Raw genomic sequence first — 72089 nt, forward strand, 5'->3', positions numbered from 1 at the left:
CTATCTTGCGACTGACCGCGCGCGAAGCCATCGGACTAGATTTTCCCACAAAAGTCACAAGCACACACACATTCTTTTGTTTGCTTCTTATGTATATGTGTTCGGTCGTCCGGACGATGGACGACACCGACTGTACACACGGCAGATTTTCGCCCGATAATTAGCCGATGCCGATTATCGGGCGATAAAAATCTGACGTGTGTACGTAGCTTAAGACTGTAGTACAACACATGAAGATAGATATGTGAACTTATGCCTTTTCCTCTTTTTTCATGATATTGCTGTGTTACTTTGAATAAATGCTTAAAGTCTACCTTCCACTGAAGGAGAAAGTCCCCTTACACTGTTTGGGGCCCCTCCCCAAAACACTTACAAAATGATGGAGAGGTTTGAAGTCTCCTGTTCTCCTCTGGCTGTGTTGTCTTTGGGTACTTTTTAATTTGACATCTTGATAATATATCTTGATAAACATTGAATATTGTAAATTGCACAAACATGCTGAATCTGCAGAAGAACTTTTACAAATACAGAACACAACACTGTATTGGTTGGGAATTACTTTTTCCTAAGACCATCTGATCTGCTGTAGGTGAAAATTGACTGTGTATTACTGTAGGCTCAGGATTATCCCTTAACAAGTTTTTTTTCATTGTATCCACAATTATTTCAATGCATGGGGTGTACTCAGCTAGCAGTTCTCATACTATAATTATCACTTCTAATAGAATTCATGGAATTGCATTTTGGATGTTTCATGGTATTGACCAGAATGACGCTTCTGTTCTGATGCTGTAAGTTTAGAATCTTTGTGTTAGGTAAGCTAGATCGAGAAATGTATGTCTGTACAGATTTAACACTTTCTCAAAATAGGTGTGATATATCAAAGCATAAAGCAACACTGTCCTTGCCAAAAAAAAAACAGGTAACATTCTTAAAGCGGACATAAACCGAAAAAAAATCACACCTTAAATCCCACAGACACTTCAAACGCACTGGACCTTTCCTCGATCTGCTCCTGGAATTCTTCTTTATCCCAGTGTGGAGGACGCTATTGTCTTCAGTCTTTTGTCTTCTTCTGCTACGTCATCCAATCTCGCACTGCAAGATTTTTTTTATATGTTGCACTTCAAAATAAAAAAAGAGTATTTTTACTTTATTTTATTACTTTATATATAGAAGAGTTGTCTACCTTTTTGTATAAAAACATTGAGTTTAGGTCCACTTTCTCTGCAACCTGTCTCCTATCTTTGCTCCCTTGAATAGTACAGAGGTGAAACAAAGCACAATGTATACTGTGCAACATGGGCCTTCAACACTTGAAGATGGTAGATAGCTCATTTTCAAATTTATTTTCAGGTGGTAGGTAGCAAAGTAGAAAAAGTAATTGTTTAAAATCCTAAAAGTTGAATTTTAACAATGTAAACTGTAGGCGATCTTGCCATGTGAATTATTGTTTAGTTGAAACAGGTCTTTGCTTCCCACAAAATCTGGTGCAAATGCTGAACAGTCCATTTTTTTAATCATAGTCAAAATATAAATCTTTGATAATGCTTACAATGTCTGTTCTCAAATATAATAAGCCTACAATGGTATAAAGAACCATTTCCATTCACATACCGTAGTGACATTAGGAGAAATCTCTATAATGAGACACAGGTATTTTAGTCATTTCCTACTCTGTCTAAATAGAAAAAATAAAGTTTTTCATTCACTAACCATCTGGTGCTCTCCTGCAAGCCATGGAAATTTCCCTGATTTATGCTAGTTCGAAAGCCATAAATCAATTGATGCATGCAAGCACGACTCTAGATCCCCACCTCCTAGCACTTCTCACCTGCTGGGTATGATCTAGAGTTGTCCTACAAGCCTTTAGGAAACCCCTTCACTGTAAAAATCATCTTCTCTTCTGTTAGCAAGTACTGTATGAACAAAATTGAAACTGTCCATCCAAATTTACAAATCAAGACCATTGCTTTTTTTCTATAGAAAATGCCATGTTGTCACAGGCTGGACTTCAAGCACATATCCTTTTTTTGTCTCCATTATATAGGGATTGGGGGATTAGTAGTTTACACAGGAAAAAGATAAAATTGATTTGGGTTTATATTTATGTACCAGGAAATAACAAGGCCAATGCATTTCTCACTAGATCAACACATATTTTCTGTGTTTGCTATAAATGTTGTCAGGCTGAAAACAAAAACTGATACTGTCACCACTTCAACAAATTGCTTTTACATTGTTACAGTACATTTTTGTACTGGGGTGATATCCTCTAAAAGGTTTTTGTAATTTGTAGTTTATATCCATATAGTGTAGTAATCAAGAACTAATTTGGTATACCAAGGCTAAATCTGTTTTCCTACATTTGCAAAAAGTGCCCTTGTGTATTTTGCAATAACTTACAGTAATCAACTTTTCACTTTTATCAAGATAAAATAAAACACTTTGTGCTTTTTAATTATTTTAATTGCAATTCTTGCACCCTGTTGAGTTCTATAACATCTCTTTTTTAACTAATACCCAAAACTGAACTGCATATTACAGAATTATACTACCTAAAAAATTAAGCTGCTGTGATCTCTCTTTGTATTACAATTTAATGATTGGGTTTCCACCCTAGTAACATTGTTCTATTCATCACCTTTCTTATCCTTTATGTTTGTCAGTCTTTGACTGTACCAAAAAATAATCCCAGTTGAATAGTTTATCTGCTGTGAAGTCAGCTAGAGAATTCTGTTACTCAATTACCTATATCGTTTCACTGGCTGTTTTTTTAATTTCAAAATATTTTAAGAACATGTGGATACCAGTGGTTTGTTCCCTATACTATGTAGTTTTCTAGGGTAGGAGGTACAGATCTCAAATGTGAAAGTTGCTATGGATTTCTTGAGCAAAGAGCAATTTGTGAATCTCAGGTCAGTTTAACTGATAGCAATATTATTTTTGGCTATCTGTAAGGATGACATTCTTCCCAACTCAGCAATATAGGAGACATTCTTCCTACTGACCACTAGGGATGAGCAAGAATGCCTCAGGCATTCTCGCAAAAACTTTCTGGAACTTACAATGGTTCTGCAAATTTTCAGTGAACTGATTTTGCAAAACCATTGGAAGAGGAAACTTAAACAGGAGGATTCCCAGAGCTGCATTCAGCCCTGGGAATCTCCCTCTTTGCGATCCGCGGGGCACTAGAGGTTAATTAACCTGCCTGACCGCAAAGTTGAACTCTGCAGTTCCACTACAATCCATTATCTCCAGTGCCACGCAATCATGGACGGCTGCAATCATTGCTGAGCTCCGTTTGCAATCCCCGGGGCACTGGAGGTTAATTAACCTCTAGTGCCCCGGGATCGCACACTCTTCTCAATGAATGCAGCCACAGCTGCAATCATTGAGAAGATGGCCAGCAAAGGAGAACCTTTGTCATTTGTAAGAGATACCTATGTTACAATGTCAGGAGGTTCTCCTGTGCTGGGCATCTTCTCAATGATTTCAGCTGTGGCTGCATTCATTGAGAAGAGTGTGCGATACCGGGGCACTAGAGGTTAATTAACCTCTAGTGCCCAGTGATTGTAGAGAATTTCAAGGGCTGCATGGTACAGCCCTGGAAATCCTTCTGTTCGGCGACAGCTCGACCTCTCGGCGAATCAGAAGGCCGTTCTCGTTTACATTTTCGGTAAGGGAGGAAGGCCAGATTCGCTGCGAGATTGAACTTAATATTCTCGCTGGCTCATCCCTACTGACCATCACACTAATGTACTGTGAGCTGTGGATATAGTAATTATAGCAATAGGTTCCCCGAAGACCTGAAAGTTCTTCTCTAGGTTGTGAATGTGATGGAGGCTTTTACTATTATTTCTAGCTTCTTTATTGTTTTTCTTACTACCTAATAACCTTCATAATTTATACAATCCTTTTTTGGGTCCATGACTTATGGGCATCCGACTCTTTTATTATATACGGGTTCATGTTTTGCTCCTTAGTAAGGTCTTTTGTTGGCCTGTGTCACTAGGAGGCTTGCTTTGCTGTGGAATTATACACTTCAACATTATTGTCTGTACCCAATGATGGGAATAGGATAAACATTTGTCAGACTTTCAAGTACATCACCTGAACAGCTTATGCCCTACATATCAGTAATTTAAAGGACTTGTTGAAGAAGAGAGGAACCTATATGTTAAAGGGTATTGGCACTACAAATACAGTTATTTTCCCTTTAGCTCCACAAAAATAAAGAGACCATCCTATCTGCCAACCAGCAATTTTTATCATGTGTATAAAAATGTATAGCTAATGTTCTGGGTTGTTGATCATAAAACAAATAATCGGAGGTTACCTGAACTTCAGAACCATGGTGACACAGGAAAGTGGTAAAAGGGCAGAGTCATTTAGCTATTGTTAATTAGGAAATCAAGCTATCTAAAAAAACACTAAGAACAAGGGAGGTCATGCACCTCTCACCATGGCAACCCAACAGACAAGATTTATAGAGGCCTCAGCCTACATTACACTCCTAAAGAGACCATTAACGCACAAATTACAATATTGTCATTATTATTGATTTATATAGCACCAACATTTTCCATTGCAAACAAGTTACATGCACAAAAAAGGGGCAATACAGATTAAAAAAACAAAAAACACAGTTTGATGGTTGACCTTATACTAAGAATATGTAGATAGGACAGCCAGCAAATGAAGCAATACCAAGATATGGGACCTGATTTATTAAAGCTCCCCAAGGCTAGAAAGGATACACTTTCATCAGTGAATCTGGGTGATCCAGCAAACCTGGAATGGATTTCTTAAAAGTAATTTGCTATTTGTTAGAAAATGTTTTAAATCCTGGACCAGATCCTTTTCATCTGTTTAGGTAGCCTATAAGGGGAATCGTGTCGGGACCTAAGACTAATCCCACTACGCTGTGTTTTCTTATCTTCCCTATTTTCTTCTTGCAACCAATTGTTTCCTATCATTCTAAGATTAATAATAATTAGTTTAGTGTTTTACTCGCCCCACAGAGACTGTTGGGGCCTGGACAAATCTTTATGTGTATGTGTATCTGTTATCTTAGAATTGGAAGTTCTAACCTATTACTGTACAGATCACACTTGTACATGCACACAGATATATTTAGCTATTAAACAGCTAGTTGCAAAAAAAGAAACCTTCTACTATGCTCTCATTATTTTCTTTTCATAAGTATTTGAGGGGTTAACACAGGATGTAATGGGCTGAACAGTTTATTAAGACACCTATGTGCATGAAACATGTAAAATATCATAAGCTTTACTACCTTCCCCTCCCTATCATCTCTCTCTCGCTCTTGCATATACAGTAAGGTTTTGTTCAGACTGGCAGGGTCTATAGTGAACTGTTAAACAAAACTGCCTGGTCCTGCTGCAGATAATGCTAATACCTAATATTAATAAATATTGTTTTTTTCAAAAGTGGGAAGGCTTTTCTAAATAGGTAGATCTTGGTTTGGAACAGCCCAGTAATATATGAGCTACCATGCCATATATTGTAGTAGTTAGCACATGGTAGAAACTGTATACCAATGAATGCATAAATTACAGGTTTATCTGGACGGACAAACCATACATAAAAAATAATAATAAAAAAGTAAAAGTAAAACTATCAACCAAGATCCACCAGGATTTTCAAAATATCAGGGAACCTTTTTGTCATATTAAATGAGTTTTTCATGGGGTATAAACACAACTTATACATCTCTATGCCACAAAGGAGAATAGGTTGATCAATTAATTGCAAAATCATTTTTGTGTTCAAATGTTATCTGTTGTTATTGTTCATATAGTTAATTTATATGTGTTTATTTAGATTGCTTTAAAAAAAAAAGCTAGATGCTTTTCTAGAAGCAAATAATTTTACTGGGTAATAAAGTTTTTTAGTAAAAATAACAGAGACTGTTTATCCAGGGAACATCTGATTGCATCAGGGGATCAGGAAGAATTTTTTTCCCCTGTTGGAGTAACTTGAGCGAGTTTTTTTGCCTTCCTCTGGATTAAATATTTCCATAGAGTTTAATTATCTATGATATGTTTATTTCCCTGGTTGTTGAACTTGATAGACTGATGTCTTTTTTTCAACCTAACTATGTAACTATGTGGTTAAAAGAAAATAAAGCTGTTTTAGTGCACTTGAAGAACACAGTTTATACCTTGTACTAATGGTAACATATTTAGGACAAGTTTTCAGTGATTAAAAAAAAGCTGCATGCTTTTCTAGAAGCAAATAGATTTACTGGGTAATAAAGTTTTTTTAGTAAAAATAACAGAGACTGTTTATCCAGGGAACATCTGATTGCATCAGGGGATCAGGAATGATTTTTTTCCCCTGTTGGAGCAAATTGAACTGGGTTTTTTGCCTTCCTCTGGATCCAATATGTCCATGGGGTTTTATTCTCTGTGGTATGTTTATTTCTTTTTTTATTTTTGTGGTTGAACTTGATAGACTTGCGTCTTTTTTTCAACCTATGTAACTATGTGGTTAAAAGAAAATAAAGCAGTTTTAGAGCACTTGAACAACACAGTTTATACCTTGTACTAATGGTAACATATTTAGGACAAGGTTTCAGTGTTCTTCCCTTTCTTTATGTTAAAGCAGTACTAATAAACAAAGCTTTAACAAAATGTTAAGAGAACATCTGCAAAGACAACAGTCATTTGACTGAACATGGTATAAATGACCCCTAAATATATTCCTAAAAACAAAATGAATTCAGCCACCAGAAAACTGGTAAGACGCAAAACATTATATTTTATATTAGAGTTTTGATACGCTTCAACTTAGCCCAACACTCAAACAAGATCTCATTCGTTTTCCAGTAATATAAAAATCATTTTCATTGTCCTTCATCTGAAGCAGACTAAAGTAATGCATGTTTATATTTCTGGTTTCCCTATATTGTGACAATTTCATATTGCCATTCAGTTAGCCACATTGTCTGCTGGAAAAGAAATACTGTTGATTTTTTTTACAGTAATTCTCTATGCTGCTATAGCAACAGGTAACAATATACTTAGTCCAAGGGCTTCTTTTATTACATATGCTTTTTATTTTATAATATACTCAGGACTGTGCAAAAGCACGTATAGCAGGTTCCAACATGTGAGTGAGTGTGTGTGTACATATTATTTATAAATACGGATATATAATACTAATGAAAATTTATACAAGCCACTGGTAGGTCCATTTCTATGAATTCATCCTGTATGGTGTATACTACTACTTATAATTACTACATATAACCGAAACACATTAACACAAGAAATTGGCCCTTTGTGGATTTCATGCAAACATTTGCCTGTTGGCTTTTCCTAAACTTGGCAGACAGATGTCATAGTGTTATAGCATCTCATGCATCCAGGATTCAGAGGCTGAGCTAGACCAGAGTGCTGCTTAATGCAGGGACCTGGAAAAAAAGGAGAGAGGGAGAGAGAGAGAGAGAGAGAGAGAGAGAGAGAGAGAGAGAGAGAGAGAGAGCAAGCGGAGGGGAGGGGCTACAAGCGGAGAAAAGAAATGTTACCATGAGGTTAGCAAAGGGAAAAAGAATAGTGAGAAGCTTGGAGTGGGAGAAAGAGATAGAAGGAGAATAGGAAAGTAACATATTTAAAAAAGTCTTCATTTCACATACAATAATACATGTAAAATGGGAGCAACCAGGATCCATAAAAGAAAGTGACATACAGCTGTCAGTGTGGAATTCAACTGAATACAAATCTCTGTACAAGGGGCAAGAAGAGAATTGGTGAGCAGGAGATCTAAGACATTGTCCGGCTACACTTCATTCCAGGTGTCTATAGCAGGTAACTATCCCTTTATTAATTCTCTACCTAATCCACAATGCATGTGCAACATATGATAAGATTTAAACTGAGGATTTAATATTGAAGAAAGGGTTGTGGAGAGATATCTGAGCCAGTATTCCTTACAGAATAAGCCTATAATGTTGAAAATTATATAGAATAAGTGGTAGGCTTTTTTTAATTTTGTAAATTATGTTTCTGAAATCAAGAAATGTGTGTAATGATTATTTGATGTATTTTTCTGTTGATGTTTACTTTGAAGTTTCATTGAAATAACTTTTTATTATGGAAATATGTACATATATCTCACATTATTTGTATAGGAAAAGGTTTTATATATCAGTATATGGGTTAATTATTCACCTATCCCAACTATGTTTCTGTGTTTATACAACTGTGAGTGGTTTCTTCTAGTTGTGTGGATTTTTTTTTATTAAATCATAAAGAAAATTAGTTATCAGTTGTTTTATCACATAATCTGCCTGTTCAAATAAAAAAAGAAATACTGTTTACAAAAGGGGATCAATGTATTTACATTGTTTAATATCCAAGGTATGTAATACAAATGTTCCATATGCTTAAGGGACATGATGTGCATGAAATTTGTGCATGGTGTAGACTTGTACAGCTGAAGGCAATCACAACACTTGTTGTCACATAATATTGACCCTTTCCTGGCTGAAGCAGAGGGTGCTGGCTGCTGCTCAGAGTGAAGTGCTTGATCTCCATGTCAAAGGCACTTGTAACCTCTTGTGTTATTTGGAACAGAACTGCTTGCTAACCATGGTGATGGTAATCAGCATCAATTAGGCACACATTTACATGACACTGTGTGCTCTTTTTCATGACAGGTTCTTAGTTTCCATAGGTACTAGCCTATTTAGTAAGCACTGATCATACTAAATGTGCTTATGGCTATCTGTTTATTCAATCTATCATAGTTTTACATTACATATTAAACTGTGTTTCTTTCCCAAACCCAGATGTTAATCCTGAGTGTTGTTTTATGCAGATTTAGGGAACTGCAATGATTATGTATCCCATTCATCACACATTGACCACACCATGACTGCATTCACTTTATTCCAATACCATCAGAATAATTCTAACTACGTCCTTATACTGAGTACATTAAAATAGGGTTACCAGAACACTGGGAGGAAAATATTATGAAAAAGGCTGACTTTTTAAGACTGTATGAATGTGTACAGAACATGTGGTTCTTGTTGGAGAAAGAAACATGCTTTTCAGATAGAATAAACATTTAAGTTAAACTGCATCAAATAAAGGAGCACGTACCAAAAAACCCCAGTGCTTACTAGCAGGCTACTATTGTTTTATAGCAAAAATGCACTTCATATAGGATATACTGATAATGATAACATTTGTCAATTAGATTCATTATACAATTTGTAATGTGTTTGATGTTTGCTATTAGATGTGTAATTAATGTATATTTATTTGTCCATGTTGGAAATGGCACTGTATATTTGCTTCCTTCAGGTCACATGGAAGAAGTGTATAGATATGAATGTACACATACAGAGAGGGTGGGGCTACATTTTAAAGTTTGGTTATTGGAAATAAAATGTATATATATCCTTTATATTATCTTTTCAAAATAATAAATTATATAATTCAGAGGCTGGGTAAAAAGATGAAACACATTCTAATTGTTAAATAATACATACTTTCTAGAGGTGTATATATCCACTCAAAAAGAGTGACAACTGAAGAAGGGACTAAAAAAGAACATTTCCTTTAAATTGGGGGATGTTAAAAGGTATGTTCATCTAGCTATGATAAAGTGCAACTCTTGCAGATATTTACTACCCATCATAGTGATCATAGTGCTCCTCCAGATAAAATGTCTTAATTTTTTTAACTCTCGGCTGAAACCTTGCTTGTTCATCCAGGATCAGCTACTTATTTGTGGACTAAAATCCTTTTCATGGATTATGCAATCATGTAAAGCCTGATACCTGTGCAGTAGTCTTTATGTTCTAGGCTGTGTGTACACCTCATTGATCAGCTCTCTCTGGCTGCCTTGTGTTAGTGACCTGTCACAAAGATAAAATGTTATAGTCAATGTGATCACTGGGGGAGCAGAGACTGAGGAAATGAGTCTGATGACATCATTCTTCCTGACTGCACCTCTCAGCCTAGACAAAGTTACTTGTCTGGAACTCAAGGACTGCCTTTAATGTTCAGTGTTTTCTTTATATCAATATATAACAAATATGGGATGTCAGGAACCACTTTCTTATAAGCAGAAATTATTATGATATTTAGAAGTAAAGTTAGGTGGATCATCACACATCACAGGACACAGTGTTTTTAAAGTCCTCTAGATTGTAAGCTCTTCTGGGCAGGGCCTCTCCTTATCCTTTGTCACTGTCTGTCATTTGCTACCCATATTTGATATACAGAACTGCGTAATATGTTGGCATTATATAAATACTGTTTATTATTATTATTATCATTATTATTAATAATAATAATTTATTGAGGGAAAAGCATAACTCAAAACAGCTTGACTTCCGCATGAGGTAACAAAAACAGCTTAATTCCAGTAACACAAAATGGCTAATGTCAGCGAAAGCCCCTGATAATCAGCAAATAAAGTCCTACTGCCCAAATATTTACACCAGGTTTGGACCTGGTACTCCCAGCAAGTGTTGCAGCTTGAAAATCTTTGTTCCAGACAGCATGGACTGCTCAGTCCTGCTCCCATCAGTTTTTCTCCTTACTCTCAGACTCGGATCCAGACCGCCCCACCTACTTCCTGACAGCCCCAGACATACCTATCGGGTCAGTCTGAAAGCCTGGGCCGTACTGCAGTGGGATAGGAGTAGATTCAAATCTTTCCCTCCTATCCAAGGATGGGGCCCTGTAATAACTTAATAAAAATGCCCACCACAGGTTGCCAAACCAAATTTTCACAGATTATTTTGCAGTACAAAACCTATTTACATATCTGCCATCTAGAATGCACCCCTGGCTTCCTGTACAATATATATGTAGCCCAAAGAGTCATTGCATATTGCTAAACCAAAGTGTTTTTTACTGAAATGGATCCATAAGCTTGTACATACATACAAATATTTAGGACATGTAAACCTGAGGAAGCCATAGATATTGAAAACTAGTGTATGTGTATATAATGCAGGATCATGGTCATCATGGAACAGGTCATATTTTGCCAAGATTTGGAGTACAGCAACTCAATAACAATGATATTTTATTAACAACTGAAATCAGCCTCATGGGATGTTGGCTTGTTTTGCCAGACTGGATCCTTATTTTTAGCTTGAGCTATTAAAGCCTGTAAACAACAAGGTTTTATTAAGCTGTGAACAAATAAGGAAAATTATGAAAAGGAGTAGAGAGCTCCACCCGCTGGTTAAGATGTTAATATATCATATTAAACTACAAATTAAATATACATTTTAAAATTTACCCTGGACCTTGATAAATGAATACAACAAACTAGTAAACAACTATTATACAATCTCTTTAAGAGCAACAAATAAAACCAGTTAGTAAAAGGCCACTGCAATCCAATATCATCTACTTTGTTTACCTTAAATGTTTACCTAATATCGATCGCTTAACAACATCATCATGGAACTTTGTTTGAAAACATTCCACACTGAACACAATTTTGAGGCACAAATGACATTCATTAGTAGGATAATTCTGTAAGTAAGCGCAGAGTTGAGATAATGTTCACAATGTCATAAAACATTTCTTAACCAATTTGACACTATTGTAGCCAATTTGATTGGAACATAGGCATTACTCCACTTTTCATGTTACCAATAAAAAACATTGCAATGCTTTATATTGGTTAAAGGCTTCATTTGTAAAACAATGGTATGGTCTTACTGTGCTTTACAAATATCTTTAAGGCTCTGCTGGGTTTAGAACCGTGGAGTGCTATTAAAATGCAGAATTTATTGTGGAGTATTACTGCAGTATAAAGCAGAGTGTGGATAGCAATATCTGCTCTCCATTATAAATTGACATCCTATCATGATTATCTTCACCCAGGCTGTAAAGGTAATAGGGAATGGAGTCAATCATGCATTCGTTTGTTACTGAATGGTTTGGCCTACTAAAGCTCACGTTATTAACATATGTGCATGTTTTGTTAAGTGAGGAAAAGAGGAGTGCCAGACAAAAAGGAAATTGGTTAAGAAGAATATTGTAGCCAATCACTCTAATGCATACCTGGGCTTGGGGTGTACATACAAACATGGGATTGAAACCCAGCCCATTAGTAGATAGCTAGGTCTGGTTATGGCTCTCCCATATCTGTAGCCACCACAAAGGGAAACTATAGGTAATTCAAACATATGGAAGAACATAGTTGACAACAGTTGAATTCAGAATATACATCATCTATTGATTCGGAAAGGGCAGTTTAGTCAGCTCCTTACCTAGACATATTACTACTTTGGTATTAGCAGAAGCAGAGACATGGCCCTTACATGGCCATGACTGGCTTGCTTACCAAATATCTGGGTAATTTTAACATCAGTGAAGAAGCAGAGGGGCTCCAGAAAGTAATGGACTGCACTGATGTTGCAGTAGAAGTTATCTAATAGTTATGCTGTCAGCTACCTGTAATCAGTACCTTGCATAGTATACACTCATTGAAGAAAAATGGTGCTAGACCATACCCAGACTCTTTAAGCAAGGTTCCATAATTCTGATGATTTAACACATAAAACTGACGTAGAATCAGAATCACAGGAGCATAAAGCAAATAAATTTAGTAGTATGCTTTTGAGGTTCCTGGGGTTGTCAGCAGCAAACCTGAAAGGACCGGAGTTCTCCAATACTGTGTTGGTCTTCAGAGGGCCAGTTTATTCATGTTGGAGTACTGAAAGGTTTGCTAAAGTTGTATTAGTAGTATTATTTGATATTCTATAAATTGAAAGTGATTTTATAGGTAATTACAGATGGTAAATAATGTACAGCTGTTTAGTGATGTTAGGAACCACACTAGAGACCCGCTACACCTAAAAAGTTAACCTACTGTGCTAGGTGACTACATTTCAGTATGACAGCCTGCTCTTGAGCCTTTAACTTTAAAAACATATCAACAATGACATTCCCCAAGTTTCTATTTACATGTTTCTTTTAACTTTATTATTGCCTTCTGTTCTTTATCTCCCTAACTGACCTAACCAGTGCTTACCTTAAAATTAACCAGAGTATTCTTTAATATTAAAAGGCTGATATGTGGGACCATAAAGATGCATTACACTCAGAGTAATTATGCATAATTAGTCTGGAACATTTGCACAGGCCTAAGAGAGTTCATTAACAGTCCATAACAACATTTAGCTTTTTGTGCACATTGTTCCAGACAGTGTGTTATTTCTCTGCATGAAAGTTGCTCTGTTAAAAGTATTTAGGCTATAATAATAATTTGATATTAATGTCTAACTTTTTTTCTTTTTTTGCATGCCTATCTTGTTCTGCCTCAGGACTCCATCACACGTGGATCAAATTTTATGACCATATATTCTAGTATTAATGTATCTATATTTACATTTTTTTCAGGAAAGCAATGTCCCCAAGACCTAAACTAAACAATAAATGATAATTTCTTACTGAGCCAAACCCATTAGGCTAAAAGATTACATTTCATATAAATATTTATCAGTTTCTAGGGAAAAAAATTTCCTCCCTAAGCAACTAGGGAATTGTTGTTCGATTTGCAAGTATGTTAAGTATACCTAGAAGTAATAGCAGGTACTGGGGGTTTCTCCTGGATTAATTCTCACCTGATTACATCAGGAGCGTCCCCGTATAGCCAACAGCCTCTGGTGCTAAAGCCTTCTATTAGAGACAGGTTAATTTGTCCAGCCATGGACTGGATAAACAAAGCCTGTAATTCTAAGGGAGCCAAAAAAATTCACTGGGGTTGTATGAATTTTACAGATTTTTTTTGGTATGGGTACAACATGCTTTTTCCTACCTCCTAGACTTGGCCTTTTGGATCAGACAGGAGGACTTTTTATACCGCACACTGTATAGGCACTTAACTCACTGAATTATACAATGTAGGTCATTGAGCCTGACATGAAAATCTGGAGGAGGTCCTTTGGCCTGGTTTTCTCCCACCCACATGGTCTTCCTTTGGGGTAGCAACCTTGCTTTGGCAGGTTCCCTCAGGAATAGGGTTTACCCAGGTTTCATTGCACTCTGATAGGTCCAGTGTTTGTTTCCCCTTTTCAGATTTTGGACCAATTAATACATTCTGTGCACTTTCTTGTGTGCATCACGTTTTTCTTTTTTGATTTCACTGTTTTTTAATTACAATGGGTGCTTGCATTTTGCCAGCACATCGCACTGTGGGCTTCAAAGAGAAGTCTAAATAAAAACTAAAACTCACTAAACTAAAGTTTCAATGTCAGAGTTTTTGACATTTATTAAAAACAATATAGGAACCCCCTAGATTTATGTTATGTCGAGTGCTTTTTCAATGTAAAATAAAAAATAGGAACATGGTATTGCATACAAATACTGTTGTCTATGGTGGAATTGACAATTTGTCATCTTCCATTTGATCTTTCAACAAATATCAAATGTATGAATATATAATATCTGAATAAAAATAAAATGTTTTTACATAACCTAATGAAGAAGCTGGTCCACAAATCTTAGTAAGCCCCCCCCCCCCCCCCCCAAGCCAGATTCTCACATTTTTGGCAGAATTTGGCAAACAAAGAAGTAAAACTACATTTGAAAGGCTTTAGATTGCTCACCACATCTGCCATAGGACATGTAAACCTGAGGAAGCCATTTGCCCACTGTGTACACTGACGAGCTACCCAACATTAGCTCCAACAGTGATATTATTCAGGTAGCTCAAACTAAAGCCCAAACCAAATGTTGGATGTTCTGGCCAAATGTAAGAATTGTAAGAATGTTTTGGCCTTGATAAGATGTTTACTTCATGGGACACCCTGTCACAATTGACCTGATTTATTAAAGCACTCCGAGACAGGAGAAGATAAAATTTCATGGGAGAACCTGGGTTTTTTTTTAGCAAACCTAAAATGGGTCTTTTAAAACTCATTTTCTAATAATTGGCATCCTTGACCAAATCCATTCCAGATTTGTTGGATCAACCTATATCTCCCATGATAGTCGATTCTCTCTACTTGTAGAACTTCAGATCCAATATGTACAATGACAAAGCACAATATTGCAGAGCTTGGCAAGTCTTATATTTGGTCACAGATGTGATTGTGAAGACATTATGAATATTTTAAATGAGTACTGGCAGTGCATGCACGGTTTAGCAAAATATTATTTGCTGTCTAGAAACATCTGTACACACTTTTGAAGATAAACAATAATTGCCTGAACAAATCTACCAAGCTGGATTGCTTGTGACATCTTATTAGAGTGGAGATGGTTATTTATATTTTCGATTTGTGTGTCATTGAGGTTATCCAGAATAACTCCATAGCTCCAATTGGGAACTACTACAAAAATAGTCTGAAACTAATCATCTCATTTTTGTCTAGGTATTTGGTTGCTCTTGGTTGATAATCTATTTACATTCTTTCTGTAGAAGTATATAAATAGATTGGTTTTCTTGAAATCTTTCAAGTACTATAAAAGTGAAAGCTTGACGCACTTGATTAAAATTATGATGGGTTGCAACATGTTTACTGACTTTTTCCATGTTTACTGACTTTTTCCACTGGTATTTTTCCATTCTTAATTAGGTATGTCTGTTCTTTATTTCTTTTTTGAACTCATGTTTGGTTTTACCTACATAAAAACAGTTGCAAATGCACTTGAATAAATTTATGATCCCCGTAGTGTTACATGTTTCATTATATGTTACTTTTCTTTTTATCATTTATCTAACCACTTTATATTTATCTGCCACAAAGTGCTCAATCTTTTAAATTTGGGTCTTCAGGACTGGAACCTATACATTGGGTTTTTAATAATCTGTCTTGTAATGCCACAATTTTGTAAACACAATTTCAGCATTTACTTAACCTCCTCCTTGCTGAAAGCGTTTACCCTGAACTAGGCTTGGGGTAGCTAAAAGTAGAATCAAGCATTGCTTACCTGGTGCCGCAGGCATCCTCCAGTGTGCTGTCATCGGATCCCGTCCTCCGGCAGAGTCCTCCAGCATCAATGCCCGTCTCCAGCATCAGATGCCCGTCTTCTCGGTTGGATCCCTCTCTTCTCCTTCCATCAGCGCTCGTGTATGCGTCCCTTGGGGATTCCTAATGACATCAGTGCGTGTGCCTGTCGACGTGGCGGGAAATTCAAATATTTTGTATTGGATTCAGTACAAATTACTGTAATCAATCCAATATAAAATAATACAAAATAAAGACAAAGTAACTGAAATTAATTTATTTTTATATTGTAGACCATTAATTTACGGAAATATGTCCAAACAAGGGTCTAGTACAGGGGTCAGCAACCTTTACTATCAAAAGAGCCATTTTGCCTCCTCTTCCACTAAAGAAAAATAGTCTGGAGCCGCAAAACATAACAGTTTATAAACTTTTAAAAGTTTTAATATTTTTTTAATTTTACCTGTTACAACAAGTGTGCATGTGTAGGCCTACTTTGAAATAAATTAAACACTGAACTATGCCCCCAGAAGCCTCCAGCTTCTAACGTATCATCCTGTTACATTAGAAGCTGAAGGCTTCTAACGTAACAGAGTAGATTTTTTTGATGGGCAGAGTTCTTTATGTTCTGACGATGCCTTAGCGATGAAATTTTAAGGGGTGTTAGCCACAGGTGTCCCTCATTTGCAGCTTTAATTTTGTTCACCTGTACCCCCCAATCTTGAGTAATTGGGGTTCAGGTGCTAGAAGCCTCCAGCAATGTGTAACAGGGTAGATTATTTTGATGGGCTGAGTTCTTTATTTTCTGACGATGCCTTAGCGATTCAATTGTAGGTGGTGTTAGCCATAAGTGTCCCCCACTTGCACCTCTATTTTGGTCACCTGTACCGCTTCCCCCCCGTTCCAGAGAAATTGGGTTGCTTCCAGCAATGTGTAACAGGGTAGATTTTTTTGATAGGCAGAGTTTTTATGAATTTTTAGGAGGTGTTAGCCACAGGTGTCCCGTACTTGCACCTCAAATTTTTTTCACCTGTACCCCCGTTTCCAGATAAATTGGGGTTTAGGTGCTAGAAGCCTCCAACAATGTGTACCAGGGTAGGGGTTTTTTGATGGGTGGAGTTTTTAGGAGGTGTTAGCCACAGGTGTCCCCCACTTGCACCTCTAATTTTGTTCACCTGTATCCCCTTCCTGTTCCAGAGAAATTGGGGTTCAGGTGCCTCCAGCAATGTGTAACGGTAGATTTTTTTGATGGGCAGAGTTCTTTATGTTCTGATGATAGCCTAACAATTACATTTTAGGGGGTGTTAGTCACAGGTGTCCCCCACTTGCACCTACATTTTTGGTTTTGTACATCTCCCCATTCCAGAGGAATTGGGGTTCAAAGGAGGGGGATGTCATTGTACACACCCATTTGTACACGCCCCGTGGTAGATTTATTTCACTGGTAGATTTTTTTCATTAGAACACTGGATAGGGAATCCCCCTCCTCCGCAGTGTCTTGGGAGGAAGGGGATCCCCCATCAGAGATCTCCCCGCGGCAGCCGAAGGGAGCCACAACAAGGAGGCTGAAGAGCCGCATGCGGCTCCGGAGCCGCAGGTTGCAGACCCCTGGTCTAGTAGATATCCTGAATATAACAACGTTTGAAATAATTACATTTAATAATAAAATTAAATGAAAAAACACAAAAATCATCTTAAACATAAATGCATAAATAAATCAAAAATACTGAAACGCCCAGGAGGTTAAAATGTGTTTTGTGGTGATTGAATCTTTAGACAATAAGTACCGGTATTTGTGCCAATGTTGTAAATACCTTGATGGTTTCTTTGATGGCATAATGATTTCTGTGGTTTCACATGGTTTTCTAATATTTGTGGGAAAATAGCAATTTATGGTGTGTATTTAATTTGACCTCATTATTAGAATCTTTTTAAAACTGTATTGCTGTGTACCATTGCTTTGGTTTTAAAATCTGCTTTTGGGGACCTGGATGTGCTACTTTTACATGCAAAATTATGTATCATGCTTTAGGTTTTTTAAATAAAAGATGATGCAACTGTACCATCCTTTTTTTTCTACATCCAAAAATAAATCAATTTACTATATCAATACATATAATTGTGAATTTTTGGCTGTATGCATTATCTTGGAGTAACTACAAAAAATCCTCAAATTTTCCTTTCATATTTTCAAATGAAGAAAGCATTATCAATATAATGTTTCTATAAGAGAATAATATTTAAACATATGGTACAGTTTTGAACTGCAAAAACACCCTTTTCTCATCACTTCAGGCATAGGTTGGCATATGTGAGGGTACAATATCTCCCTATTGCCACTCCCTGTACCTGGAGGAAATTGGTGTCTCTGACATTAAACAGGTTCCATATAAGTAGGTACTTTACCTTTATAATTTATTTGTGTAGTATTGTGAATTTAGAATTTTCTGTCTTTCTCAAAAATTTGCTATGGGGGATGTGGATGTACAGCACTTTGTCATGAATTGCCTTCACGGGATTAAACAGTATCATTTAAAAAGGAAGCCAAACCTAACACATGTGCTTGTTTAAAACGCATCCACTAAGTTGTTTACATTGGCTGACAAACACTTCATCCTATTATTCCAGTCATACATGGCTTTAGAGTGTATTGTAAATGGCCATAAGTGTATTTTGATATCTTTTGTATGTTATGATTAACTTACTTCACTGTTCCTCCTCATTGGCAATTAGTGTAGTAAATAAACTCAGTGGCATAGATGCAGGTGCAATGTTTGTACTAGGTCTTCTGTTGCTAAGCCCTAGTCATAGTAGCCTAATACCCTCCTTTGGTTTACAGTATCACCATGCTGATGACACTCTAATCTATCTGCCCACCTCTGACTTGTCTCCTTCATTCCTGGATAAGGTTTCATACTGTCTGTCAGTCATCTGATCATGGATGGATGGGAGGTTTCTGAAACTCAACCTGTATAAAACAGAATTTATTATCTCTCCCCTCACATTCCAAATCTCCCCCTAACATTTTGCTAATATTCTGGTAATAACACTTCTACATCACACTTGGCCTAACCTTCAATTGTGCTCTCTCCTTCACCTCCTACATTTAAAACATTTACAGGTTCTTTCACCTGCACAACATCTCAAAAATCTGCAACTACCTGTCCGCAGCGACTACCAAACTCCTTGTACATGTTCTTATCATCTCTCATCTGGACTACTGTAACATCTTCCTCTCTGGTATTCCACTAACCCTGCCCTATACAAGGGACTCTCCCCTATACAATCTATTATGAATGCTGCAGTCAGACTTATCTATCTTTCTCTCCGCTCTTCTTCTGCTGCCTCTCTTCGTAGTTCTCTTCATTGGCTTCCATTTCACCTTACATTTAAATGCAAACTCCTGTGCCTTCAAATCCCTCCACAGTTCTTGTCCCACTTGTCTTTCTAACCTGATAGAAAAATACCCCCTTAATTGCTCTCTTCATTCCTCCAATGACCTACTAATAACTTATAACTTGAATGGTCTTCCTCATCCTATTCGGCTTGCTCCTACTTTCCGCATATTTAAAAGAGCACTTAAAACCCATCTTTTTAAACTTGCCTACCTGTCTTCTTCTGCCCCTAAAACTCTCACTACTCATTTACTATCCCAAAACCCCCTCCTTTTGTGTGGTACTTTCCCCACCTCTTAGATTGTAAGCTCTTCTGGGCAGGATCATCTCCTCCACCTGTGTCACTTTGTCAATTTTCCATTTTTTACATTAGTATTTCAGTTATCCTTCAGCCTGTTTCAGCTGACTTTCTATCTATTTTCACATATTCTATTGTCAGCAGCACATCACTGCACGGGGTAGGCTTCCTTATGCTGCTAATAGTGGATAATGCCTGTTTATTTATGTCAGCACAGCAACTTGTATTCTCCATCAGGGTAACAAGAGCCTTAATTACAGGATCACCGGTAGTCTTTTATTAAAACCTGCATAATTATAGGGATTGAAGATAACTTTTCCAACTACATGAATGTGCAAGAACTGGTATGAAATTGTAATGGCTGAATTAAATAAAGTATGGAACATACATGATATGGTTCAAAATATTTTTATTAAGATATTTTTACATATCATGAATACAGTAAAAACATATGATTTTTTTCAGCAAAGGTATATATATGGTATTTCAATAAAATAAAAGTCACAAATTAAACAAAGTGAAAATATTAACGATTACCATATGTTACAGGGCATTATACCAAAAAGGAGGGGGGGGGTGTGTGAACACAAGAAACAAAGTATGTCCCAGAAACATGTCAAGAAGCATTAGCCTGCAGAGAATGAGTACCAATCCTAATTTCAAGTTTGGACGAGGTGCTGTACTGTTCCCAACAGGACCAGTGGGAGAAACATTTGTCCATACAATCATTATACTATGCCCTTGATTCCTCCATCCTCATCATTTCATTCACCCTTGTGACCCAGAGTGAAAATGTTGGAATTGTGTTGGAAGTGATCAGGAAGGATGTTTCCAGAAAGGTGGGATAAATTGGCGAGCTTCAGCTAAGAGGTGTCCCCATAGGCTTCTCTTAATAGTGAGCTCTGGATCGGGGAGATGGAGAGCAACCCATGCACCGGGGAGGGGGAAACATTAGTGCAATACATGTCTGAACAAATTTCAAAAACTCCTCGCCAATAAGGCTGTAGTATTGGACAATCCCACCATATGTGTAGATAAGTACTGACTCCCTCTCCACATCGCCAGCCAATGTTTGAGACAGAAGGAAACACAGTGCAGGAAAGCTGGGTCTCTGTACCATTGTGACAGAATTTTATAGTTTTTCTCCTGAGTTTAGCCACAAACAAATCAAATTCAGAAATCCAGTCAGACTCCACTATTTCCTGACCCAGCTCTCTATGCCAGTCTGCCAGAAACCTGGGCAAATTTGTATCCTAACAACCTATGAGCATCTTGTAGATTTGGTGCCGAGGTCAATACGCAAACAATCAGGAACAAGAGAATCAAACAACAGGGACCTGGAAGCAGAGCCAAAGGTACTCCTTGTCCAGGCAACTTCTTGTTGCCATTTACTTTCTTTTAAGGGATGATCATGTGATGGATGGAAGCCATTTGACATGCTCCATCCTATCCTACCACCAGAGAGGGTCTGGAAACAAGAGGTTGGTGGGGTTCACAGACTGAAATGAAAACAAATGGATCCACCAATGGACAAGGACTGGTGGGCTATTCTTTATTAACTATTTTTGATTTCCCCAGTAAGAATGCTAATATTAATTCTTTGACAATAGGGACCTGGTTGGGAAGATGTGATTTTAAAACATCTGTTCAATGTAGGTACATGATAAATAAAAGCATCCAAAGATGGCCTTTGCCTCACATCTTTAGAAGGATAGTGGTATTTCATGCATCATGCTTTCAAAGTATATTATCAAATACAAAACATAATTATGCGTACTGCTAGCAATTGTGCTTACAACAAAGAAGTTCCACTAGTACATTAATTAAGCTGGTGTGATGGTAACATTTGACCATACACTTCTGCAAGCCATTCCGTTACTGCTCATACCTTTGTAAGACTAGAAATAATGTTGGTGTGGATACAGAAATAGGGCAGAAATTCCTGGAACTCCTAAGATCATAACACTTTTCAGAGCAGAGACACAAAAGGAATAAAAAAATAGTGAGAAGCTTTTAGAGACAAAGTGGTTTATACCATGCAGACGACCTGACAAATAATTACTGAACTACGTTACTGAACAGAAAATGGAAAAGGATACCATATTGACAACAGGTATGTTGTTACAGCATAAAGGCCTGCCTACTAAGAAAAAAAAATCCCAATTTATAGTCATTTTAGCTGCTTTGTCATTTACATTAATTTGCCTATTTGTGAAAGGAAGTGGAACATTTACAGATCTGATATACTTAATAATGAATAAGAATGAGTGGTAAGTTTTTTGCAAAACTATAGATAGCTTTATTTCAGAAGATACAATCTCTTTTTAAAGATAATTATATTCCAAACATCCAAAAGTCCCTAAACATCCAGATAAAACATCTCAAGCTATCATTTTTAGGATATAGAATGTGTAAAGGTGTTTTTGAATCCAATAATGGTCCAGTTCTCATACTCATAACCATAAAGGTTCAGCATATCCACCTTACACATATGCTTTTCCAAAACACATTCTCTGAACCGCAGCCCTATAGAACATAAACTGGAATCTGGAAATAAACCCATGGATGGCACTGGAAAAGCTGTTCAAATATTTGTCACCACCTAAGCTCACACCAATAGGACAAACTCTTTAAGCTCTGGGGCAGCTGGTTGAAGCCGTAAAAACTTAGTTTGGAAACATTTAGAAAGTGAATGAATATTTAGACTAAGTCCGCCTTAGTCCTTCTACAAATCACAAATCTATAACACTCAGAAATCATAAAATTTCACCTGGATTTGTAAGTGCGGATTTGTAGATCTTTATTATCCACTTCTCTGTCTATGCAATAAACCTTTTAAAAGCTCCGATATTACAATATCTTAGCAACTGATGGTTGGAATGTTGAGTACTTCTGAATTAATACAGGTTTTAGCAGATAAAATGTTTCTTAAAGTTTATACAAAATATTTTTCAATCTTCAGCAATAGCAAAGACAATAATACTACTGAAGTTGCGGTACTAAAGATCTGTTGATTTTTCCATCAAAACACAGCTGGAATGCAAAGAATATCATTCATTGTCAGTCATTGTCACCGGTTCAATGGCCAATCAAGCTTACATCAGCATACCTGCACGTTTGTGGAACATCTTGTCAAATTTTAGAGTTGCATTTTGTTTTTTGGAGGATTAGTAATGATTTATTATTGAAATGGTATAGCACTGTATAGTAATCATATTTCTATTTCTGAGAATGGATCTGTTACTGTATTGCATAACTGTGTTTTTAGACATCATAGTGAAAACTTTAAGGTAACAAAGCCTACTAGCCCCTCACTGTACTTTAATCCTTCCTGGCCCATTTACCTTGAATTCCATGTACATAATGTTTCAGCAGAGCTTGTAGTAAAGTGCTACAAAAAACTTCAGAAAACAGCAGTGTAGTTAAAAAAAAAAAAAAATATTGCGATCAGACCGTTAGGTTATTTTATTCCAGATGGGACATCACCTGTCCATAGTGTAGTTAAAAAAAAAAAAAAATATATATATATATATATATATATATATATATATACTAAATGGGCATGATTTATTAAAGCTCTTCAAGGCTGGAGAGGATACACTTTCATCAGTGAACTTGGTGATCCAGCAAACCTGGAATGGACTTCCTAAAAGTCATGTTGTTTTTTTAGCAAATGATTTCAATCCTGGACCAGATCCATTCCAGGTTTGCTGGATCACCCAGCTTTACCGATGAAAGTGTATCCTCTCCAGCCTTGGAGAGCTTTAATAAATCAAGCCCACTATATCTAACTGTTATACCCTAGGCAACAAGTTATTGCAAAGTATTTCCAAACTAAGTAAAAAAAGAATTACTACTATTTTTATACTGACATAACCTAACTGGTTATATTTGTTCATAGTACTAGCTATTACTATTTTTACTACTCATATTTATATGGCGCCAAAAAACTCTCTGAATCCATACACACACTTTTCTGAAATTCTTGCAACTCTTGCTCTTGCAACTTTCCATCAATGGTCTGTGTAACACTTGAGGTTAAAACACAAGCATAATATGCTACATTGAGGTTTTCAGTAGTGTTTTTCTTAAGAAATTCTGTAAGACATCTGCAAAGATTGCTGCTGTACCTGTAAATTCATACCTGTTTAAATGTCTTTCTTTAAGTTTTAGGGTTGATTATAATATATTGATAGTGCATATTTTTTAAGCATGTACAGAAAGCTGTAGGTAAAGCTCTCCGCCAAAGTTTACAGTTTATATTTCTGACATATAACTTTTTTTTTTTACAAAAATGTAGGTTTTGGCTCCAAAAAATGTGTACTTGCTAACATTACTATTACTATTGTTTATTGTATTTCATATTTTACAATGCTATCTGTGTGAGACCAGACTTGTAAAATCGTTACTGTAATGTCTTTCTTTTGTTTCCTTGCATTTGCTATTCTATATTGCGTTCAGCCTTTCAATGATGTTACCCATGACAAAAATTTAGGTTTACAGCTGGTACTTGCTTTTAATTACCTCTGCTCTGTTTTCTAGATCTTGAATTGTTCAGTGCTCATGGAATCACCAGTGCAAATTTTTCGAGAGGATGAAATAGACCCTAAGAGACATCCAATGGGTTCAACGTGCTCTCCCAATTGTATGCCAATGTGCATTTCAAGCTGTTTTGCCAATTCCAGCTTACTGCATGGCTGGGCTGACTATGAAAATGTCAGTGACTATCCAGTATCACCTACACAGGAGGGCAATCACACCACCATTTCTCCAACAATCTCTGTCATCATAACAGCAGTTTACTCCATGGTTTTTGTTGTTGGCTTGGTGGGCAATGCACTGGTGATGTTTGTAATTATACGGTAAGTTTAATTTTGCACAAGTTAAGCATATTGTTGTAGAAATATGTCACTAGTGTGTTCTATAATTTTTTTTATCTTTTACATTGCTATTGTTTTAAATAAATACCTGCCAAACAGACAAATATGGAGCACATATGAGTGATTTGTATTTACAATTTGATCCACCAGTTTTTAATCCGTTTCTTTTTTAAACTGTATTTTATTTTCTTGATATAGAATTTAAAAAGGGCATGAGATTGACTTTAAATAAAAAGCAAATAAAAACAGCATTGCACACCAGGCAAATGGGATGATATTCTCATGGTCAAAAGACTTTAGGCGAGACATCCTTTTATCAAGCAGATACCATTCCGTATGCCTTTAAGCATCTGGCAGGTACTTTAAAAAGGGAGTGTAAAATAAAGGGGCACTTTTTTCCCACATGTGCTGATGCGGTGGTAAGGTCTTGGGGAAAGTATATACAACTTAACAACTTGCTAGGGAATTTTCTATTCTTGCATTATGTAAATTGGTAAGGGTAACGAAAATCAAGGAAAATCACAGGCTAAAACCAAAATGAACTCACCACCTAAAAATGACAAAAGAAAAATCCAGAAGGGTCTTCACATGCCTTTTGTGCCTCATGTTGAGTTCCCTCTTCTATAAGGACTATGTTACACTAATGTGGAACACATGTTTAGTGTTTGTATGTGATGTGTCATTTTTTAACCTCCCTAGCGGTAACCGCGAGTGTGACTCGGGGTAGAAAAAAGTTGCTAAAAGCGGTAACCCCAAGACACACTCGGGGTTGGAACACCTATGGAAGGTTAGTAAATGAAGCACTTACCTGATCTGCCAGGGTCCCGCGCCGTCCAGCACCGCAATCTCCGTCTTCTTTCTTCTGCCTGCTTCTGCATCCGATGAGTCACCGGGGGAGATCCCGGTGACGTTGGTGCGTGTGTACGTCCCGGCTGGGCGGGGTGGCAGATTCAAAATCTATTTGTATTGCATTCAATACAAAATAACTGTATTAAATGCAATAGATTGGATTTTTATGTGTAAAACGGGTACATTGTTTTCAAGAACATTTATTTTACAGTATATATAATAGTATGAGTATAATGTGTATATTTTTTTTTTTAAATATATAGATTTTTTAATTTATTCAATTTATTGTTTTTAATTGTTTATTTTTTTTATTGTTTATGATTTTGTGTTTCAAACTTTATTATACTCATACTATTATATTTTACTGTAAAATAAATTTTCACGAAAAACAATGTACCGCTTTTAGACATATAAAACCGGAAAGAAATTAACCGCTAGGGAGGTTAAAATAAAATACACAGATTTTTTTATATTGTTTTGTTCAGTATTGTTGTGCTGGCAGATAATATTGATTATTGAACCATGGCAATAAGCAAATGCAGAACCTGAGACTTTAATTGATGATGGTTATGACTGTGGCACACAGTGAGAAAAACCTCTAAGCACTAGGACCATGTGATTAATGATGGGACTGAGCAGAAAAAGATGACTAGCATTCAGGGTTAGGCTGAGACAGAAGATGCTTCCACTTTGAGCATGATGCTCGGGGATATTGCAACTAGGATATGAACCTCTCCTGTCGTTCATAATCCAGCTGTCTCCAGTTAAAATGACAGCTCAGTCCTGCAGATTACATTGGGATATCCTCCTGTGTAATAAGTGGCTCTTTGCTCAGCTGTTAGTGTGACAGCCCTTGCTATGTATCTGGAGCTGTGTGTGTCACTGGTACACAGCTCTCCGAGAGTTCTGATGATTGCACAGGAAGAGCTACCTTTTCCCTGTGTAATGCAAGGGACTGAGCTGTCAGTTTGACAGCGCATGTCCTGCCTTGCAATGCCTTATGAATAAAACCTGTTGTTGTACCTTTTATTCATAAACTACTATGTAAAAATATTATACTACTAATATTATGCCAAACAAAACCATATATTATAAAAGCCATCTATTAGCTCTTAACAGGTCCTACTTGTTTTTTTCTCATATTTAAATGTGCATTTGTTCCTGCTTTAGCTTCAAATTACAAAATGCTTTTAATCAAAAACACAGCTCAAGTGCTTCCATTAAAAAAGTTCTTTTTGGTATGAACTACTAACATGTAATAAGGTGAATTAACACAACCACCATTAACTAGGTAACACAAATGGGTTTGAATCTTTTGTTAACATCTTTTTAAAAACATAGAAAATCTACATGTCGGATGCCTGCAATCGTCTTCATGTAGTACATATAATTGCACTCCCGGAAAATCAATCTTGGTTTATTCAGATCTATTTAATTACGATCTTATCTCACACATGCTCTCGGAACTCCTCCGAGACTACTCAATGAATGTTTCATGGCTAAGCAAAATAATCACTTCTGTAGTTCTAATCAATCTTTAGTATCCATTCTGTTCTTGGTCTGAATAAATTATGATGCACTATAAATAATGGCATATTATTGACTTAATGCAATTGTGAAGTATCTAAAGGGTTCTCAGGGAAGCATCTAATATGAATGCATTGGGACAAATAAATGCTGATAACTGTCTGCACATCAATTTGGTAAATTAAAATGTTCTGTCCTGTGTGATATATAATGTAAAATAAAAAAATGAACATAAGCTTGATATATTTTTGAAATAATTGTCCCACTGTATTTCTGTGTAGAAATTGCAGTATCTTCCAATCTTACAGATGTAAGCATTTAAAACCAAATTCACAGAACTTGATATGCAGTGTGATATTGTGTATATGCAGTGTAGATTTTATACAAACAACATTCATTCTATAGTTTTACTTCCACTTCCCTGTTACACCAGTTGTACAATGTATCTTAAGATAACCCAGTGGTCTCAGTAATCAACACTCAATATAAGAATTGGTCTGAAACACTCACCCCCTACTTTACATTGACACATGGCTGTGGTTGCTACCCAGCATAGAGCACTGAAATATAAATGTAGGAAGCAACATTTTACTGTGGAAAATAATTATTTGAAAGTGCAAAAATCCATAAAAAATCATCATGTAGGGTACAAGGCTAGGGTGCAAGAAAAGGGTGTGAGACATCATCTTAAATAGAACCAGATAAAAACACTTATTCCCAGCAGTCTAACCTCATGGTGTACTTTAATTATGCAACACTGTTAAAAAGAACCACTAGTACTATTTGGTAACATTCAGCTGGACTTGTTCTTGCGTTGTTAAAGACGTTTTATAGCTCTCCAAGCTGCTTGATGAGTTCTTCATCAGTTGAATGGATGAAGCCACTTGAAGAGCTGTGAAATGTCAAGAAAAGAACATGACTACTAGATAAAAAACAACCTGGATAATTAAGACCTTTCACAGGAATATTGTTAAAAAATGCATACGTAGATCTGCCCAGCATCATCAAACCTTATCAATCAATCAATCAATCAATCAATCCTTAAGGAAATGTGCTGAAAGCAGGGGGTGGCACAAAGACTGTAACAACACTTAGCACATGAAGCATCAATATTATTCTAACATGGCAAAGTATTCTCTGTTGAAAGTTATGACATGATGGAGCCATAGTAATGCCTTTTTAAATTTTGCTTTTGTTGGGTAGTACACATTGTGCTTTTCTTCTTATTATAGTGTATTTATGAATAATTGACACAGGGTACAAATATGCTCAATAATTTAGAATGCCAGTTAGTTTTAATAGATAAATTACACTGATTTGATGTTGGAATTTTAAAAGCTTGTACACATTATGAAAATGTAATTTTGTGAAAAAATCAAGGACAAGTAAATAAACTTGAAAATAGTTTTCTGCTTATTCAACAGCTAATAAGGAATTTATTCTACAAGGCCAAAGTGCAGCAACCCATAGCAAACCATCAGATCTCAATTTACTATAATTAATTGTTGACTGGCTAATTTATCAAAATACAAAATTAGAGTGCTCCTACTGAAACATCTCTGAAATAATAATGATGATCTGGAGGAGGAAAGTAAAAACTCTGCAGTTACTAACAGGTGAACTAGGAGGCTATTATTAGCTTTCCCATAATGGAACACACTGTACACACTAATATTATAGACAGGGTAACTAGGATTTGTATAAAAGCTCACGTATACTAGATGTAGAGGTATTGCCATACCAACAAAGCTATTATCTCATTATAAATAATTCGAAATGCTTCCAGCTTTGCTTTTTGTTCCCTAAATTACAAACATGGATATTAGTAAATTATAAACAACATATATCAATAACAACATTAAATAACGTCTCTTTTCCAGAAGCCCAGTTCCTACAATACATTAATAGAAAAGAAGATTGAAAAGATTTGATAAACAAGAGGGCATTAACTACATGCAAGATGACTTTTATACAGTTCAAAAAAAGTTTAGTTTTAATTTTTCTTTCTGCAATGTCTGCTGTATTTAATGCTTCTAGATTTATGTCTAGTATTTGGGATCAATAGGGGGAGTTTTCTGAGTCTACAATTACAGCCGGTTTGCAGTCTAGTATAGCCATAGAGCCCGAACTGAATAGTCCTGAACTCAAATAATAAAAGTTTTCTAATTTGTTAGGTGATCATGTTGGATTTTGCAATTGTTTACTTCAATGATATCAACATTTGTAAAGCTGCATTCAAGGCAAGTAGCCAAATGCACAATTGGAATAGTGAATGAGAACTGTTCACTTTCCAAACCTTTGATCATGTCCAGCCTGTCTCATTTTGGGAGGAACCCAGAATTCCTAATGGAAAGCCACACAAAAACACAGAGAACGTACACATTTCATGCAGATAGCGTCTCTGCTGAGTTTTTCAATTGCGATCCTAGTGTTACGTGGCTGTGTTTAGCCACTGAGCCACCAATGTCTAACATTACTGTCTTTGTTTACTTTCAACTTCGCTTGCTAAAACTTTTTAAACATGTCTCTAGCTCTGATTGGGAGCTGCAGCTCCCAACCTAAACCTTTATCATAAATACAGTCAAAATTCAAATAACATAATGTTACATAAATGGAATATATGTGAAAACAAGCTTATCCGCAGAAAACCTATGCAAAAATAAAACAAAAAAAAAAAAACAAAACAAAACATATATACTATATAAATATGTTATCATACATTAAAAAAAAACAAGGATACTAATCTTTAAAGTCACTAGGCTAATTAACAATAATCAATTACATTTGTTATAAGGTAACAGCTGTAGTATATGCCATCTAACTTTAATAAAAGCTTAGATTATTCTTGGTGTTGCAAGGAAACTAATATAATATAATTTGATTGCTAGGATTTGAGATCATATGGATTATACAATAAAAAGACGGACATAAAGCAGAATGTACTGCCAATTACCTCAATTAATTAATTGTGTTAATGGTAAATGCAGTTTTCCTTATTAAGTATTGATTTTTGTCATTTAGGTAGTGGGGGTGCCTGTTAGGTGAAATTACATTATGGATCTTCCTGGCTAAAACTCAAATTTGTAAATTATTGTTTTTCTAATAACTATAGCCACAATAAATTAACTTGCCAAATGAGCTTTAACCTGATCTATTCTGTACTTGTGTAGATAAGTAGGAGTGTTCAAAAACACTAAACATTATTCTTCAACAGCTATTTGGAAGCCTCCAAGACACCCCAGTGATGCAATGCTTGTAGTGTCAGTTTCCGGACTTTTATTTGAAAGTCTTCCCTATTCCTACAACTTTGACCCTTTTTGTCACAATTACTCTTCACCATATGATTTTTGTCCTACATATTGGACCTGATTTAAAAAAGCTCTCCAAGACTGGGGAAGATAGACTATCATGTGCAAATCTGGGTGATCCAGCAACCCTGAAATGGAATTGGTCAGGGATTAAAAATGTTTAATAATAGGAAATAATTTTTAAAAATCCATTCCAGGTTTTCCCGATCACCCAGATTCCGCCATGGCAGTCTATCTTTTCCAGTCTTGTTGAACTTAATAATAAATAAATAAAACTTAATAAATCCAACCCACTGCCATACTGCAACATTATTCGTTTTTTAGGGTGCTAATAAAAATTCTTATAAAAAAAAAAAAACATAATTGCAGGCTACCTTTAAATGTTCATGTGAATAATATGTAGCCTTTTATCTATGCTTTATTAAATATTAAAAAAGTATATCAATGCTTTTTGCAAAACAAAGACAAATATTATATATATATATATATATATATATATATATATATATATATATATAAGCAGATAATAAAAAAATGTATTGTTGTGCACACCAACCAAAAATTAAGTGATATGGAAGAATAGGGAAACATAGATGTATAAAAAGTGCCCTGTGCTGGTTTTAAAATCCTGAGCTACAGTAAATATAGACTACAGAAAACAGGCAAAGCAATTAGAGCGTAACTGAAATACCTCTTTTTACTCAGACATATCACTTCTGAAGAGGTTATATTTCAGTTCAATTCAACAGTATTCAGGAACATTTTGTAGTCACAAGTGAAATGGTTTTAAGCTTACACCCGACTTGTGGGACCTGGGCCAAAATTTCAAGCAGACAAAAGGCTTTAGATACAATTAGGTCCATAAATATTTGGACAGAGACAACTCTTTTCTAGTTTTGGTTCTGCACATTACCACAATTCATTTTAAATGAAACAACTCAGATGCAGTTCAGCTGCAGACTTTCATATTTAATTCAGTGAGTTGAACAAAAGGATTGCATAAAAAATTGGGGAACTAAAGCCTTTTTTTACACAATCACTTCATTTCAGGGGCTCAAAAGTAATTGGACTATTGACTCAAAGGCTATTTTATGGGCTGGTGTGGGCGATTTCTTCGTTATTATCAGTTAAGCAGATAAAAGGCCTGGAGTTGATTTGAGGGGAAGGGTGGGGGTGCTTGTGTGTGGAAGATTTTGCTGTGAACAGACAACATGCGGTCAAAGGAGCTCTCCATGCAGGTGAAACAAGCCATCCTTAAGCTGCAAAAACAGAAAAAACTCATCCGAGAAAATGCTACAATATTAGGAGTGGGAAAATCTACAGTTTGGTACATCATGAGAAAGAAACAAAGCACTGGTGAACTCAGCAACGCCAAAAGACCTGGACGTCCAGGGAAGACAACAGTGCTGTCTGCTCAAATCCAGCTAAATGCAGTCACATTGATTGGGAGGCGTTTCATAATACAGATGGAAAATGACCCAAAAAATACAGCCAAAGCAACCCAGGAGTTTATTAAAGCAAAAAAGTGGAATATTCTTGAATGGCCAAGTCAGTCACCTGATTTGTTCCCAAGTGAGCATGCATTTCACTTGTTGAAGACTAAACTTCTGACAGAAAGGCCCACAAACAAACAGCAACTGAAAGCCACTCCAGTAAAGGCCTGGCAGAGCATTAAAAAGGAGGAAACCCAGCATCTGGTGATGTCCATGAGTTCAAGACTACAGGCTGTCATTGCCAGCAAAGGGTTTTCAACCAAGTATTAGAAATGAACATTTTATTTTTAGCTTTTTTAATTTGTCCAATTACTTTTGAGCCCCTGAAATGAAGTGATTGTGTAAATAAAAAGGCTTTAGTTCCTCACATTTATATGCAATCTTTTTGTTCAACCAACTGAATTAAAGCTGAAAGTCTGCAGTTCCACTGCATCTGAGTTGTTTCATTTAAATTAAATGTGGTAATATACAGAACCAAAATAAGAAAAAAGTTGCACCTGTCCAAATATTTATGGATCTAACTGTATATATTAAAGAGCAGGTATATGTAGAATTTAAAATGTCAGTGTTAAAAATAAGAAGAAACAGCTCATAGAAATAAACGGGTCAAATTGCTATGATTTGAAATTAGCTAGAAATACAAATACAGTATTTTAATTAAAGGGTGACAAGAAACAACAGCAGCCAGGAAGGTAAAGAACAGAAGAGGTAATAGCTATGTAAATTTAACCACAAATTTTTTCGAAGCTAGATAAAGATCATTATGAAAAAGTTTAAGCACTGTTTCTACTGAGTGTTTTACCCATTTTATAAATAATCTTTTATATTATGACTCCATAAGGCAATGAAATCAGAGCTTAAACAAAGTCACCAGCTGGTAAGCCTGCTGCTTCCAGCAAAAATGTAAACAGCGGACAATTTCCTAAAGTGCTGACAGATCTGTCGGACAGATACCATAAAGTATACATAAAAATAAGCAGTCTTTAAATTAGTTTTGCCATATTATATACATAGGGTATTAGCTGTCTTCTCCAGTTTTCTTGGAAACAATGTATATAATCTACTCCAAATATTTCTCAAAGTGACAAAATGCACTAATACATTGATTAAATAAATGGTAGAGGTTCAACACTGCGCATTTAAAAAAGGAGGCAGACTCAATAAGAGGATTTAATACAGATTCAAAAGTTTAAAAAAATATTATTCCAGAGGAAGGATAAAGACCACACCAGTTACACAGCATACTTTCAGTTTTAAAATACTGTGCTGCATCAAAAAAATTTTTTTTAACGCCATCTTTTGCATATTTGCACATTGTACATCTAGCATGATGTACATCCCTGTCAGCCTCTGACTCTTCTGCTGCTTCTTTAGGACCACAGTGTCAATGGAGGAATCATGCCATTCTAAAAAATGAAAATTAGTATATTTGTGACCCTCTCCTATATAGCTGTTATGGACAACATCACAAAACACTTACAAAAAATACAATTATACAATACCATATATGTCACATAACAACAATGCCATCAGTTTGTCACATAAAGCAGGCAACAAAATCCACAATTGGAACCAATGGTGAGCCAGCCCAGAAGTAAAAGATATGTCCTTCCTAAATAATCTATACATGTCCACAAAATACATATTAGTTTATAGAAATAAATAAAGTAAATGCTCATCTTTTAAACATACTGCCCTATCAGTATGCAGGAGGATATATTGCATTGAGAAATCTAGTGGCAAATATAACACAAAGAAAAGTGTACTTCCTGATAAACAGATTTCACATTGACCTCCCTTTACATGTGTGACCCTATTTGGATAATTTGGTGTCTAATAAAATATTATAAATATAAGGGGACTACACCCCTTCCTTCACTCTATATAAAAAAATATAAGCAAATTGAATTTCAGATTTAATGATTCTTTACCTGTATCTTCTGTCCCCAACAGATACACAAAAATGAAGACTGCAACCAACATTTATATATTTAACCTAGCTCTGGCTGATGCTCTAGTGACCACTACCATGCCGTTTCAGAGTACAGAATTTTTAATGAGTTCTTGGCCTTTCGGAGACATTCTCTGTAAAATAGTCATGTCCATTGACTACTATAACATGTTTACCAGTATATTCACCCTTACTATGATGAGCGTTGATCGATACATTGCTGTGTGCCACCCAGTAAAAGCCCTGGATTTCCGGACACCACTGAAAGCTAAATTCATCAATGTGTGTATTTGGATGCTTTCCTCCTCTGTCGGGATATCAGCCATTGTCCTTGGAGGCACTAAAATAAGTGATGGTAAGTATGTTTTTTAAATGTGTATTGAATATTCTTACAAGCAAACGTGAAAGGTAACATAATGATAACTTAATTCTCCTCTGTATTGAATATGTTAGGTCAGTGAACCCCAATGTTTTGGACATCAAAGACCACTAAATTTATGGACTCCTGACTGTTAATCAAAGGGGAAGAAACGTCCTTCAGAATCACCCATGAGCCTGCGATGGGAGAGTGGGTGGGTTGTGTCCAGAGACACAACCCGCCCACCGCCCTGAGCCCGTGATACATATGGGAGACAAGGTCTGCGGCTCTGGCCGGTGCGCCCCCCCAAAGCAGGATCCTTTTCCTGACCCTGCTGGGGGTGCACCAGTCAGAGCCACGAACCACCAAAAGTTTGTCACAGATCACAGGTTTGGGACGGCTGTGTTAGGTAATAAGGATATCATATTTTTCATTATGTGACCCATGACAGAACAAATGTAGGAACATAAATCCTAGTAATCTAAGTAGATTCTTGCATTACAGGAAAAAGAACCTAGCTTTGTCACCTGTGCCTTTGCTATTTGTAATTTAATAGAATAGAATAGGGTTAATAAAAGTTGTTTTTAATCAATTCAGTTACATATATCATGATATTTTAATAAAGAGCACCTATAGGTTTGGAAAGATGACTGTAAAGAGTAATTGGGGAAGCTATGGTGGATTTTTCGCATTAACTTTCTTTTTTACGTTATCTCTTTCCTAATTATAGTAACTTGAAACTCATTTCTTTACCAGTTTAACCATACCTCTTTTCTTTTACAGTAAACCAGTCATTTGCAGTATCATGAATAAAAAAAGCATCTAGAGATGCTTGCACATAGTGTTAAAATTTTAAGCTTTAGTTGCAAAAAAAAAAAAATAATGTTCAAACCCATCCTTCCTTCTACACATCATTATTTGACCTCTCATCAAAGTAGTGCCACTAGAATTTTATGAGAGACAGAAGTGTTTTATTTTGACAGTTTAAATTAAATAGAAAGCTTTGGGACTCCCCAAGCTCTCGTTTAAGACATTTAAAGACAAATACAGAGCCTGTAGTTGCTTGCATTTTCTTTATTTCTAGGTTAATAGCTTTGAGCTGCAGAAAGTTTATTTTCAGCTCTACCAAACAAAAACTTAGCACCATACTACCAAGCTAGCATTGAGCCACTGAGGGTTGGGGAAATCATAACAGTGAACTTGTGACTTGTCAAGGAAAATTCATAAGGTTACGTTCAATGTTGACCCCCCCATTAATAGCACCTAATATTCTCCTTCCCTCCACTTCTGCTCAGTGTCACTACCAGGAATGCAAAGAAGAGGTCCAGAGCAAAATCCTATAAAGTCTTGACTTACACATATAATTCCTCCTCACCTGACTGCCATGCCTTGGAGTACCATGTATGTATTGTCCTTAGCCTAGAGGAAAAAATCTCTTAGGAAGGCATAGGAAAGGTAAGTATTAACAGCAGCAGGGACAGATGTGTGGATCTTCTGCTTTGACCTGCATAGAAAAAAAGCTTTAATTTTTAGTAGGAAAAAATAAAACCCCTACCAGAGGCTCAATCAGAGACATTTCCTTTTCCCTACTGTCATGATGACCACGCAGGGAGTAGGAATAGCTCCCAAATGGCAACATGGACAGAAATAAAAATGCTATTTATTAGAGTAGTAGGAGAACATTAGCCCCTTTGTTTGCTCTCTATTGCTGTGTAGGTTGCAGATTTTTCTTATGGCATGCCCGCCATTTGGTGTAGACAACTGGAAGGCATAGCAGACTTCATCAATGCCTAGCCTAAAGGACACTACAGGAGATTGGATTTATTATTTTTAAGTGTTGTGTAAAGTCTTGTTTTTGCTGTAATTTTGCTGAGGGGTTATATTAAAAGAGCAATACTTTAATTTCTACTCATCGATCTGCTTTCAAAGGAACACTTGTGAAGCATACAAATATCTTAATCACAGGAAGAACCAAGAGCAGTGTTCTCTACCCTTTTCAGAATGATATTTAATTTAAACAATATATTTTTTATGTTATGTGTCCTACTCATGAACATAATTGCACATATGCAGAGACATGAGAGATGTTTTCATAACCGCTTATCATTATTGTGTTTCACTCCAATTACAGGATTTTATGTATGCACAATAAACTCTACATCAAATCAATTTGCCTAGCAGAGCAAACAACTACAAATACACTACAGTTACAGTAATTAACCCACTGCATTGTGGATTGTGGAGGAAATACACAAATAAAAAGATCTAAATTGATACAGTTATCATCTCTGTACATTCAGGCTTGTAAACATCATTGTACTGTGAATAAAGTATTATGTGAATGGCACAGTGCATTAAGTCATGGAACTTTACATTGAATCACACTGAGATGACATCTCCATGGTTCTGATTTCACATTTGTGCAGCTGTCTCCTTGTTTACTTAATTGCCTGTGGTTGCTGGTATTCCTGTTACTTCATTACATTTAAGACATAAGTCAATTTTTGAGGACCTATTTTTTAATTCACAATTACATGATTATTTTGGTGATGCAAATTGCTATATGGGGATCAGTGGTAAATCATCAGAAAAGATCACATGCAACATTTTTTATCAACGGAAATATATTTTCTTGTTTATGATAATGTGCTTAGCTTAAATAACTCAGGCAATAAAACAGTGTCATTTATTATGTAAGCTTCTGGATCTAAATTAGATCAAATGTTAAAGGGAAAATTCATCTTTTGTCTTTTTTTCTTTTTTATAAATTTTTAAAATAGCCATGAAATTGTCTCCTCAACAAACTTGGCTTTGTATAAATATATAGGTGAACTCTTTTTTTTAAAGTGCATTCCATATACAAACAATCACTTCCAAACATTTTTTTTTTATAAAGTCTTCTGTCGATAAGTATTGGACACACTTGTTTTGGTTGATTTGGACAAAAACTGCCAAAATCACTATGAATTAAATAAATGCTTAAGAGTTAGGATTAAGTTTATTTTTTAGTATTAATATGTCCCTATTTTGGGGACATGGGAACATATTCATACTATAAAACAAATATTAAGTAAATTTGTGTAAGTTAGGACATGCCACTTTTTAAAGAGGAACTATACTCAAAACACAAAAAAACACTTACCTTCAATCCCGCAGGGCAGGCTGATCACTCCGGTGGTGTCCAGCATCTGGTCCTGCGTCGCCCCGACAACAGTCTGTGAGCCGGCGCTCTGGCGCCGCCATCTTTGTTATCTCTTCTGGGTTCTTCATACTACATCACCCGACCCAGGCACTAGATCGGGTGACAAAGGATAAAAAAAAAATTTGCAGATCTCACTGCAAATGCGTGAAATCTGCAAATTTTCCTCTTTGAGCAAAAAGGCTCCTTCTGCGCATGCCCGAGATGCTCCAGCATGTGTAGAAGGAGCACCCAAGAGCCTCCCCAGATGCCTGACCTAGGTGTCCTGGGAGGCTTTGCGCTCCCATTCATTCTCCACCGTCTAGACAGCCGATAATTAGGGGGCGGTGTTGCACCCTTTTTTTTTTTTTTTTTAAAGGGTGTTGCACCTAAAAAAAAAACAAAAAAAAAACAGAATTTGTACTCTACATAAAAGGGTTGTCTAACCTTTTATGTAAAGTAAAAATTCTGAGTATAGGTACGCTTTAAGGTTATGGTAGCATATTAGTGCCCTTTCAACACCACAGTATAGTAACATATGTAATACTTTTATAGTTGTACTAACAAACCAAGGCAATATTTTGTATTTGTTGGAGAATCCTGGATAATTGTATTTTCTATGTTCCGATTGTTCTCCTCTTGGGATATATGAATACAAAAGCAAAAAAGCAAAGAAAACAAAATGATCATAATAGATGCTGCATTTCATTTATTCTGTCGGCCTAACAATGAAAAGTGTTTAGGCAGCATAGAAGATTAGTTTTTGAGTTTATAGTTTTTGAGCATTAGCATTAAGCACAAACTAGGTATCCTAACAGCAAAAGGAAAGAAGAAATTACCACCTAAAAGCAAGGCTAAATTTACTCTTGGGACGGGAAAGTGTAGTGTAATTTTAAATCCCACCTGCCTGACTTATTTATATACTCAGCTTAACCATAATGCTACACTGCACACTTATTCTGTTTCTGTCTATTCTGCTAATGGGAGAACATCTGACCTCCACATGACATGGAGTATTGACTGGAGAAGCAGTAAAGGTGATTGTAAGTGCTTGGGTTTTCAAAAGATTGTTCGGGTATATTTAAAGTTTGAAGAAACTCTAAAGTTTGAAGCCACTTTGATTATTTGGGAAAAATGAAATACTTTCGTTTTTTCTTTCTATTAGCACTTACTAAATACACCTGGACACAGTATGCCTTTTGTTTTATTTGTATTTAGAATTCCAGAGTTATTATCAAGGCAATAAGAATTGTGTATTTCTTAGGGTTTAATAAATTGGCCTCCTAATTCTATGCTAGTTGCAGTATTTTTGTTGCACTGCAGTTCCAATAAATATGAACTGATTAGGGTTTAACTTTATGATTGTTAAAATCTGTCAAATTGATTTCATGCTCCCTAAGGAGCCATCTTTCTGCTTGTTCTATAAGTAAACAGGTTAGCTAAGGGATTTTCCACTGATTGCTGTCCTTCACAATGAATAACTATTTCATATCGTTCTAGGAATTATTAGTACAATTTTATTTTCAACGTGAGCCTAAACCTTGAAAATTCATTGAATAGTCTAACTATAAATTCGTCCTTGGTCATGGCATTGAGCAAGGTGAATATAGTATGCAGAATCATCTGCTGTACAACAACCATTGTAGTATACTTAGGTAGAAAATGTCTTTTAAATTCAATAGATTGTATCTGCGGTGTAATCTGTCACAGGATGTTCAGGCTTTTCACTGAGATACACAGGTTATTGATTGCCTTTTTCAATCACACCTCCATTAAATGCATTTAAATCAATAAAACTGTTATCACAAATGGGAATACAGATTATTCTATAAAGATAAGCATGTTGATGACAGTGTTTAGGCAAAAATAAAGCAGAATACAATTAATTTAAATAAATGACCAATCAGAAATGTCCTTTTAGTTGAACAGTAACATTTGGTTTCCAACTGGTTGTTGTAGGTCTCATATGTAATTATTTTTTTAAATGTATAGATGTCTGGCATTATTGTTTGCATAACTTTCTGAACCATTTTCAACTGCCCTCAAAATATGGTTATTATCGAAACAAATGGTTTTATTTCTTATCGGTTTCTTTTATCAGTTTGCTTGTGGTTGGGTAGCTGTGGAGTTTTTCGAATGTCTTATCTAAATACAATGTCTAAGGGCAGTTTGCAACTCCAACAGCTTCCATAGTTGACGCACATCCAAAAAAACAAGAAAAAAAAGCTCTGCTCTATAATTGCATACACAGGCATTGGCAAATGCCTGAAAAAAAATGTCAATCGCTTCCTGTAACAGCTCTTGGATGCCAAACAGTTTCCAATAAGACCCAAGAGAAGCCATGAGATGGCTACCAGCATTATTTTTCAACATCCTCCTATGTGCACCTACCTGTTTTTCAAACTCCGTAAGTACAGGTTTAATTTTAGGATTTAGAGATATTTCCACCTTCACTCAAAAACAATTTCTACTATTTATTGAGCCATGATCGATGGCTGAGATCATTTCAATAATTTCAGTGTGTTTTAAGTCAGGGACATCAAGCCCGCAATATCAGAGCGTGGCCTGAGTAAACCAAGCAGAGTTGTAGATCAATAAGCTCTGTACACACATCAGATAATCATCAATGGGATGAATTTGTGTTTGTCTTGGCAAAAATCTGACGTGTACAGCAGTCCATATGTGATCTGTACATTAATGAAAATATGCATATTTTCTAACTAAATTACATTTAATTGTTTAGTGGAGCTAAACTGCTCTGTCTTTGATAATATATTGTCATTTTTAAATAATATACTGTATTACTTTTTCATTCTTTTTGGAAAACAGCGCTGTTGATCTTTTGCAGCCTTTTTGCATCCCTTTTTATCTACATGCTTACAGCCATGCAATGGCTAGGTGGTATTACTCAGCTGGTTTCTGGATGGTAACAACAATGGACCATGACTGGGCAGTCATAGATTCTTTTGGGAGGGGATATGCCATAGTGACAAAGCCAAAGAACAACTGGGAGACATAGAAAGCATGTTGTCACTCCATACCTGAACACCTCATGGCAGGATTACCTGTGCAAAACTGTATACATTTGCTACAGGCACCTTAGTGAGTATAACATACACTCTATCACAACAGAAGGCTTCAAATAATTGAAATACAACACACAGATACATCATATACATTTAAAATATTCATAAATATCCTCTGTATACCTTCTGGGTTAACAGAATTTTAGATTGGAATTGAATAGATTATTGCTACTGCTTGGTACAGCTTCAAAGTTGGCACAATGCGCAACAGTTGTTATCCAGATGCTGATTGCAGGTATTTAGAGGTCTGCTAAGCCAAATATTGAAGATAGCACCTTGGTATCCACACAAGGCTGATTGATGAGTTTGCAGTAGCACTGTCATTATTGATAACATGTATAACCTTGGGTTTTGTGCAATGACCTTGTTCTGGCCCATGTGAGCTGTAAACTCAATCAGTATGGTTGGCAGCAACAGTATTTTAAATCCATTACTGACGCAGTGAAGCACATCCTAGTTTGTACTGTGTTCCATATAGTATACAGATTTATTAAGACTGAAAGGGCTCTATCTATCTATCTTTCCTTGACTATTATAACATACAATAGTATAAAGGTCCTCGAACTCCAGTAAAACCATGCAGTTGGGCCGCTCATGGACACACAGCAAACTGCTACTGTGCACCCAGGAATAAGACACCGCAGGTAACCAGATTTGCACATGGCTGGGGCCTTAGCCCAAATCTTCAAAAACAACCATATGTTCAAATGCAACTTGTCCCTTTTGTGGAAACCATGTCACAAGCAGATAGGACTTCAGTTGAGCCCAGAATGCTCATCAAATGTCTTTCACTTCCAACATAACTAGGACTGTTAAATGCTTGCATCCTCTGTCATGTGCTATGGTTTTTCCTACATCACTGCTGAGTCCTCCAGTGTCTAGTGGGGTTTAGGGGAGAAAGCACAGACATTCATCAGACTTTGCCAGAGCCTGCAGCATTGGAAGGCTGAAGTGTTTACACTTGAATGCATCAACTTGATTGGCTGGGATGACATGACTCGTGCATGCGCTCCTGTTGAACAAACCAGGGAAGCCAGGATTGTCGAGCAATAATTGAAAGATGGGTGGCGATCAGGCAGGTAAAAACAGGTATTGCAGAGTGGACACTGCCTGCCCCCTTCTGCAAACAATACCTGTTTGATAGCAAATTTTTTCAAAGGCGGACTTTAGTTCCAATTTAACCCTCACCCAATTGCTGCTTAATAAATAAAGCTGACCAGGTGAATTTATTTGTTTTGCATCTAATAATTTTTTTGTTTTTGCTTGTTTTTTAGGTGTCACAGAATGCGCTCTTCAGTTCCCTTCGCCTTACTGGTATTGGGATACAGTAATGAAAATTTGCGTTTTTATCTTTGCATTTGTCATTCCTGTGTTTATAATAACAATTTGCTACACTTTAATGATCCTGCGGCTAAAAAGTGTCCGTCTCCTATCTGGATCTCGTGAAAAAGACAGAAATCTTCGACGCATAACAAGATTGGTCCTAGTTGTTGTTGCAGTGTTTATTATATGCTGGACTCCTATTCATATTTTTGTGCTGGTTGAAACCCTTGTGGATGTCCCACAGAACATTGCAGTAAGCTCAATCTATTATTTTTGTATTGCTTTGGGTTATACTAACAGCAGTTTAAATCCAATCTTGTATGCATTCCTGGATGAAAATTTCAAAAGATGTTTCAAAGACTTTTGCTTTCCATCGAAACTTCGGTTAGAACGTCAAGGAAACAGCAAAGTTGGGAACACTGTACATGATCCAGCTTACACAAGAGAAGGGACCAGGACTAATAAACCAGTATGACTAGCAGTGGAAATGACTTCCTACACACCGCAGGGAAGTGGCACAACTCATGAACTAGGACTAACACAGATAACATCTGCAGTGTAACCAACTGTAGTATTTTTAACCACAGATTTTATTGAACTGCTTCTATATATGTCACTGAGGCATAATCATGGACACCTCACTGCACCAAGGGTCATTTGAACCTGCAGTTAGATTTAAGGTCATGGCCAGCTGGCCTGTGTCTAGGAGCAGCACGTTGGGATTAGTCATTATCCCCAGAGTGGGCACATACAACCAAATTCTTTCATCTACAAAAACATAAAAAAAAACTTTACATAGGGGTCTAAAAAGCAGTGAATCTGACATTTAGCAACATTTCCTGGTGGAGAATTAATCAATGCCAACACATGCACCTTGAAGATTCTACATCTGATTAAGCTGCTGAATGTCAGATTAACTATTTTATCAATGGACCCTATGGAGTCATCTCTCACTATTTTGCTCTGTAGCAGGACTACCAGAGTAGCGTAAAACAGTTATGAATGTGAAAGTGCTGCACCTTTTAGATGGGCTGGAAATCAACCCTGTTTTTAGCTGAAAGGACGAAGACCAGAAGCACACTGATTGGGTAAGGGGTAAGGGTAAGTATTCCATTCTTCTTCATAGAGTGTTGCTAGAGTTCATTCAGATAGTCACCAAGGTACCAAAGCTCATCTGTAGGCCCCAGTGATGCAAACTGGGTCCTGATATAGTCTAATGTAATATAGGTAGATAAGTGTAAAATACATCTTAGATGAAATATATTTATAGAGTATAATAAAAAATAATATACATTGTGAAAATAAATACAGTTGTCCCTATGTTAAACGGTGAATCAATGTACTGCTTATAAATTTTGTAAATGCTATAAACTAACATTTGGTATTGAAGTGTTTCCAAATGCTATTTCTGTTTGCACTCATAATTTGTATGCTGTATACTATTCTCAGTGCTTCGCTGTGCAGCTCAATTATACCTGATCTTGTCTATTGTTTGATATGTTTAAATATAAATAAATGCAATCTATATCAAAATAAAACATTTATATGGCAAATGAACATGCATCTATATTTGGAATTATATATATATATGCTATACTAATACTACAAGGGGGAGCTGAGAAGTTCCTGGCTTTGCCTAGAAAGAAGAGATCCAGAGTTATGAAATAACACATTTATTCAAAGTATTCCCCCCTGAGACTGATGAACTTGGTACAGCGTAGTTGCAGCTTTTCTAGACCGTTCAAATAAAAGTTTGTTGGTTGGGCCGCAAACCAGCTCTCAGCAGCATCTTTGACGTCAGAAATGTCCTCAAAATGTTCCTCCTTCAGGTGTTTCTTCAAATTTGGAACCAGATAATAGTCCGAAGGGGCCAGGTCAGGTGAGTAGGGAGGATGGTGGACCAATTGGAAACCAAGGGTGTTCAATTTGGCAACCACAACATTGGACGTGTGTGCAGTGCAATGTCCTGCAAAAAAAGGTCAACTTTCCATTGCGTTTCGTCTTAATTGCCTCCTTCAGCTGATCCAGGAGGTTAGCATAATACTGTTCGGTGATACTTGATCCTTGATGCCCTGAGCCCCACCAACAGAATGCCGTCTTTGTCCCAGAAAACGGCTGCCATGACTTTTTTGGCCTATTTCTGGGTTCGGAACTTCTTTAGCCGCAGGGACCCGCTGTGGCGCCATTCCTTTGGCTATTCCTTGGTTTTAGGATCATAGATGTGGAGCCAGGTTTCAACCTCAGTCACTAACCTAGCCAAAAAGTCCTGTGCAGCTTCAAAATAGGCCAAAATGGCTTTGGATGCTTCAGCTCATTCCTTCTTCTGATCACTGTTCAAACATTTTGGAACCCACTTCGCTGAAAGCTTGCGCATATCTGGGATTGTGGTAATAACAGACGTGAAACTTGCTTGTGCTTTTGCCATCACAGCTTCTCACTAAAAGAAAAAACAGTTTTAAGAATCGCAAAGAGCTGATATTTGCACAGTTACATACTAAGATATTAGGCTGTCATATGCTCCCATACTCATTTTTCTATTTCATCTGGAAGGGGGCAAAGCCAGGAACTTCTCAGCAGCCCCACGTAAACTATGATAACTAATACTATACTAAACTATGATAACTAAAAGAACTTTATAGAATGAATTTAGCAAAACCTGACCAAAGTTGTGACACGGTAACCAAGGGTTAAGAACTGACTTGATTAAATCATCTCCTGGCTAAAAGTAAAAAATACATTGTTTAAAGTTACTCTTAAACCTAATAAAAAGGAAATATATAAAAACACTATAGTATATGTATAAAGCCATGACTATGACATTTACCAAACATATGCTGCAGGTGTGGATATCTGGTACCTGAAATTACAATGTTTGAGTCACTTGCAGTGAATGTTTAGGTAATGTCACATTCACTTATTTATAAAGATGTCCAATTCATTTTCCTGTTGGATACATTTTACTTACATGGAACATATATTACAGAATATTTAAACAACTTACATTGAGGGCTGAACCACACTGATGTTTGCTGATTTTGAATAATGCAAGTATTAATTTAGCTCAGACTCCCTACAAGAACTTCCCCATCCCCAACTAATCCCAGGGGCAAAAACTCACTCCCTGAATAATCAGTGTGCAAAATAAAATGAGTGCCATCATCAAAGTTTTGTGGGTTTTGTGAGTTGCTTGCACACTACTCTATTAGATGGCTTAGTTTGGAGTTTTCAGTCATTTTCACACAGGCAATTTTTACACTAAGGCAAGTAGCTTTACAGTGTTGGTACCACAATGCTCTGTTAATCTTGAATAATAAAGTGACTTTGTTACGGGTTGCCACCCCATGGCAGGTGACACAGGATTACCTGAGGTGCTGAATCTAAGTGACCCCCTAGTCTTCATCAGTGCAAACCAAGAGGAATGATGGGCCGATGACCCGAGTGGCCATAAGGCTTCTTTGCTGCAAGGAGGTCCACAGGTTGTGGCCCCCAGGCTCTCCCCATCAGGGGCTGACAGGGATCAGATGATTTTAGTGTAGTAACGGCTAGTGTAGGAACACAGTGAGTCAAGGCTAGACAGTTGAACAGGCGAAGGTCAGGACAGGTGACAGATGAGGCAATGTCAGGTGACAGGCCAAGGTGAGGGCAGGTGGCGCATTGTCAGATAACATGCCAAGAACAGTGAAAATTCATGGCTACAGTGATTCAGGTGATTGCTGAACAGATAATCTGCAAGCAAAATGGTAACAGGCCTTTCACCATAGGGTCATTACTATACATAAGGAAGCCTAGAAAACAGGAAACAAGCCTATTGTTCCTGCTTTTACAGGCTTTGACACATGAAACATATTCCAGTAAAATCTGAGCAAGTAGGCACAGTACAATGGAGTCATTTAAAGACATAAGTTAAAAAAGAATCTGAGCCTACTCACAGTACATACTGCACAAGTTTCACAGTTCTTGTACTCACAATTATCCGGTAATTACATTTTCTACAATAGATTATACAAACAAAATAACCCCTGGGCCAAATATAATTTTTTGGAACAGGAAATGTACATTGCAGAGTACATATAAAAGCAGTGTGAAATATTAAATGTACAGCACTGTATTAAAGCATATGCATTGACTCACTATGAGAAAAATCCTTTGCACTAACAATCACTGGATTGGAGGTCTTAAAAGAAGTTCTAAACTGCTTTAGAGGTAGTGCAGTAAGCCCCAGCAATTAGCTCAATATATAAATGTATATATACTTATAGCTTAGTACTTCATTTGCAGAAGATATTGTACAAATATGTTCTCATCCACACAACAACACATGTAATATTACAAAATAAACTACATTTCAGCTGGATTGCATTTTCTATAACTAAGACTGAATTTAATGTCTGTGTGCAATAAAATGTAACAGGAAGTCCACTACAGAAATGAAAAGTAGAACGGAACGTGGGATACCATGGGTAGAATGGAATAACAATATCCTGATGATTGCCATGGGAATAAACAACAGCCATAATGTTGGACAATAGATAATATATACAGTATATATACAAGTATATATTATGAAATCAGGACAGCATTAAGAAAGAGAAGATTAGTTGTCGAGACACAAAGAAAAATTCTGTTTTTGAGGTATTTTGAAAAAACTTCACAAGCTGAATTCTGATCAAGCTGCAGAAATAATTTACTCTCTGAAATACTTCAAATTGTCATTGTTGCTGTACACAGAATAAACAGTGCTGTCTTGTCTAGAGGGATCATAACAACTAGTAGCAGACAGTATTTTGGCAGCAAGAAAAAGAAATGAATTTCCGCACATGTGCTCCATAAATATTTCTCTCATCGGAATAAAGTTAATGGAACGTAAGCACAAACCTATAAAACATAAGGCATCTATTGTATGTTAATAGGTTTGTTCTTATTTATTTCATGTATTTTTTTTAAAGGACCTGCAGACCTATTCCTGGTCAATTACTCAAAAGTTGACATTACGGTGTCTATTTTCAATCAGGGGGTGACTACTGGAACTCTTCATAGCTATAGCTAGCAATACATGAAAGTTAGTATACCACAGTCAAGATCTGTCAAGATCTAAGGCAGGGGTCGGCAAACTTCGACCTTTAGGCCAGATACGGCCTAGCCGGTAGTTCGTTCTGGCCTAATGCCCCTGGCCGATCCGGCCTAATGCCTGCCGACAACCCGCAGCTCTGGAGCCGCGGATTACCGGAAGATTGGCCAGGGGGCATTAGGAACTACCCGAGCCGAAGCTGCTGGAGCTCCGGAGCTCTGGTGCCGCCCCCTTGCAGTTGTTCCCCCATTTACCAAGGCCGGCGTTGATACTTCTGCCGCCGCAGTAAATAGGAAAAGCTCCCTTAAGGTAAATCCCTCTCCTCCGCAATGCATACGGAGGACAGGGATTTCACTTCAGGGGTCGTTCCCTGGTGGTGCGCGGAGCCATTAGGGCGGGTCCGGCCTAGTGTGCTCCCGCCCACCCCATAAATGGCCTAGTGTTGCTAAAAATCTTAGCAATGATCTGTTTAAAGTCCCAGGTCAGGTGCTAAAAGTTCGAGATCTAATATGTTTTACCCCAAATACTTTAGCTTCAGGATTGGACTGTGCCTGCTTACCCAGGAAAATGTGACAGTTCATTACCTGATGTTTGCTCCTTGCTCTGAAAAAAAAAAAGAATTTGATTGTGAGTGAGAAGCCTGGAACATTGTATGCATAACCTGAAACGTATCATGCGTGTCTACTGAAAGTGTTTTCATATTTCATCTGCATAATTTCTATTATAGAGGAAGTATATGGAATTTATAGCCTGATTCCTATATCATAATCCTGGTCAGCAAGTAGATTGCCCTACTTACATGCAAAACCTCTGTGATAAGGTTATATATATTTAAAAAGAACCTATTGAGACTTTTTTGTTCATTTATTACTTAGATATACACATAATGGTGATTAGCCTCATGTAAAAAAACTTCATCAATGTCTGGTACTAATAAAAAAAATAATATTGTTTCATCTGCTTTGGCATTGTGCCCAGTCTGACAACTTATTTTATTGTTCATACAACCGCATTGTTGCACTGCATTAATGAGTTGCTGGTTTTCATCTTATGTTTTCTTTATTACAGTTTCAGTCTCCCTGGAACTTTATTTGTCTTGGTTTATCAAACTATCACATCATCTGGTAAACAAAGAATAATGAATGGCACACATTTGCTTAGTGATAGGATGCCCGCTAGTCAAAAACTGTAAATCACAAGCTTTTCGATGCTAGTTGCCAGGCTGCCTATGGCATAAATGCTTTTGTAGCCACTAACATTGAACATGCATGCAAATTAGCACAGAGAGAAATCCTTATCTGCATACTTCAGTAACTCAAAAAACTATTGAAGCTGTTGGATCAGCAAGAGAGCCTCTACACTCAATATTCAATCTGGCCCTAGGTAAAGAAAGGAAGAAATCTGAAATAAGAAATAGACCATCCTTATAACCAACAAAGTATTTTATCTAAGAAGGATTTCATTTTAATTGCAAACAATATCGTTATTAAGAGGGAAATTACTGGTGCCCAGACCCAACTCCAATCTAAAAGTGGAACTATACTGAAAATAAAAAAAAATGCCTTTACCTTTAGTTCCACAGACCCCTGTAACAAGGTGGAAGTATTTGTGGTATGACACCGAACACTCGGCACGGTTTAAATAAAAAATTAGTGTTTACCTTTATTGGGTAAGTACAATGGTATAAAACAGCAACAGTTCCAGCAGGAAGATCACACAACTCATTTTACCCCAGGGAGTGCCCATTTTCTTAAGTAAAGTACGAATTTATAAGGAAACACAATTCCCAACCCTGGGCTCAGCCTCCAACCCAGAAGGCTCTTCCCCCTCAGAGGGTGATTTGACTGGAAAATCTTCCTCATTTTCATGAGAACCTTCAGAAAATGAAATTCTCCATGCTGAGGAATTACTTCTCAGTTGGAGTGATACACAGGATACACCATTAAACAAGACATTCAATGATAGATGCATATACATTTCCAGAAAATAGGTGCAATCTGCCTCCTTCCGAAGAGGGTGCATAGTTCTGAAACTATGCTTGTCATGGTCACAGTAAGTCAAGAATTTAATCTTCCAAGTCCATTTTCTTAAGAAGACCTAGACTGGAAATAAGGGAAGTTCCCTGAGAACTTGTAGGACCTGAGGCAAGTCCTATACTGAAAAGAATTACTTTACTGAAGGCTTCAATTTCACAACTGCTTTGAAGAACTGTCACCGCAAAAGACGTTCCACTCACTTGGTGGTTGTGGGGGCTGACACTTGGACCTAAACAGGTTGACCCCGAGTTCCTGTTCTGAAGCTGATGCAGAACATTCTGGAACCTCTGCTGGTAATGGGTTAACCAAGGAAACCCTTGATTTCTGCTATACAAATAAAAACTTTCTCTATATTGTGGCATCTTTTTACAAATGTTTGTAAGCTTTGAGCATATCTGCCACCACCGAGAAGAACCAGATGCTTGAAGCCTCTGCCTTCCAACAAAATGGCATTCAGTCCCGGCAGTCAGGTATGGAAAGCTGCTAACGGCCATGTAAAAGTTAGTCCCGGCAAGAAAGATCAAAAGGAGTAGGGAAAAAAAATCAATTTCCTTATGCCAGGATCATGGCCAGCCTTTGCTGGCACTTGGACATAACTGGAGATGCAAGCAGGTCTATCAACTTGAAAAACGGTCCAGAGGCCACTTGAGGTTAAGAAATGATCTGCTCATATGATCAACAGATTTTAGGCTTGTGGTTAGGGAGAAAGAAAAGTTTAAATGCTTCTTTGTCCATAACACACAAGAAACTTGACTGTTAATTGATGTAAATAGACAATCTTTGTTCCACTTTGTCTGGTAATGAGAATATCTGACCTGCATAATTAAATTAAAATAATAGTTCCTTCACTGGCAGTGTCGACCCCTCTAAAACTCTTTGAGCCCACACCATCATTTGTGCTACTAGATTCATCATTTGTGTTCTAGATTTCACCGTAATGAATATTATCCTCAAATTTCTATAACCTGCATTGACCCTCACTGACTCTTCTGATCGCCAGAGTCAGAGTTTGCAGAATTGTCTTCTTGTGACTCTCCAACTTGGTTTTGGATACTGTCAGTAAAGAACGTTGTTCAATTAGTGACATAGGCTGACTCCCTGAACCACAGCAAGGTTATCACTGTGACAAATGTTTATTAAACATCTTTGGAGCTGTGGAAAGAGTGAAAAGTAGACAGGTGAACTGGAGGTGTTTGAAACATAGCAGACAGGAAGAATGTGTCTGGTGGCATTCCACATTTGAGACAGGCCTGTAAGCTTCTGCTAGATCTATTGATATTATCCAATGAGCCGGACAAATGACTGACAAGGTCATCTGCAGGATTATCATACAAAACCTTCTAGTGTAAAAAGGATTTAAATCCTTCAGGTCTAGAATTGACTTGAACCCATGAGAAGTCATTTACTATGAAAAGTTTAGAATAGAATCCTCTTCTATTGATAGCAGCACCACTTCCTGTCCCATTCCTTGCATATAAGATAGAAGCGCATTGCACCGCATTACAACTCTTGGAACTGTTGTCTGAATGTACCAGGATCTCAGAGAGCCTGACAAAAACCTTGTTATCTGACTGAAATCACCCAAGGTGTCCGCGTGCTTTTCTAAATGTCGGAAACCTGGACAAACTTGTTTCTATCTTCAACGTCTAGATGGATACATCCTCAAAAAGGCTTTCCTTGGACTATCTGACTACAGAACCTAGGATTTTTGGGTTCCATTTATGGAGGGCTAACAAATTTCTTGACAGGAAATCTCTTGCCTCCTGCACAGTTATGTAAAAGAGCTATTGATGCTTATGCCACACCCTGGCAACCTGCCCCCTGCGATCCTCTGTATACCTTCTTCCAAATAGGATCTGGGCAACACACATGACCAGTTTATCTGTCCCAACAATGTGACACCTATTACTACTGCTGGGCAACAACCAGACCTTTTGTGGTGTAAATTTGATTCAAGTCCCCATCTAGACAGTGACCCCTCAGATCCTAAATTGAAATTAATTGGAATTTAATGCTAAAATGTGGGATAACTTCCTTAGGTGATGACGGACCACTTTTTACTAGCCTTGATTCACTTTCTTTGTCTCGGCCTGCTTTTTTAAAGTATATAGCCCACTCTGGCTTAGATAGTAATGCTCTTGTGCCACATGCCCAACATGATTCACTTTCTGGGTGCTCCACTGATTTACTTCTGGAATGCAAGAGGGACCTCTTTCCATTAGTAATTTCACAGGGTGAACTTTCTCTTGCCCCTCATGCTCTTCTAGAGGAATGGTAAATAGGACTGGGAGAGGCTAGGTGTCTTATCTTTCTGAGATGTTTTTTTTCCCAGAGCTTTTATCCCTTTGCTGAACAGATCTTAAGAGGCAGGCAGGGAAGTATCTAGCGCAGACATAATGCATGGCTTGGTTGTGCTTCCTTATCTTTATTTGCTTCTTTAAAGCAAAATGCAAAGTTAAGATTGAAGGGCAAGGCCTTGGTGCCACACACCCAGCATACTTCAATGACAGAGTGATATGCAGACTGGCTTAAAATGGGCAGGAGATTTCTCTTAACTTGATGGCCTAAATCCATCTTCCTAAACAATTTTTAAGATAGGAAAAGCCCCTGAAAAAACTTGTCTTAATAGATCACTGTACACTTGTGTGATGGTCAGTGGGATAAATGCCTGGTTGCATTGCTGCCAGTGGGAAGAATGTCACCTTTACAAATAGCCAAAACATTAATTGGTGTCAGAGTTAAGTGACCTGAGAGGCACAAATTGTACATTGCTGGTCAGTGTAAAGGTCAGTGGGATAAATGCCTAGTTGCATTGCTGCCAGTGGGAAGAATGTCACCTTTACAAATAGCCAAAACATTAATTGGTGTCAGAGTTAAGTGACCTGAGAGGCACAAATTGCACATTTCTGATCAGTGTGATGGTCAGTGGGTAAATGTCTGTTTGCATTGCTGCCAGTGGGAAGAATGTCACTTTTTCAAATAGTCAAAACATTAAGTGATGTCAATGTTAGCTGACCTGAGGGGCCCATATTGCACATTGCTAGTCAGTTGGATAAATACCTGGTAGCATTTCCACATTGCAATTAACATCCCTAGTGGAAATCCAGAGTGTGACTCAGGGTGGATTTTACCTGCAAATATCAGTAATCCTGAGTCACACTCGGGGTAGCTTTAACCTTAAAAAACCCCACTTACATTGCCCCGTTGCCATCCCCCGTCATCCTGCTGGTTCTTGCAGGTCCAGGGTGCGGTAATGTTGGTGCATGCGTCGGTGTGGGCGGGTGGGCGGGAAATTCAAATAATTTTGTATTGGATTCAATACAAAATAGCTGTATTGAGTCCAATACAAAAAAATCTCTCTCTCTCTGTTTCTCTCTCTATATATAAATAATATATGCTACTGTACACTTATTTTACATGTTTAACTATTTTTTTTTAATATTTTGTTTTTTTTATTTAAAGTTTATTATTAAATTTATTAAATGCATTAAATATTAGACATACTTCAGTGAGTTATGCCTAAGAATTATAGCCTACAATGTAAAAAAAATTTCCATGCAAAAAAATGTAACGCCGTTTGCATGGAAATTTGGATGGAGTTAGAACACCAGGGAGGTTAAAGAAGCCTTAGCACTCGTTGACCCTGGCCTACATGGAGACACATCCTTTGTTACACACCCTCTATTAGAGACACAGTACACTGAGCTGGAGAGAAGCATGCTCTGACTTCCTGGTATGCTTTCTTGGAGGGCTTTTTATCCCACAACAGAATGAAACACTCTTTTTTTAGGTGGCCGCCATCTTCTAAATCCATCCCCTACCTAGGCTGCAGTTTTCGTGCCTGTGTGGCGAGGTTAGGTGAAACTAAAACAAGTAATATATCTTTCTTATATAAGTACCTAACAAAATATATTAATATTTTAATATAACACAAATAAAACTTCCTATCTGACTTCCTACCAGTCAGCATAGCAGCTACAAAGAAGTAAAAACAGAAAAAGTTTTTCAAAATGGCACCTGCTGTAAGCAGGATGGTGATGTTTACCCAACAAAGGCTGTTACCCCTGCTTGGAGTAGTTTGAAGATTAACAGTGTTATGATAGCAATTGCACTCATTAACCACCTGAGCGTTACACTGAGGTCTAGATTTCTGTACCAAAAGTGATCCACTGTTTTTCATGAAATTTTTTTTTTAAATTGTAGACCTGTAACTTACAGAAATATGTCCGAACAGGGGTTCTAGTAGATATTATGAATATAAAAAATGTATTTACTTTTATTTTTTTTTATTTTTTTGTATCGGATTGGATACCGGAGTTTGTATTCAATCCAATACAAAATGAGCGTTTGAATTTACCAATTATGTACTTTGTATTAATTTTATATTATTTTGCATTGGATTGGATATGCAAGTTTGTATCCAATCAAATACAAAATACAAATTTGAATTTCCAAGTTATTTACTTTTTTTTTATTTTTTGTATTGGATTGGATATGCAAGTTTGTATCCAATCAAATACAAAATATAAATTTGAATTTCCAAGTTATTTACTTTTATTTTACTTTTTTTTTATTTTTTGTATTGGATTGGATACGCAAGTTTGTATCCAATCAAATACAAAAGATAAATTTGAATTTCAAAGTTATTTACTTTTATTTTATTTTTTTTTATTTTTTGTATTGGATTGGAAACAGGAGTTTGTATTCAATCCAATACAAAATGACAGTTTGAATTTACCAATTACAAACTTTGTATTTATTTGAATTATTTTGTATTGGATTGAATACAGGAGTTTGTATTGAATCCAATACAAAATGAATGAATGAGTTTCTATTTGAATTTCCCGCACACGCGCCGACGTCATCACGCACGCAGGGAGAAGCCGTCCGGTTTTTTTTCTCCGCCGGACGGCTTCTCCCTGCAGAGATCATCCGGCGCTGGACGAATACGGACGTGGACCATCAGCGGGACCAGGTAAGATGCCGGCCGGTATCTTGTGTTCAGCCGGCCGGGATCTTGTGTTCGGCCGGCCGGGCGGCGGAACGCAAGATGCCGGGCAGCGGAACACAAGATACCGGCCGGCATCTTACCGGTCCCGCTGGCACCCGACGCTGGAGATCGACGGACGACGATGGACGGAGGACGACGCTGGAATGGGAAAACGACGCTGGAATCCTTACCTCCATGGTCCCGCTGGATGTAGCGGGACCATGGAGGTAAGGATGTGACAAAATTACAGGGTTAACCATCTTAGCCATTTTTTTTTGCCCGTACGAAGGTCGGGCATACCGGCTAGGTGGTTAACATCTAATGATTAATAAATGTACAAGTAACCAAGCAAAAACATCCAAGGTGTTTACTACAAACACCACAGGATGATAAACAGATATGTATAATTATATAATCCTGGTAAAAAAAACACCATAACAGCCAGAACAATAGTGACTAAGCCATATTTTACAAAAACAACAACATTCCACCAAATTATAAGCAATGCCCATTATTTGAGGTTTAGACTGCACTTTCATGGAGCCATACAGCAGGTGGCCCCAGAGATACAACAAAAAGCAAAGATATTCTTTCCTTCAAACTCAACTCTATTACTGTTATTTGTATGATGGCTGTGAGCTGAAGTTTGCTGAGGCACTGAGGGACGGTTTAGATAGCAAAAGAAAATTGAAACAGGTAAGAAAAAAAAGCTTCCTTGCTGCTCACCTACCTGCAACAAAAGGGCTATTTAAGCTCCATATCACCATACCCTCAGCACCAGGGTTCCCAAAACTTGATGGGGGGGGGGGGACAAATGGTTGGTCCTGGAGTGAAAACAGAATAAGAACATCTGTATAGGAGAGGGAGGTTACTTTTATTGCTTTGGTAAACTGGTCCTGTTGAGAGCAAGGGCCAGAGATTACCCATTTGTGTATGCTTGCACTATTTGCACATTATTTTTTTTGTATTGCACATAAAATCTGTAAGCTCCTCTGAGAGCTGCTGGAATGTACAATAGAAGCCACATTTCCATTTACCCTATGCATTGCAATAGTGTATATGACAGAAACCATTGAGTTGTGCCTCTGCTAAAGGCAGGGCTATTCATAAAGCAAAACTGCAACATCGTCATTGTACTGTGCTTTGTGAATAGCACAAGTAAGAACAACTTTGTGATGCAGCAGGGAGCATGGAAGTTCTGCTCCTGTTTTACATTCCAGCAGGGCTCAATGTAGCTTACAGAAAGCTTGACAAAAATGAAAATAACTTAATCTGGAGTTAGACTATAAATTAAAGCATACCCAAGAACAATGTAATATACTGAATATACTTGAGTATAAACCAAGACTTTTTAGACCTAAAATTACTTTAGCAAATGAATCTGTTTATAGTCCGATCATACCACTAGATGGCAATGTGTACCCCTGTGAAGTGTATAACAAACTTTTGCTGTCTGAGACATCTGGCCTGATGAAGCTTTCCAAGGCTGGCGAGGATACACTTTCATCAGTGAACCTGGGTGATCCAACAGACCTGGAATGGATTTCCTAAAGTCATTTGCTTTTTGTTAGCAATTGTTTTCAATCCTGGACCAGATCCAGGATTCATAGGTCATTCAGATTCACTGATAAAAGTGTATCTTCTACTGTCTTGGAGACCTTTATTAAATCAGGTGCATTATTAGAGTTTGTTACACACTTTACATGAGGTTGCAGCTCTATCTACTGTTGTCCAACAGTGATGCAAAGAAGATCATTTAAAAGGAATTGACCCATCTTAGCCAACTTAAAAGTACAAAATACTCTAAAAAGTAACCTAGTGGATGTATTTATCCCATTAAGTACTGTTTTTTTATGGCAGTGAAAGCCATATTTTGTGCCTTAGGTTTATAGATTCACCCAGTTTATATTTGAGTGTATATATTGTAATGTGGTATGATAATCCTTAGATATGGTGGCTGAATTTGTGTTTTTTTCAGTTTTGGTTATAAGTAGCAGAGATCAATTAGATCTCTCATTTAGTAATAAGAACTAGGGATGATCGAGAATATTAGGTTCTGCTAGGGATTTCTAGGAAATGTAGGTTGAGCTCTCGTCGAACAGGAGGATTTCCGTGGCTGCATTCATTGAGAACAGTGTGCGATCCCAGGTGCACTAGAGGTTGATTAACCACTAGTGCCCTCAGGGATCACAAACAGGAGGATTCCCAGGGGTTATAACTTCCTCGATCTTCAGATGGTTTCGCTAAATCGGTTCGCCGAATTTTGCGAACCATCAGAAAGAAGTTCAAGGAAATTTTTGCGATAATGCCGGAGGCATTCTAATCCCTAACAAGAACTCTGAAGTGTTGTGTTTGTTAAACACCGTGGCACAATTTATGTGAATATGGTGGGTTATGATGAACATGGTAAAGAACAGAATAATGCTGTTTGCTTTATTTTTACATATATTTTTAACTGTACAGTCCCGACAATTCATTAGCCCAAAATGTCCAGAAGTGACCAAAAATGGAAATAAAAGAAAAATGATTGCAAGTGATGCTTAACCCTTAACTGTCTATGCTAATGGGGTTAATGCAGCTCTTTCTTCAGTACATAGATTTCCACCTTCACTCAAAACAATAAAATTCACAGATATCAAAATAATAAAAAAATTGAATGGATCATAAAGGCATAAAGTGGAGGATATCACAGAAACTAAATAAACCACAATATGTTGTTTACCTAGACCCAGTGAAGTATATAACATCTCCCAAATATGCATATGAATACAGGCTCTACACTATATATTTCCAGAGATTTAATGTATTTTTATTGTAAAATGCAATGCTCATCCTTCCCTTCTCGTGACATATGTGCAATTGTATAAATAAATGTATGTGTGATGCACAAGCAGTGAATGTAAAGTCTGCAAGGTTATAAACTGTAATGCTATGCCACCATTTTCATACTGAAAAACAGAAGAACAAAGTTGTTGATTTGCTTAGCACCTTAGAATGTCCTAGTTTTTAGTTTCTAGATTTCCAATAGACAGAGCATCATTCAACTTGTCAGAACATTGAACACATATTTTTTGATCACAATTGCCCTTCATGTCACTGAGATAGTTGTTAGTTGTTCTGTTATGTTCTATTACTAATGGCCATCCACTAACAACCACTATTCGTATACCATTGTATAATAATGCAGTGGGGCAATGTCTTCCTCTATAGAACAGAACAAGGTACTTGGTAGAAAGCTAGGAAGCTTGTATGTGAAGTCATTGTTCTTAAAGTGGCACCTGCAACAATCACCAAAGATAATTTGAACTGACCTGGAAAATTTCAAAAGCACCATTCCTTTCTATAGCATGTTTACATTTTGGTTATAATGACACTAAAAAAAAGGGTTGAAAGCCAAAATAAAGTCTGTTGAATTTAGAAAGTAGGACAATAGGTCTGTAGAAGAAAAAATGAAAAATGCAATGCCTGAACTTTGCCTATTATTCTACTGTTAGCCCTGGACTGTAAGTGGTGCAGCAAGAAAAGAAACTGGCAGACTTGCTGTATGTAAGTGTGAAAACAAACTGAATATCATCCCTTCACTATACCAAGTCAGAAATAGAATGCAGCATAAGGAAATGGCCCACCAAGTCTGTCCAGCCATCCAAGTTTTCTTTACGCCAGCTTTTTGCATAAAATCAAAACAATATGAACACAACTTTAGACTTATCAAAGATTTACCCACCATCTGTGCTTTGTTTGCAGACAACACACTGTAAGAAATCAGTAAACCAAGCTTTAAACGTCGATATTTTTTTAATGTAGGTTTTCTTCAAGTGGGCTGCTTTACAATTCATTTGAAAGGTTTACAGCAAGTTTTGATTGATACAAAAAAATTTCAGGCTTTCATCAACCTTCACCACTAGCTGAAACTTGTTGGAAATCTGCAGTCATTTTCCCATAATAGTGCATTTTGACTTTGGTGGAATGTCTAGTTAAAAATGACCCCTTACAGCACTAATTGGGAACTAATCCTTTGTATCTGTTGGTTTGCTTTAACATTATCTATGATGACTTTGTGGGGAGGTTGTTGTACTATTACTAATAAAGCATTCTCAAAAGTGGTGTCCCCTCAATCACAAATATCAATCATTAGAGTTCAATAAACCTATTTACTATTTTATAATACTTAGGTGGAAGCCATGACAAGACAAAGACTTCTGGTGCTTAGTTCGAGAATGCCAAGGTGTGTCATCTTTTTTGTCATCTTTTCTCCTAAAATACAATTACTGTGCTATTAAACAGTGACTAGCAATAGAATAGTAGGGGGTTATGTACTCCAGGTTTTCTGGCTGCTCCGCTCTAGTTGTGCCAGATTGAGGCCACAACCTTTTTTTTTATAAATAAAACCAGAAAACAATTAAGAGCCAAAGTGAATAAAAAAAAAAAGAGCAAGACAATTCTGTAGACATTGCAAATGTTTTATTAAGGGAATTACAGCAACTTTAATTATTAAAATTAATTTATATTGTCTTTAAGGTATGAGTTGATTATATGAATCTATGGGTTAGAAATATTGCATATTATTATCAAATTTTAAGGTTCTTGATAATAGAATAATGATAGTAGGTCACTAAATTTAAATAAAGAAATAGGCAAAAGTAAATTGGCTTAGTAGTATCTTCATTAAGATTAGATGGTGGGGGATGGAGGTGAAAACCAATACTAAGAAAAAAATAATATTCCAATTTGGATTAGGTGGCAGAGGAATCTTAATTGAAATCAACTCCATAATATGTTGGTTTTATTTTTTTTTTACATCAATATATGTGTACATGCATTTTCACTTAATACATTAAGTTTACATATGTTTTCTTCAAATGAAACTGACCTAAAAAACACAGAAAATAAACAGCACAATGCATGAAGTCATCAACAATATGAATCATGCCTTTTTTATGTCTTTAGTACTTTGCAAAATAATGCTGGCATTTTGTAATAGTGTAAATAAAGATGAGGTAAAGGGTCAAAAATTGAGTTTTATATAGTCTGAGGGCTATTAAGCAGAATTTATTTGTATCAAATTAAACCAATTATTGACCAATAGTATTAAACATTGGTCAATGCTTAAATCTTTGGCATTAGTCTGATTGTACCCATTGGAGCCAATACGACACATATTTATACTATTTCATCCAGATTGGAACTGGAATTTAACCTCACTGGGTGCTTCATAGCTAAATCATAGCTCTCTCTCTCCATTATACTTAGTGATGTACAGGATACATCAGGAGAATATAAACATTGAAATCAAAACTTTCTGCCTGGATTCCACACCTCTTTCCTAATAAGAGATTAGTTCATTCCCTCTTTCACCTTTCAAGCAAACAAAGGTTAATAAACCATAACACCATATAATATGACACTACAGGTAGTCCCCGGGTTACATACAAAATAGGGACTATAGGTTTGTTCTTAAGTTGAATTTGTATGTACGTCAGAACAAGTACATTATTTTAATAAATGCAATTAGGACAGATGTTTGTCTCAACATATTATTAGGCAGTGTGGTGTCAATTACTGTATAAAATCCTCACTGTGAGTTAATCGCAAACAAAAAAAAACTTTATGGAGACTAGACATTCATTAAGTTCTGGAGCAAGCTGTGCTTTGATATGCAAAAAGAAACAACTGCAAAGTTTGTCCTTGTCTTTAAAGACTTACAAGGGCTTGCAGAAGAGCTCAGTCTCAGCTGTGTTTAGCAAAAGATTTCTTCTGCAAGTTATGCAAACTTCAAGCTGCAAACCTCCCCGCTCCAAGCGTCCATCTTCGTATCTAGGAGCCGTCCGTATGTTGGATGTCTTTAACCTGCGGACTATCTGTACTCTCAGCCATTCCTAGTGTCCTTTCACCAAAAATATTTAACCCCCCTAGCGTTCTAATTTTGTCAGTTTTTTGATGCAAAAAGTAATTCTAATTTTTTTGCATAGAAATTTTTGTTTATATTGTGGGCCTGTAATTCTTAGGATTAACTCCCGGGTATGATAATTATATTTATTTATTATATTATAATATAATACCTAATTATATTAATAATTTAAAAAAAAAATGAAATAGACAACAACAATGTACTTTAAAATAAAATATAAAATTAAAAATGTACTTTTATGTTGTATAGTGTTTTTTTTACTGTAAAAATTTAAAAGCAGGTTACATTGTAATCTGCTTTTAAATTTCCCGCCCGGCCACACCCCCGAATGCATCACCCGGAAGATGTCACATCCCCCCGGGTGATGCAAGTGGGGATGTCCCACCCGCCTCACCCCGACGCTGCTGCTCTGCATCTCCAGGGACCTTCTGCATTGTGCATCACATCATTCAGGAGATGCGAGCAGCAGTAGCAAATTCGGGGGGTGGTGCCAGCTGGCATCACCCCCAGAATTTACTATTGCTGCTCGCATCTGCAGTTAGATGTGAAGCACAATGCAGAAGTCCTGCATTGTGCTTTGCATCTCACTGCTGATGCGAGCAGCGGCGTGGCCGGGACCCGGGTGGTATTTAAAAGCCGATTACTCAGTAATCTGCTTTTAAATTTCCCGCCCAGCCAAACCCCCCGACGGACTGGCGCCCCGGCATCACAGCGGGACCATCAGATCGCCGCTGGAGCGCGGGGCAAAGGTAAGGGGGGCTTCTAAAGTTACCCCGAGTGTGACTCGGGTTTACCCCTTTTTGCAAGTCCAATCCACCCAGAGTCACACTCAGGATTACCGCTAGGGGGGTTAAGTAAGGAAAATCTGAATTCTGGTTCAATATTTACAAATCCTCATGGATTTTTTAATTGATCTGACCTGATTTAATCCAAGTAATATACCATGGTGTGTTTTGAAACAGCTTTCCTGCATGGGGTTTTCAGATCATCTGAAAAGGGAATGGGTAAACTGAAGGACCACAGCATTTTACTGAAATAAAATTGGCTCGGCTATGCTAAGGGTTCCTTTTTTACTTTGCACTGTAATGAACCTTTAAATGCACTGCTTTGTAGTCTCAGAGAACCCAGCTGATCTTGCCATGTTTACTCAGAAAAAAAGATAATGAATAATGACGGAAAATGGTTGTTCCTTCATCGAGTGGGTAAAATGGATCTCATGAGTACAATTAATTGTCCTTCTTGCCAATCTTTACATATCAGTCTGAGAGTTTCATAACATTCAGCCTATCTCTTCATAAATTTATAATTCCTGCTTTACTGGTAAGTTAATTTTATATTTCCACTCAGTATTTGCCTTGTGTCATGCCACATTTACGCTGTCTAGACATCTGTGAACTGACTGATTTATTCAGGCCACAATAAACAAATTTAACATGCTTTATTACCCACCAGCAAATTGAAGAATGCAGAATATATGTATATGATTTACAGCATTATGTTTTCCTTATAAACAAATAATTAGAAATGGAAATGTTAGAGTCATATGTAAGTTTATCTTAAACAAAGCACATTTATAACAACAAAAATAAAATGTGAGTGTTATTAGAAAAAAACTGACTGTAAATATTTGTTGACAAATTGCCATTGAGTGAGAATAGAATGTAAATCTACTCATACATCCTGTAGATAAAACTGTACATATAAAAATCAGACACTTACAAAAAGGCTGTAACTAGGGATGAGAGTAGCAATTCCAGTGAAATGTTTTTTGCTCGTTCAACTGCTTATATAAAATTTGTTTAAAAAAAAAATTTTTAAATTCATTTGAAATGTGTGGGTTTCTTTGGGGTATTTTTAGGATACTTTGTTTCTGTTGTTTTTCAGGTTCTTTATATGTGTGTGTTTTTCCCTTATTGCATACATATTTAACCATTTGTTGTAGTGTTTTTTTTTATTTGACTTTTTGTTTTTTTTTGTTTTCTTGTAAAAAATAATATTAAGGGCATTGAAGGATTATTTTGACAAAATAACAATTCCAGTTGATTTATTTAACATTCTTTCCTAACCTTTTGCCTACGTACACATGTGCAACAATTGTCATTGGAAACAATCTTTCACGATCCTTTCCAACAACAAACAATGCACGAACGAGCGCTATACATACAGCACAGTTCTGCTCTATGGAGAGGACAGTGGGGGGGGGGGGAAATGAAAGAGTTGCACCCCACTGCTCTCTCCCCTTCATTTCCATTATGATCGTTCATCGTCCGTGGATCCGCCAGGATGGTTGTTCGGGCAATGAACAACAAACACTATACAGACGCAAAATTCTTGTGCGAGAAGCCCTGAGCTGATTATCGGAGGAGAACCATTGCACGTCCGGAGCTAGTCAAAGCTTACTGCACCCTCAATTAAACCAAATCACTTTCATTTTACCTTGGCGTCTGTGTACTTTACCAAAATGAAATTAAACTCTCAGTTATGAGTAATCCATAAATATGACTATGCTATTAATGTGTTTATAACACTAAAACTAATCCAATCAGTGTTTGTGATGTGTGGATATACTGTACCTGGTTTTATTGAGGAATTGGGAATTCCAATCTATAACTTAACTGAATGGCAACTATTCATCGATAGCTCAAAGCGGAGCTCAAAGTGTGTCCTTCACAATGGCAATATATTTGGGTCAGTCCTAATTGGCCATTCAGTTTCTCTTTGTGAAGAATATGCAGACATAAAGAGAGTTATTGAGTTGTTGCAATATCACCAACACATTTGGGTCATCTGAGTTGACCTTAAAATGGTATGCTTCCTTCTTGGTCAGCAACACGAATACACCTCTTGAGAGTTATTGGGTGGAAAGGAATTGGCCTCCAGGATCTGCCCTAAAACCAGGTGATCCAAACATTTTTCATGAGCCACTTGTTGATAGAAAGAATTCTCTCCTCTACACATGAAACGGGGTCTGATGAAGGAGACTGTTTCAAGAATCTCATTTTGGCATTTCCTAGCCTGTCATTTCAAAATATAAAGGCCGGTGTGTTTGATGGTCCACAGATTCAGCAGCTTATCAATGATGGACATTTCATCGGAACAAAGTCAGAAGTGGGAAAGAATGCTTGGTTATCATTCAAAGCCATTGTCAAGGACTTTCTTGGAAACACATAAGCAAATAATTACACAGAAATTGTCCAGAAACTCTTGGAGAGCTACAAAATGCTTGGTTGCAATATGAGCATCAAGGTGCATTTTCTGCATAGCCATCTTTCTAACTTCCCGGAAAACTTTGGTGCAGTCAGTGATGAGCAAGGTGAACGATGCCACCAAGATTTGAAGGTCATGGAAGGATGGTATCAGGGTAGATGGGATGTACATATGATGGCTGACTATTCTTGGAGCATCCGGCGTGATTGTCCTAACACTGAACACTCCAGGAAAAGCTATAAGCGTACGTTTTTACCTTAACCACTTACCTGATTCATTTTCAAATGTTGTACTGTAAAAAAAAAATGTCATGTAGTAACAATAAATCCTTTGAATGAACAAAAGAAATTTAAACAGTCTATTCAAGTTATTTCATTATTTTTTCATTGTATGTAAAATTTGTATGTTTTTTGACAAAAAAGGAGGGTACCCTATATGGTAAAAACTGGATGTGATATCAAAAAACTGGGGTCATTTCTAGATTCACCACCCAAAAATTAATAAAAAACAAGTATAAGATCTAACTGAACAAAAAATGTGTTCCCCAGTGTTATGTATTTAGGCTTATTTGTGTACATCTCTTTCAATATAAATCAATATTTGACATGACATCCCCCCCCCCCCCCCCTACACAAACACACACTGCAGGTCTGGGAGAGGTGTGCCTTTTGTCATTATTATTAATGTGGTATATAACAAACTGCATTTCTGGTATGCAGAATGCCTTGCTTTGAAAGAACAGTGTATTTTATAGTTATGCAAATACTTGGTACTTGGAACTAATCTATTTAATTTATTATTGCTTGTTTGAGCGGCATTTGTTGACTGTGCCTAAAATTTTGTATTGTAGTGTAAACATGTGTGTCGGTAATAAAGATCATTTTTCTAGATTTTGTTTATTGCTGATTTTTGCAGGGTTAGGCAGAAATGGAAAATAACTATCTAGTGCCATCTGTTGACAGCAAAAGTTATTCAAGTTTTTTTTTTTTTTGAAACATCGGTTCATTTTGTAATGTCTGGTTTGGTACAGTGCTTTTTATAATATGACATACTATTCTAGTCATCCCACAGAATGTTACAGAATTGTAGAATATCAACTTGTACTGATATCACTAATAGTAATATGGCCAAAGTGCACACTGTGCTGGAGGTATTAGTGCATGTGTCTGGTCCTGCTTGTGTACATATACAGGGGGTTTTTAAATTTAGAGCATTTTTCCAAAACAATTCCCACTGAAACCGTGGAGGCCAAGTGCTTTCGATTTTCTTTGATATTAATTTATTCTCAATGAAATTATTTGTTATATCAGAACATTTCTAGTCCTTATCAATAGGGGGTGAAGTTCATGATAAGTATGAGATTAAATACTCATACAGATCAATAATAAAACCACGTTCAAAGTTTACAAGATATCCTGTAACCCAAATAATATGCCTATTACCTAACAATTTTGGTATCCATACAATTCCAACATATTGTACTTCACCATACAGTTATGAGATGTGTGATGATATGTATCTATCCATGAAATAAAGTCTATGAAATGTATTTATAGTATAGGTTAGGTGTGAGATTTATACTTTACTATAGTATACTAACAATATTTGCAACAAGTTGCAAAAAGGATAGATGAAGTGAGGACTATTTTAGGCTTGCAATTTAAATTATAAATGAATATTTTAGCTATAGTATGAATGATAATTAATTAATGCAGTCTTTTATTACATGATCGTAAATAGTACTGGAGTTTCCAATCCCCATGCGTTTCACCGATGGGCTTCCTCAGGGGATTCTATTAGAGACATTTATTCCAGTATTAGGTGGGAAGTCCAGAAGGTGTTCTGGATATACAACTGAGTTTAATTCCATGTCTACTCAGTGAAATAAAGTTATTCCCTTCCTGGCTAAAACGCAGGTGCCTCTCTCCTGCACATGCCTATAGTATATTTAGTATACTATAGTCCTGGAGGGAAAAAAAAGAGAAAAATCCCTTCCACTGACTATTTACATCTTCTGTTTTTCTAAGTTTATCTATCCAAATACAAATGTCTTCAATAAAATCTTGTCATCTAAAACTAATTTTGAAAGAATATAGAAACTTACATTACATAAAAGTAACTAACTAGGTAGTAAAACACAAGGGTTACGGTTACACATGGTTACGGTTACATAAGTTGCTTAATGTTTATTAGCCATCTTTTATACTTTTTATATTTTTTCCATAAACAGCCTTTCTGCGTTTCCTAATTTACTCTTTGGTAACCACTGACAAGCCATGTGTTCCAGATCTCTTTAAATAGTCACGTTTAATAGAGGGTGATTTTTATGATGTGGAAAATGTCTTGTGTTCATATAAAACATAAATCTTTGTAGTTAACAATTGTGACTGTCACAGACTGTAACCTTAAATTTTCGGGAAATAGGCGTAAACTTTTAATATTTAACATTTATAATGTACAGAAATCAAAAAGTTGAGGTTATCTTTTGCTAAAACCACACAATCTACAGACCTAGACAGTGATTTTATTATTTAGGCATATAATACATAAAACAATAATTTGTTCAGTATTTCAGGAATTGTATTTAATGCATTTGTTCATTTATTATATCGGTGTATTTTCAGCAAGGAGTATAGTGACTGCACTTTTACTCTTACGCTATTCAATGGCTCCCTCTTTTGACCAAGATTTGAAAGGTCTTGAATTAGACCAAAAAAGTATACTCCATGTGAATTCTATTAGCATAACACAATTTAATTATATATGAAATTAAAAAAAATGTTTTTGTTTTCTAAATGGGCAAGATAATATTCAATAGAGATTTCAGCCTGCAGCAGGAAATAAAGCCTGATACAAGGGCTGTGCCTCTTAGACAATGCAGCAACCTCTTCTAGGTACGTTACACTGAATCCTTCACAGATCAAGTTTCTTTGGTTAGATGATATTCATGCAGAAACCTACATTGTTATCCTATCCTTTTAATTAACCTCAAAACCAATAATGTAACTTGAAAATAAGCAGAACTTAATAAGATTCACGCCATGATAGACTGTAATCAGAGTTGCTGCAAAAGTTGAGAGCTTTGAATCTCTAACAAATTTTACTAAACTATTCTAAACCAGGCAATTTTGATCATCCTTGTGGGGATATTTCCCTTGCAGTGTCTGTGTGGCTGAACAGTGGAACAGGACAGCATAAAATGATCAGTGGACAAAACAAATTATTTTTACCATGTGGGCTGTATTTAGAAAACGGAGGGGGTGGTTTAAAGACAACCCATGTCCAGTAGTGGATACAAATGTATAAAGAAGAAGAAAATTTCCACCTTTACATATGTTATATATCACGTAGGCCATATCCCGTATTAAACCCAGAAAAAAAGAATATACGGTGAAGAACACCAATTTTTGTAGCAGGATTTTTTAAGCCAATAACAACATATATTATAAAAAAAACTAAATTTTGTATTAATATTTACATTACAAGGGTCATTTCCACATTTCCAGTACATAAAACCTCTCCTTTCAGAGTGTCCCTGTGAGGAATACATTCTGGGTAAATTCTCTACGCGTTTGCAGTATACACTGCAAATGCACTGTAGGCATACAAAAAAAAAAATCTATAGCAAACGTAAACAGTTTCTGTGCAGAAAACCCCTGTGGGGCTCAATCAATAAATATCTTCACCCAAAATCCACCCAACTTTTATGCAAAATGTACACTTTTTTCATTGGATTTGATGAGAAAAATGAATTATTATATCCTATTGATTTGCCATTGCTTTGGGTTGAGTTTTCTTATTAGATTGATTTGAGGGGACACTGGTGCTGCCGGTGTCTGTTCTAGGTATTCCTGGAATTTGTTTGTGCAATGTAAGGCTGTTATCGCTAAGCCTTCACATAATAGGTTGAGATAACAGTAAGGATTATGTCTTTATTAGTTGTGATAATTATGTTTCTGTGTGTTGTGATAATTATGAAATAATATCATGTTGATTCTGCACTGCTTGATTTGATGTAACAAGATGATCTTTTTAGGGCTCCATATGGCATTATTCAGAAACTCAAATAAAAGAGCATCACTCGTGGCTAGTAGTCAAACCTTTCAGGAATTTCTATGTGTTTCTTTTTAGGGACAGAAAATACATAGTAAAGATTCATACACATGAGGCTGCAGTTCTAGAAGTGAACAAATCCTAATCCTTTATTATAGTACATTTTATACAACTCAAATCTAACATAGGTAATATGACAGTGTACATGTAATGTAGGCTTCCCATCAAAGGTCCACTGACCTCTCTCTATGCCCTGAATCATTTTCTGAACACTAGTTAATCCAACAAGCAGAACCATAGGGTAGACACTTTCTGTAATTGGATTATAGTGCTTTTCTCCTGCAGTGAAATCTCCTGAACTGGAATTGGCACCTCTGATAGTTTGATTAGGAAACCCTCAGCTATGCCCACATACGGTTAGATTGATAACACATTGCTGTAGCCACATCTTATTGAAATCATATGTAAGCCCTAATTAGTCCTTTTAACTCGCCCAACCCCAGCATTGATCAGGAACATACAGAACAGATACAGCTTCCCAGATGCATTTCCGATTTGTTAAAGAAATAAATTATTTAACAGTAAAAAGTGCCTGTTTATTACTCTGAGAAAAAAAGAAAAGCTAAGGTGAATGGACTTTTTGATACTAGAACATTTGTAATATTTTATTTGCATGTAGCTATAGTTTCATTTTAGAGAGACTTAAAACATAAAACATTTTATTAGCGCATTACTTTACAGGTAGTCCCAGGGTTACATATGAGATAGGAACTGTAGAAGTTGAATGTGTATGTATGTCGGAACAGGTGTCAGTTACTGTATAAAATCCTCACTGTGAGTTAATCAAAAACAAAGCAAAAAAAAGAAAATGTTATGGAGCCTAGACATTCATTAACTTCTGGAGCAAGCTGTGCTTTGATATGCAAGAAACAACAGCAGAGTTTGTCTTGGGCTTTAAAAAGTTAAAAGAGAGGCTGCAAAAAAAAAGCAACCCCACCATCCAACCTCCGCACTGCACATGAGCGAGCAGGGAACCCCCATTTGTATCTAGGAGTCGTCTGTATGTTGGATGTCCTTTACTCGGGGACTACCTGCATATTGTTGGATTCTTGAATTCAGCACAGGTACCTGAACAAAGTGAAATAATATAAAGTATTATTCTGACATTTAAGGGGTAATAAAAAGGATATATTATTCAGTATGTTAGGTACTTTTTTAAACATAATTGAACTTTTATTAACATTGTTAAGCTTCTTGAATATTTGAAAAAAAAATAACCCAAAGTCCTTTAGCTGCTATCAATCAAAAATCCAATCCAGAGGTATCCACGCAGCTTGACACAAATCCATAAAACAGTACTTATAGTTTCCCACAGGCTAGAATGAACCCATCTAAAGAGTTGGACCGTTAAATATAAAAAACAGTCAAACATGCTGCTGATCCTTTCAAATCACAAGAGGCGACACAGGCTGCGGTACTGTCCAGCCGGCAGACCAAGGCAATCCAACACAAGCATTTCCAAAAGATTCCATGGCTAAGAACCTTGATTTACCAGAGTGTGATATATAGTCCAAGGTTCAGAGAAAATGGAGACACCTCAGGGCAATCAAAAAGCCATTATTAGTGTAGATTGTTTATTTGAAATCAATATATAAAAGAACCAATGTGACAGCAGATCAATCACATGAATTTGGTAGGCTCAATATCAGACAGAGCATATGTATTGAAAGCTCTGCCCAACAAGTTTTGCCTCATTAGGAGTCTTTGAAGTTTATTTTGATCTTTTAGTAGGCTACTTTAGTGTTTTAATTGTAGCATAAGTGTAAATGTTTCATATTGTAAAATATAACAAAATCAACATACCAATATATATATATATATATATATATATATATATATATATATTATGTGTGTGTGTGTTTGCATTAAGGGAATGAAAATCTAACATGCTGTACAAAGGTTTACCAACAGATGTCGCACTATACAATCCCAGCATTGGCTTTGTTGTTAGAATTGCAGTTTTTAATATATATTATTATTGGGTTGAGTTTCCTCAGATTTTTCTAGTTCCACAGTGTTTAGGTGTAATACCTTGTACCCCCACTTTCATCTGAAACATAAAAAAGACATGCAATACATTAAATACATTTTACAATAATACCTGCACGTTTCAGCAGCTGCTCTTGCTGTGTATTAAGTACCTAGCCGTCATTTGACTGCCAGTAATGGGTGGTAATAGTGGCTGGCGGGGCAGCTGGGGTAAAGGAGTGGGACAAAAAGGATCCATCATAAAAATGATAATTTTTTAAAGATGTATCTTATATTTAAATTACTCCAGTTTTTAGTGAGTACTTGTTCCTAAATAAGTTCCTGCTTTAACTGATATTTTCAGGCCACCTGTTTGTTGGCCCCCCATGCTTTTATGGAAGTAAAAGTGTTCACATTTTCAGCTACCTATTTGTATGTTCCTTACACTTCTTTGCAAGGGAAGAGTGCTGATATTTACAGTCTTCTTTTTCTACATAGATTATTCTTTATAGCTTCTTCCTTCTATATTATAAACTATACAAGAACATTTTCTACACATTTGTGGATGTAGATTAGGAGGTAAACTGCAAATTATGTAAATAACTTTATGTCCATTTTGAACATAAATCTTAACAACAAAGTCTTTGAAACACCCATTAACTTCAAGGAGTGTTTAATACCGATCCTAATGTAAGTGCTGGCTGTAGGTTTAAACCATTTTGTGGACGGCTAGAGCAATCACAAAAAACAAGTGATCCTGATTATTCTCATCAGCCACTGCTTATTAACTGCTTAATAATGCAAATATTCAATCAGCCAATCACAGGGCAGCAACTCCATGCATTTAGGTATGTAGACATTGTTTAGATGACCTACTAAAGTTCAAACTGAAAGTAGAATAGGGAAGAAAGGTGATTCAAGTGACTTTAAACATGGCATAGTTGTTGGTGCCTGTTAATTTGGAATATTTATCTGCATAAATATGGATGATATATCCCCTATCAGTGCATATAGATATTCAATAAAAGAAGGTTCATGCACAAATGATAGCTAGTCACTCAAACAGTTTAATTAGGAAAACAAGGTAAAACATAAAGTACACAGCAATATTGTTTGATATACAGATATAGGAACTTCAATCAATAATATATACAGCACATGAAAATAAGGTTATTAGTAGTAAACCCCTGTAATAATCTAATAATGCTTAGTACACAATACAGTAATTATAAAATGGTAAAGGAATGCAATAATACTATAGACACCCATAAGACTACAATCAGGAATATCTTATAGTTACCTGCTAAGAGGTTATTGGGTACCTCAAGAGCCTACTTCCTTGAGAAGAGGACTCCATATTAGCTTACCTAAGGAGACAAGGAGAGCAAGCAAGAGAGCCAGCAAGCGAGACGAGAGATCTCAATTCTCTGTTACCATTTTTTTTATAGTTACTCCCATTAGGTATCCTTGAGGCTCTTGGATTGGTTAGTGGGTGTGTTCTGTACGATGACCATCGGTTGACACACACCCCACTAGATTGGGATTGGTTAATGTATTTTGATGGACCTCCCAGCTTAATTTGATATATGAATCTGGAGCTGGAATCGAAGTTTAGGGGTCAACAAAAGGTCCAGCTGGGTCATCACCCCAACCCACCTGTCCAGTTATTCATCCATCTTCTGCTAACTTGTTTATTGTTGCTTGGTTGAGGTTCCTTGATAACCACTGATTAGACTTCCCCTAGGTGATCCAGATGGTCAGTATAAAGAAAAACAGGTTTCATGTTTACACACAACATTCCTGCACCTATACACATATATTATATATATATTTATATCTATCCACATATATCTATAAACAATCTTGAGGTGCAACAGTGCCCAGCAGGCTGACCTGAGTATTTCACAAACTGTTGATCTGAGATTTTCCAACACAGGGGTTGTCAACCAGTGAGTCCCTGGACCACTGTTGTTCTGCATAGAAAATTATGGTGGATCACAGAAAATTTTGGACATTATTTGCAATTTTTATGTTTTATTATTAAAACAAAAATATTCTAATAAATAATAATAATAATAAATAAATCTATTCTGAATAACATTTTGCGCCTTTATATTGCACTAAATTCACAAACTGTACTAGAGATGGAAAAACAAGGGAGGCGCAGCGTGACGTCAGTGTAGTCTCAAGTTGTATGAGGCAACCGTTACCGAACCGTATGCTTCAGTATTGTTTCAACCATTACAAAAGTCACCCCACTCCGCGAATACTAATTCTAATCTGATTGTTTTATTTTATTTGTTTATTTCTCAGATGCTCTGTTAGATAAGTATGACCTTGACTGTATATTGTCTTTAACTGGTATATTTAATGGAATCAAATAGTTTGACTATGATAATTATTACTTGTTTAGTCTCAGATTCAAATGAAATAAACCCATAATAAGTGTGAAAAAAAAATATTTTGCATTTATTTAGTAATACCAAAGATAATGCAAATAATGATAATAGTAACAATAGTAATACTTCACTTAACTGTGAGCTGATCAATGAATCAGTATCCACAGTCCTCGTCAGGCAGCAAAAAAGAAACCACTCCTCCCAAACAGTGGACTAAGCCGCCCAAGTAGACTGACTTACGGACTGCCGAACCATACCCGCTAGGAGTCCAAGGCGATCCTCCACATTTCTAGCGGGCAACTCACTCCCTGCCGGGCCGCTCCTGTCGCCAACGGCCGAAACCGATCCCACTGAAAACGAGACAAGGCATCCGCAATGTTATTCTCCACACCAGGCACGTGTACTGCCCCAACCGCAATGTTCCATCTCAAACACCTAAATACTAAATGTCGCATCAGGTGAACCACTGGCCCAGACGAGGCTGTAAAAGAGTTCACCACCTGGATCACCCCCAAGTTATCGCAACAAAAACGGATCTTCTTGTTCGCCAATGCGGCCCCCCAAATCTCAATCGCCACCTTGATGGGGAATAGCTCGAGCGCCACCAGGTTGGACGTCAAGTCAGCCTCCACCCATGCCACTGGCCAAGCCTCCGCGCTCCAAGCCCCGTGTAAATAGGCGCCAAAACCCACAGCCCCTGCCGCGTCAGTGAAGAGCTCCAGCTCCGCACGAACTACTGGCCCATCCATCTACACCGACCGCCCATTGTAACCCTCAAGAAATTCACGCCACA

General features: G+C 36.7%; 1 protein-coding gene across 1 annotated transcript; it reads left to right on the forward strand.

The window, feature by feature from the left end:
* The first annotated feature begins 7598 nt into the window (after positions 1-7598).
* OPRK1 (opioid receptor kappa 1) lies at positions 7599-43164 on the forward strand. The gene is made up of 4 exons (XM_072411208.1): positions 7599-7835; positions 24197-24516; positions 33665-34017; positions 41559-43164. The coding sequence occupies exons 2-4, from the start codon at positions 24218-24220 to the stop codon at positions 42080-42082; spliced, it is 1176 nt and encodes a 391-aa protein (XP_072267309.1). The 5' UTR covers positions 7599-7835; positions 24197-24217; the 3' UTR covers positions 42083-43164.
* Positions 43165-72089: the final 28925 nt, after the last annotated feature.

The sequence above is a fragment of the Pyxicephalus adspersus genome, chromosome 5 (assembly GCF_032062135.1).
Source record: "Pyxicephalus adspersus chromosome 5, UCB_Pads_2.0, whole genome shotgun sequence".
Lineage (NCBI taxonomy): Eukaryota > Metazoa > Chordata > Amphibia > Anura > Pyxicephalidae > Pyxicephalus > Pyxicephalus adspersus.

What these genes read in the sequence shown, in the direction of transcription:
- OPRK1 (XM_072411208.1), top strand. Translation starts at nt 24,218, where the DNA reads ATGGAATCACCAGTGCAAATTTTTCGAGAGGATGAAATAGACCCTAAG. An exon ending in GTGATGTTTGTAATTATACG is followed by an intron (nt 24,517 to 33,664) that starts GTAAGTTTAATT and finishes TGTCCCCAACAG; the next exon opens with ATACACAAAAATGAAGACTG. An exon ending in AGGCACTAAAATAAGTGATG is followed by an intron (nt 34,018 to 41,558) that starts GTAAGTATGTTT and finishes CTTGTTTTTTAG; the next exon opens with GTGTCACAGAATGCGCTCTT.